General features: G+C 35.7%; 6 protein-coding genes across 8 annotated transcripts; 3 read left to right on the top strand and 3 right to left on the bottom strand.

Annotated features, from left to right (window-relative positions):
* The first annotated feature begins 18577 nt into the window (after nucleotides 1–18577).
* On the top strand, nucleotides 18578–20634 carry LOC111912986 (extensin-2). Its single transcript, XM_052767706.1, has one exon. The coding sequence runs from the start codon at nucleotides 18644–18646 to the stop codon at nucleotides 20336–20338; it is 1695 nt and encodes a 564-aa protein (XP_052623666.1). The 5' UTR covers nucleotides 18578–18643; the 3' UTR covers nucleotides 20339–20634.
* Nucleotides 20635–23291: 2657 nt separating this feature from the next.
* Nucleotides 23292–25498, top strand: LOC111910331 (extensin-2-like). The gene has a single exon (XM_052767293.1). It carries the CDS (start codon nucleotides 23324–23326, stop codon nucleotides 25013–25015), a length of 1692 nt encoding a protein of 563 aa, XP_052623253.1. The 5' UTR covers nucleotides 23292–23323; the 3' UTR covers nucleotides 25016–25498.
* Nucleotides 25499–29308: 3810 nt separating this feature from the next.
* On the top strand, nucleotides 29309–31665 carry LOC111912797 (extensin-2-like). Its single transcript, XM_023908553.3, has one exon. It carries the CDS (start codon nucleotides 29326–29328, stop codon nucleotides 31402–31404), a length of 2079 nt encoding a protein of 692 aa, XP_023764321.2. The 5' UTR covers nucleotides 29309–29325; the 3' UTR covers nucleotides 31405–31665.
* Nucleotides 31666–32438: 773 nt separating this feature from the next.
* LOC111912656 (ACT domain-containing protein ACR12) lies at nucleotides 32439–35042 on the bottom strand. Its single transcript, XM_023908426.1, has 10 exons — nucleotides 34682–35042; nucleotides 34068–34122; nucleotides 33864–33974; nucleotides 33662–33756; nucleotides 33511–33595; nucleotides 33339–33398; nucleotides 33120–33175; nucleotides 32899–33004; nucleotides 32747–32815; nucleotides 32439–32665 (listed from the first exon to the last, which is right to left on the bottom strand). The coding sequence occupies exons 1-10, from the start codon at nucleotides 34861–34863 to the stop codon at nucleotides 32603–32605; spliced, it is 882 nt and encodes a 293-aa protein (XP_023764194.1). The 5' UTR covers nucleotides 34864–35042; the 3' UTR covers nucleotides 32439–32602.
* A 1696-nt stretch (nucleotides 35043–36738) lies between these two features.
* Nucleotides 36739–41884, bottom strand: LOC111912459 (choline/ethanolaminephosphotransferase 1). Of its 2 annotated transcripts, XM_023908228.2 has the most exons (20): nucleotides 41775–41884; nucleotides 41110–41149; nucleotides 40389–40556; nucleotides 40263–40272; nucleotides 40112–40162; nucleotides 39938–40015; nucleotides 39708–39783; nucleotides 39600–39622; nucleotides 39412–39512; nucleotides 39233–39327; nucleotides 39071–39139; nucleotides 38298–38367; nucleotides 38144–38207; nucleotides 38010–38050; nucleotides 37836–37920; nucleotides 37661–37723; nucleotides 37516–37574; nucleotides 37258–37310; nucleotides 37101–37173; nucleotides 36739–37033 (listed from the first exon to the last, which is right to left on the bottom strand). In XM_023908228.2, the coding sequence occupies exons 3-20, from the start codon at nucleotides 40523–40525 to the stop codon at nucleotides 37012–37014; spliced, it is 1170 nt and encodes a 389-aa protein (XP_023763996.1). In that variant the 5' UTR covers nucleotides 40526–40556; nucleotides 41110–41149; nucleotides 41775–41884; the 3' UTR covers nucleotides 36739–37011. The 2 variants fall into 2 exon arrangements, with proteins under 2 accessions (XP_023763996.1, XP_052623254.1); XM_052767294.1 differs by lacking the exons at nucleotides 40389–40556; nucleotides 41110–41149; nucleotides 41775–41884 and having other exon boundaries at nucleotides 40263–40283.
* Nucleotides 41885–52392: 10508 nt separating this feature from the next.
* Nucleotides 52393–57487, bottom strand: LOC111912317 (uncharacterized). 2 transcript variants are annotated; one of them, XM_023908138.3, is made up of 9 exons: nucleotides 57214–57487; nucleotides 56787–56900; nucleotides 55665–56671; nucleotides 54347–55529; nucleotides 53979–54258; nucleotides 53784–53891; nucleotides 53431–53709; nucleotides 53204–53347; nucleotides 52393–52845 (listed from the first exon to the last, which is right to left on the bottom strand). In XM_023908138.3, the coding sequence occupies exons 3-9, from the start codon at nucleotides 56662–56664 to the stop codon at nucleotides 52657–52659; spliced, it is 3183 nt and encodes a 1060-aa protein (XP_023763906.1). In that variant the 5' UTR covers nucleotides 56665–56671; nucleotides 56787–56900; nucleotides 57214–57487; the 3' UTR covers nucleotides 52393–52656. The 2 variants fall into 2 exon arrangements, with proteins under 2 accessions (XP_023763906.1, XP_023763844.1); XM_023908076.3 differs by lacking the exon at nucleotides 56787–56900.
* Between the last annotated feature and the right edge of the window lie 14602 nt (nucleotides 57488–72089).

Raw genomic sequence — 72089 nt, 5'->3', positions numbered from 1 at the left:
TAATACATCACCCGCACCCAAATGGGCCTAGATCCTACCTTTTCAAAGGCCCTAATCCTTATGATGACCGATATTCGGCCCACACCCTCAGGCTAGGAATCGATTCAGAACAAGGTGTTACATATGATATTTTGATATTATGGTTTTAGTAATGTTTTCAAACGAAATTTTTGGCTTGTATTTTTGGGATGTTTCAAGTTGGTATCAGAGCCTTGGTTTGAGGGATTCATGCACACTCTCGGGTTTGTTTGGACTCAAATTAAGGAAATGGTAAAAAGATTTTCAAAGAAAAATGTTTTCGAAAGAATTTTTGAAAAAGAAAACTCAAAAAGAAAAAGAGTTTTTGAAAAAGAAAGAAATGGTTTGGTGCATGTGATCAGCTGAGCTCAAGTAAGTACTCCCAAATTACCATATAAGTTTATATTATGATTATCAGTTTCAGTTTCAATAGAACAGCATGCTAGAATAGGACTAAGGATCTAGGAGGATGCCTTATGTGCCTGCTATATGTGTTTCAGATTTATGAGAATTGCATGGTAGTATTAAGAAGGCAGTAGTAGGATAGCCTGTTTAGGTTATGCCTAATAGTATGAGCTTAGCATTGTATGCCAGTACAGTTTCTTGTTATGAGTATAGAATTACTTGAGTAGTTTCCTATGTCTGAATGCTTCTTGCTTTGTGCTTTGTGGAACTCTGAGTGATGGGAGTTAGCCATTAGGTGAATACGTCCTGTCACATGTTGTCAGGGTTGAATAATCTCAAAGTGTTGGATTTGGCCCTATTGCACAGCTCTTGTTTGAGTTTAACCGTTGTAGGGACGAGTCTTTTACTCGAAGGATTATCTGAGCCTCGTCACATGTGATGGTATTCAGGTGATGGCTAATTTGCATTACAAGGAGGCCTTCAGCAGCTGAGGATTGGGTTGGGGGAGTCAGATATTTCCCTAGGGCAAGCCTAGGATGAGAGTAGAAGTGACTTGGTGGAGTCAAGGCAGTTCTTGAGGAAAGTACGGATAGATGTGGAAGGTAGTATGCGCCCGTACTACTGAAAGCAAAGGATCCGTACTTGAACCAAGGAAGGCTGAGATGAGACCAGGGAACTTGTAAGTAGTAGCGATCCCTCGAGATATATTAGTGTTTCTGATGTTTAGCATGATGTGATTTCAGAATGGTGGTTTTACGCCCTAGGCCAGCAGTCGGCAGTTCAGGAGCCGACGAGGGATCAAGATCAGGCTCTAGGGCCAAGCATCTAGATGAGCAAACCAAGGAGTTCCTCTCTTCAAAGGTTACTCGCACCATACTTGAGCAGACTCCTGTGATCTTCGGTTCGATCAAGGAGGGTATTTTAGAGCTGATGGATGAGAGGTCGAGCACATTCCGTGCTGAGGTGGTGGCCATGATGGGGTCGTGCACACTCACCTTCAGGGAGTTTCGGGCTTGTGGAGCTCCAGACTACCATGGGACACGGGATCCCATTGCGAGTACCAGGTGGTTGGCGGATGTCGCCAATGCGTTCCGCACCAGCAGATGTCCCGAGGGGGACAAGGTCAGACTAGCATCCTGTCTTCTGAAGGACAGGGCGCGAGATTAGTGGGAGGAGATCGGGCATGTTATCGGAGATGACGTAGCTCTTGATGTGATGACCTGGCCTGATTTTACTACCTGCTTCAGAGCCGAGTTTGCACCAGTCATTGAGGTGCAACAGTTAGCTAGGGAGCTTCAGGATCTCACCCAGACTACAACATTGAGGATTACAGACGGCCGTCAGGGCTGGAGTGAGGCGCCAGTGGCGAAGAGTAGAGCTTTTTAGATGACATCAGAGGAGGCGCGAGCGACTCCTGATGAGGTGACGAGTATGCATCTTTCTCTTATCTCTTTATTGATATTGATTGTTTCTCATAGTTATATGTTTTTGTTTAGGATCGTTCTTAGTGAACGACTTTTCAGCTACAATATTGTTTGATTCGGGGGCCACCCGATCATTTGTTTCACGTGCGCTTAACAAGAGGTTTAGTAGAGCTCCGGGGGAGCTGGATTGTCCACTCGAGGTTGAGATAGTTGATGACAGGACCGTCAGGGTCGCGAGAGTGCATAGGGGGTGTTCGTTGCGGTTATTTGATGAGCAGTTTTCAGTGGACTTGGTTCCTATTCCCCTGAGATGGAATAAGGTTATAGTGGGTATGGATTGGTTGAGCCCCAATGGGGCAGTGATTGATTGTGAGTTGTAGTTAGTGAGGGTTCGCACTCCCAGTGGGGGAGAGTTAGTGATTCAGGGCGAGAGGCCACAGCGCGGACCAGTTCTTTGTTCAGCAACAAGAGCGAGGCGCTACGTTCAGCAGGGATGCGCAGGGTGCGTCGCCTATGTTATAGATGCCCGAGAAAAGGCTAAGGTGTCAATTGACTATGTTATATATATATATATATATATATTGAGAGAGAGAGAGAGAGAGAGCTATGATCATATGTTACCTACAATTATTGTGTTACTGTGTTACTATTGCAATTCTTACTAAAATTTCCCATTTGCACATCTATTCCTCTATGTTAGCTCAAGAATGGCATATTAACTTTAGTTTTATTCTAGGAGGAAAAATTAGAAGAACAAAATTACATATTTTTGATAGGATGCATTCTTGAAAGAATATTTTTTACAAGATCCATTCTTGGAAGAATCTAATTTTAATTTTAGATATTAAAAAAACACATTTTATGCAGAATATACATATTTGTAGGTAACAAATGATCCTAGCTCTCTCTCTCTCTCTCTCTCTCACACACACACACACACTCTCTCTCTCTCTCTCTCTCTCTCTATATATATATATATATATATATATATATATATATATATATATATATATAGGGTTAGGTTATTCTATTCAAACTAATTATTGTGTTATTGTATACATAAATGTGGACCAATCATTTTATTTATTTTAAGAACGTGATTAATACATATTATTGAATTTAATATAATTGAAAAATATCATCCAATTTAACTAGAAGGGTATTTTAGTCAATTAATATATATTTAATAAAGTAAATTTGCATATTTTAAGGGATCATAGATTCTATTAATTTTAAAAATCCGATTTTTACTAATTATAAGGTTTTTAGTTTGGACATTCTGACAGAATATGTTTAAGTATGTTCAAATTCTTAAACCAGCAATTGAAGAATTAAAACAAAAATTACTATTAATCAGAAATTTATTGATTATCTTACCACCAGGTTTGGTATCATGCCATACTTTCTTTCCAAAGTTCCTGTTCTCTTCACATGATCTACTATGTAGTACAAACTTGATCTCAGATCAAAGATGAGTAAGTAATACTTTCCATCATCAACTATTGGGAAGAAAACCTTATACACATTAAAAGAAGAGGTTAAGTTAATATTAATTGATTCATCAAATATTATATTTATAAAATAATCTTACAAGTGCAACGTCTCTAAAACTTGGCTTCACATCAAATTTCTTAGTGTAGATTCGCAATAAAGTAGCAAAAAGCCTACATTTCATATCTTCCGACTTTAGCTCATTCAATATATCTTCTGTCTGAAAAACCCCAACTCAACATCAATATTAACTCTACAGAAATAAATTTGAATTAAAATTTTTTTACAAAATAACTTCATACCACAATAGTTGTATCGAAGAAAAATCTCGAAAGCGATGATTCATCCTTGTAGTTCTCCATTTTATTTAAAAACGCAGCCCAACAATCAATTATTTTAGAATGCAAAAACATTCCATGATTAAATTGATATGCAAAACCCTGGTGCATCAAATGACCTGTTCCAATGTCCCAAATCTCATCCCTGTGAAAAAAAATATGTATAACATCAATCTTAATACATTCATTTTAAAATTATAGAAATATAATAGGTGACACATATATAAACATATATATATATATATATATATATATATATATATATATATATATATATATAAATACAGACCCATCATCTCTTGTAGATGCAAAAACTGAATTGCATATCCATGTTTCATCCTTAGACAGTTTTTCCCCAACCTTAACAATTCTTTCAATATAGGGCGAATGAAATACTTTTGCTTTTTTAGGAATACGTTTTTCCCTTTTGTCATTATCATCATATCCTCCAGCATTATCAACAGCTTGTCCTATATTTCTTTCTACCAGATTATCCCCACTGATTACTGACATTCATTTTTTCTTTTTATACACTTGTAACTCAGTTTCATCCAACAACTTGATCATTTCCTCATTCACCCCTGGAAGTCTATGAAACTAAGTCATTATTAAAGAAGTCGTATCAACAGGTGTGGTATAATTGTCTTCCTTTTCTGTATTAACTTCAGTAAGTATCAATCCTCTAACAGGTGAACTATTTCCTTCACCGCCATCACCTACATCATTCATATTTACCTCATTAAAGCAGGCAGGCTCATGCACTTTTTTGTTACCTGCCCCTTCAAACACTCCCTTAAAAAGTTCATTCATTTTCTCCATCCACTCATTCAACACCACACTATGAGGGAATTTTAACAACCCATCCTTCAACGCAACCTCCATAGTACTTTTCTCTGTTACAATTACCCCATAACTATGCTCTATAACAGCAACGTACGCCTGAAACACATATAATTAATAAATGATAACGTTACAAAAATGTGTACTATATATTCTATTAGAATATATCATTAACTATTACTTTCAGAATATGTACTTCATAATCTACCATAATATTACCTCTTCATCTCCAAAATCCCTCTTAAAGCTTAGCATTTGCTGTTCTTCAGCTCCTGTTTCATCGCCCATATCAACATCATCATGCTCATCCCGAAACTGCCTCCCAAACCCTCCCAAACTGATTTCCAATTTTTGAACCTCTAACAATTTAGCACCGTTTATATGCCCAATAAAAGGAAGCCTTTTGTCTATCTTGATAGAATACTTCATGTTATACACGTACACCAACTAAAAAAAAACATTAACTTAATCAATACATCAATAATAAATCGATACGAAATATATACATTCATATAAAAATATTTCAAACTTACAATCAGAAGTGTAATAGGACCACTGTAGTAGCTTGATTTGTCATCCCTTTTCCATAGTTTCTTTCTAGATCCCAAACAATCAAGCATATATTTACACCAATTTAACTTTGAGAAGTCTTCTACCAACACCAACTTCCTTACCACTTTTATTTGATTTGTTCCCATCAATATTGACTCTATGAAGTTGTTAACAAATAGGGTCAAAAAATTCAGCCTAAACATCAAATTATCCTTCGTTGTAGCCTGAATCCTTCTTAAATACTCCTCACCATTGAACTTATCACCACTATATTGTCCCCTCCATTCTTCTAGAATTTGATTTCCCTTATCACACAATGGTAACTCATTGATGTCTTCTCCACCAAATGGCAACCCCATCATATCAGGCACTGTTTGTTCTGTTATCTCAATAACAGAGTTTTGTAGGACAAGTCTTTTACTATCTGCATCATAAACATCTAAAAGATAGTAGCTAAGTTGTCCCGGATAACTTGTAATATTCACTTCAAGAATTGATCCAAAACCCATTCTCAAGATTGCTTGTTTCTGTTCCGGCGACATTCCCATAACAGCTGAAGTGATGTTATCACATTTCATTCTGGTTGGAAGGTATCTTAAACCAGGTGGGTATTCCTTATTTGTTTTTCTAACATTATCTTCTTTTTCTTCTTTGACAGTTTCAGCAATTCCCTTATTTTTTAAATGTTTTACAATTGGAACTCTATCAAATTGCCTCTTCGACCTTATCTCTCTTTCCAAAATTAGTGCATTTAAAGGTTTAGGAGTTGTCTTTTGTTCAACTGATTTGTCAAGTTTTTTCTTTGACCTTCTTTCTCGGTTCAAATGTTCTTCTTCCTGAATTTGTTCTGCTACAACAAACAATAGATAGCATAAATTTTCATTACAGAGTTAACTAATAAAACAAGTAGGCTAACTCTACAAGAATCAAATACATTTAATTTAGAATTCTATCAGATTCATACAATCAAATTTCACACTCATATATAATATCACATTCTATTTAGGAGTGTTTAATAGTCAAACAAGTAGACTTATGCTAGCAGAATATCAACCATTTTCAGTTTCATATACACAGAACATTCTTTTAGAATATGAAACATCTAAGCTTATTCCACATACAAAAACTATGAATTTTTCATTTTAAAATGCTAATTAACTACTCAAATATAGAAATTTAGATTACAATTCTACCAGAATATGAAACATGTAACCTTATTCTACATACAGTAACTATCAATTCTTCAGTATCAGTCATTAATCATCTACATACTGTGGTTCCATTACAATTAAAATTATATGTAAATTGCAACTTAACTGCTTCAGTATAGAAATTTATCTTACAATGCTAACTAGTAAAACAAATACACTTATGCTATCAGAATATCAACCATGTTCAAGTTCTTATACACATTACATTCTAATAGAATGTGTTTTTTTCATACTTATTCCACATACAAGAACTATGAATTTTTCACTTAAACATGCTAATTAACTATTTAAATATAAAAAATTAGATTACAATTCTACCAGAATATGTATACAATGCTAATACACTACTTCAATATAGAAAAATATCTTACAATGTTAAATAGTAAAACAACTAGACTTATACACATTATATTCTAACAGAATATGAAACATGTATACTTATTCCACATACAAGAACTATGAATTTTTCAGTTTAACATGCTAATTAACTATTTAAATATAAAAAATTAGATTACAATTCTACCAAAATATCAACAACGTTTAGGTTCAAATACTAAGAACATTCTATTAGAATATGAAACATGTAACCTTATTCAACATCCTATCACTATGATTTTTTACAGTTTTAGGTACTAAATTATATACAAACTGTGATTACATTACAATTAAAAATCTGAATACAATGCTAATACACATAAAATTCTATTAGAATATGAAACATGTAACTTTATTCCACAAACAGAAACTATCAATTTTTCAGTTTCAGATTAAAATACTTCTTAACTACTTAAATATAGAAATTTATATTACAAATCTACCAGAATATCAACATTGTTTAGGTTCATATACATAGAACATTCTATCAGAATATGAAACATGTAACCTTATTCAACATACAACGACTACGATTTTTTCAGTTTTAGATACTAAATCATATACAAATTGTGATTCCATTAGACTTTAAAACCTATAAAAAAAAAAAGCTAACTAACAACTTAAATATAGCAATTTACTTTACAATTTTAACCAGTAAAACAAGTATACTTATTCTAGCATAATAATAACCATGGTCACGATCATATAAACAGAACATTCTTGCAAAATACCATACACAGTTATCTTTTTTTAAGTTTCAGAACATTTTTGATGAATTATATGGTATTATCAAGTTTCTTAATAAAATACGAAAACATGACACATTTTTCTTCCACATATTACAAATCTACCAGAATATCAACATTATTCTGGTTCATATACACAGAACATTCTATCAGAATATGAAAAAAGGAACATTATTCAACATACAATAACTACAATTTTTTCAGTTTTAGGTACTAAATCATATACAAATTGTGATTCCTTTATAATTTAAAACCTGTAAAAAAGCTAACTAACAACTTAAATATAGCAATTTACTTTACACTTTTAACCAGTAAAACAAGTATACTTATTCTAGCAGAATAACAACCATGGCCACGATCATATAAACAGAACATTCTTGCAGAATACTATACACAGTAACTATTCTTAATAAAATACGAAAAAATGACACATTTTTTCTTCCAGACCACAAATCATACATGCATATAAAAGATTTTCAAAAACACTTCCTAAATTCTACTACATTTTTCGAACCAAATAAACATTAAATAACACAATAAAATTATTACCTTCAGTTTTAGCAACGGAATCATCATTGTCGTCTTCAAGATTCAACGCTGTTTCTACTGTGTTCTTGAACTTTGACTTAAATGAACTAGATCGTGTACTCCTCATTGTTGCAGAATACCGTTAATATAACCCCCAAATGTCGATTTCGTCTTCTAGGGTTAAATGTCGATATTTATAGGGAAAACCTACAAACGATCTTCCGATTTTTGAAGACTGATTACAATAAATCGGAATGTTTTTCAACCTCCTAAGGATTTGGGTTCTGGATTATGAGAGTAAGCGAGATATTTGGGATTATCGGTTGATCATTCCATATTATCCACCGTTTCCTAATTAAATAACGGCGCAAAATACCATTCTACCCTTGTTTGACCGGTCAATTGATTAAACCCCATTTATTTGATTTTTTATATTTAATTTAAAAAGAAAATAACTTTCTTAAATTACCACAAATGATTGGCCTACAATCATTTACATGGGCACACAATACTTATCAAAAACAAAATAACCTAACCCTATATATATATATATATATATATATATATATATATATATATATATATATATATAGACACACACACACACACACACATATAATATGATATGATTACAACAAATACAAACCTTATTTTACCAATCAAATGTAAAGATTTTTTTGATCATTCTCGCCCTCAGACACTTCAGTGTCTGCTGACACATCACTATCATATTCAAATCTTCCTCATCATAATCAGTCTCGCAATCAGACACATTATTGATGATACTCATTGGTGGGTCAACTTCAACATCATCTTCAACCGATTGAGAATTTTGAAAGTACTGGCTAAAGTCGATTGAGAGAGTGAAATTACAAGAAGCATTACCAAGAACGACATCGGTTGAATCATTGTCGACATTTTCAATGGGATCATGGTCGACATCGTTCATCGGTAGATCCCAAATTCTTCTATGATTAACATTTTCAACAACCCACCGTTGGTTGTCATTTTCCTCACTTCAAGAAGGTTCTTGGATGTAAAATACTTGCTTGGCCTGCGTAGCAAATATGAGTTGATATTCGCTGCTCAATTCACGTTGTGGGTCGATACTGGTGAAATTATTATTTGATTTAACTCCTGTAGTATCGAACCACTTGAAACGAAAAATTACGGTGGAATATTTATGAGCATAATGCAACTCGGTAATCTCTTCTAGCTTACCATAATATTTCTGCTTATTCTCTCCCACAGTTAGAACCCCCGAGTTTTGTGTTGATCGTTAGGTGTCACACATAAGTACCATAAACCTAACACCATTCACTATGCAAGCGGTGTAAGTAAAGGTATTCGCATGCGCACCGATTGAAAGAGTCGATAACTCTTTGTTAAACTCTGGAGATTTTTGTTTTGCATATCATAGACCTTATGAAGGAACCATTTAGGGAATTCGGGTTTTTCATCACTTTCAGGATGTAATGATTTGAATTCACTACATTAATGATATATATATATATATATATATATATATATATATATATATATATATATATATATATATATATATATATATATATATATATATAGTGAGAGAGAGAGAGAGAGAGAGAGTAAAAAAGGAGAAATTAAAAATAGACAATGAATTAAAAGATAAGAACACTTACGCAATATACTTTCTGACTTCCTCACAACTATCAAGCACAAACCAATGTAGATGTTTTCTCTCCTCTAGACTGAGATTTTTCATTTTCTTTGCGTTAGTCGGTCGACACTTAGACTGAAACACTCGTAACTTTGTTTCTTCTATGACATCATCTTCGTTTCTTTCGAGGCTATTGAATCGAGTCTTAACATCTTCAAGATACATCGAACAAAATGATAATGCCTCTTCAGCAACATAACCCTCAACTATAGAACCTTTCGGCCTCGCCTTGTTTCTAACATAGTTTTTTAGTTTTTTCATATAACTTTCGAAGGGATACATCCATCTCATACATACTGGGCCTCCGGAAATAGCTTCATCAGGTAAATGCAAAACTAAATGAACCATAATGTCAAAAAACGGCAGGAGGATAGATCACTTCTAATTTGCACAATATTTTAATAATGGTTGGTTTCGCTTCTATAATATCCTTCGTTGATAGTGTTCTTGAACAAAGTTGCTTAAAAACATACAAAGCTCTATTATTGGTGTATAAACACCTTTGCCCAAAAGAACTTTAACTCCAATGGGTACCAAACGTTGCATGAAAATGTGATAATCATGAGATTTCAACCCAATAATGTTAGTATTGGTTTCATTCACTTTCTTACCGATGTTAGATCCAAACCCATCTGGCAGTTTCACATTTCTTATAAACTTACAAAAACGAATGCGGTCAGGTTTCGTGAACGAGTAAGGTGGATGGGGTTTAAGGAACTTGTTGCCACTCTTTTTCAACCATTGACTTTTCCGAATGTTCAGTTTTGTCAAGTCCGCCCAAGCATTTGATGTGTCTTTAGACTTATCAGTCATCAGAGAAGTACCCACAAGACTCTCACCCACATTTTTTTCAATATGCGTAAGATCAAAGTTGTGCTTCAGCTCCAAAAAAGACCAATACTGTGACATCCCCAAAATCACGGCAAAAAAAAAAACAGGTTTAATTTATGATTTTAAAATGATTACAGAGTAACCCTTTGATTAAAAGAGTTGCGGAATTTGTTCCCAAAACAAAATATGATAAAAATAAGATATACCAAAGCATTTCTTATAGAAATGTAGTTTTCATTATATTACAATACTCGGGATGTCATGTTCCGATAAACAGACCAAAAGCATAAACATTTCAATACAGACCTTACAACAGTTATTTACAACAACAAGTCTATAATCCAAAAATAACTTGACAAGTCATCCAACTTATGCTCCGGAGCCACTACCTGTAATACAAAGAAAACTGAGTTGGTCAAGCTTGGGAGCCTGGTGAGCATATAGGGTTTTCAACCCACAATAAATAATTATATTTAATTCCACCAACCAACAATAACCCAATTAACCATTCTCGTTATTCTCACTTTACGTCCCTAAGACAACTAACATAAGGGACCTAGTCTAAGAATATTTCATCGGGGCGACAACACATGCATTCATGGGTTTCCCAGCAATATATGTCAAATAAGGCAACCATAAGGGGGATGGAGTATAGCGAATGAACACCCAAGGACATTAACACCTACAGGTGGCGAGCCTGCTAGCGTTCCATAGGACTGTCTAGAAAAGTCTGTGGTCATCATCTAAACTTCGCTAGATGACTGAATCAAAAACAACATCGAGACCTCTCATCTGTTTATCACACATCAACTATCTACCCATGTTCTACCCAACATATTAGTAGATAAAAATATATATTTTTATACATAGTTTAAAACCTATATACTATTCTCATTCAATACATATTCCAAACAACAGATGAGACACATACACATAACACGTATTTCATAGATAATAAATCATACCTATGAGATAGAAGAAAGTGAATATACATTCACACATATAACCAAAAAATATACACATAACATGTATTTCGTATAAAATACATCATAATTATGCGTTAGAAGAAAGTGACTACACACTCACTTGATCAGAAGATGATCGGACAGCACTACGACTTGTAGAAATAGTATTCTTCGGTAGATCTGGAAGATCTTCACAAAAATCAGGCTCCTCGCGGGAAGTGCTTCGGCTCAGGAATTTTATTTATCAGGATCTTTGGGGCTTCGGGACTTGCTTTGGGTCTCCGGAATGATACTGGGGCTTCGGGATAATTCTTGCATGAAAAACGAGGTAAAAACGCGAGAGGAGGAAAGAAAATAGCAACTGAAACTCGGTAGCCTCGACTTCTTTTTATAGGGGGCTGGATCTTCGATTTACGTTGGGCGTAAATCCTAGTTATGTTGGGCGTAACCCGGATAAGGTCGCTGACTCCCCCCCCTTTGGATAATATCAGAATTTATAATTAAATATAATATTTTAATTATTTAATAAACTTCAAAAATTCATATCTTCCTCATACGAACTCCGTTTTCGACGTTCTTTATATCCCCGCGTAGGTGAGACTAGGCCTGGCAATGGAGCGGGTTTTGACCCTGATCCGATCCAAACCCTTAACAATTATATGGGTTTGGAGCATAGTTTTTGATCCGTTTACCCGTTAACGACCCGTACCTGCTAACCCTTTTATTAAAAGGGTCGGGTATGGATCAGCACCGATCCGCTCCATTTATAACCCGCCCCAGATAAATTTTAGAAGTATAAATTTATATTTTATATTGCCTAAAGTTTACATTAAATTCTAATCAGAAATCCTAAGAGAAAAGGCCAAAGACTAAATTGTTTTTACATAGGAGTCAAGGACTCAACTTCTAGAATTCCAGTCTTTTACTCTTCTCCCAAGATTCATGATTTCATTTCCTTTATATTTCATCATGTAATCACCAATTTCATTTATAAATCAATAAGGTTATTTATCAACCAGAAGAAAGTTTGTAATTTCTATTCTCTATCAATGCAATCGACGGTCAAAAACCAATCGGAAGTAACTGAAATAAGGATTTTAATTCCAATAGAAAGTCCTCGAGTACATAATGTGTTTTCTAAATCAAAATTTAGTTTAATTTAATAAATGTGATTTTATGATTTATGTAAAATGTGTTTTATTATTCAAAAAACCTACGGGTTATGGGGCGGGTTTGGATATTTGCTGATTCGGTGGATAAGGGTATGGGTTTGATTATTCAAAATCATGCGGGTTATGGAGCGGGTTTGGATCGGATTTTGAAATTTATTAAAAGGGTTTGAATCAAGGTCGATTCGCTCCAAACCCGCCCCATTGCCAGGTCTAGGTGAGACCATACTCTACAACTATTATTTAGACTTCGTCGGCTAATTTTTACTTTATTTTTATTATTTATTTTTAGTAGGCCGAGACAAGAAAACTCCGTTATAAATTCATAACTTCTTCATCTGACGTCTGTTTTTGTCTTTCTTTTTATCGTTTCACTACCATTAACGAGATCTTTGATTCTCGTTTAGATTGTTTTGGCTAAAAAGCGCTCGATCTCAAATCGAGTATTCGGGCTGTATACTGTTAAGTCGAAACTTCGGAAAATCATAACTTCCTCATACGAAGTCAGATTTGGACGATCTTTTTATGCACACTCTCGGTTTAACGAAATCTACGACTTTCGTTTAGATCACTAAGGCTAAATATCGCTCTATCGTAAATTTCACATTTTACGTCATTCAGCGTTGCCGGTTCTATCGCGAAACTTCAATAGGTCATCTCGGATTTCGGCATTCTTTATATCTCCGGAATCCTTGTTCAACCACTACATCTTCATGCAAAGATATCGGGCTTATCTCACACTTCAATTTTGACGCTTATTTTATTCTTAATTCATTAAATTATAATAATTAAGAAAATAAACACATAATTCACATAATACTCAAATATTTCATCATTAATACTTCAAAAAGAGTTACAAGGATTAACCTAGACTATTACATCAACAATAATGACTAGCCTGGAAACGCGAGCATTACAAATACTCAAGTTCAAAGAATATGCTCTTTTTAGACCAATTCAACTCGAAATCCTCACGATCTCTCTTAATACCAGCTCGTTGAGCAGCTACTTTACCCGGTGGACAAAAGAATAGACGAGCGTGTTGCGCTTGTATTTCTTCCTCACTCAACTTTCTTGGAGGGCCTCTTGTCTCATGCTCGCCATTATAGTCCAAACTTTTTCTCCATGGATGGTCAACATCTAAAGTCCTTCACGGGTGCTTTGGGGTCGGGAATCAACAAGGTCAACATGAAAGATGACTCTTTCATGCATATCCATGGTGGAAGATTGTAAGTGGTGAGTATGACGGGCCACGTGCTATGAGGATTACACATGTTACCAAACGGATTAAAACCATCAGCAGCAAGCCCTAAGCGTACGTTTCTGGGTTCCCTTTAGAAGTCATGATACTTCATATAGAATTTTTTCCATGAAGTACCATCAACGGGATGAAGCATCATACCATCTTTGGATCGTCCGGTACTGTGCCAAATCATATCTTTAGCTGTGTGTCTAGAAAAATACAAACGTTGTAGTCTGGTGGTCACAGGAAAGTATTGTAAAACCTTATGAGCCACCTTCTTACCCTTTGTATTTTCATTAACCCACCGACTCTCGTTATAAACTGGACACTTTTGCACCAACTGGTGTTCTTTCCAAAAAAGAAAGCAGTCGTGTTTACATACGTGTATCGACTCATAACCCAAGCTGATCTTTTTAAGTGTCTTTTTTGCTTCGTAATGTGACGGGGGGGGGGGGGGGGGGGGGGACCTTATTTCCTTGAGGAAATGCAGTTTGCAACAACTCAAGAAGTTGATCGAATGAACTATCAGTCCATTTGTTGATCATCTTGATATGCATCAGCTTTGCTAAAAAGTCAAGGGACGAAAACGAACATCCAGGATATAATTTTAATTGGACTTCCTCTAACAACTTTTGAAATCTATCATCGACACCACTACCGTCTGTATCTGGGTTCCCTTTGTCGTGGTTGGTATCATTTTCAATCACACCCCCCATAACATCATCAATAACATCAGCCATCTCATTACTACGCGGTATGTCTTCGACAATCGGGTGAGTTGTATTTTCGCCGTGATACTTCCATATAATATAATGTGGACTAAAACCATGTTGAAGTATATGGAATTTCATTATGGCTAGTAGTATAAATTTATTGAGATTATATTTGTTACACCGGCATCTGATTTGACCTTTGTTATCAACGTGTGGTTTGGACCTCTCGAGAAAAGATTCGAGTCCTTGTTGGAACAAGGTAGAATTACAGTTTTCAATAGTAGTCCACGTTTTATCAATAAACATGTTGCAACTGAAACATAAGTTAGGTTTTAGTATTTTCTCTACAAGAACTAGAATTAGGATTGAATATTTATAAGGATAGAGTAACCGCTCAATCAGATGGAATAGAAAATCGGACAACGGGAGAGTATTCACAATGGTAGGCTTCTAAACCCACTTTTTGAATACCTTACCTCATATGCAAATGTGTATTACATGATTGACCATTTAAGAAAATTTCGGCAGCATTCCCCCTTAGCTCCTAAGTATATATAAAATTATATACCGAGGAGCAAAGAGAAAAATACAACCGAATATTTCTTAAAATATCAATCATGTAATATACATTTACATCCTAAATGAGGTTAGGTATTCAAAACGCAGTTCCAAAACGGGGACAACCCAAAATCAATTTCGGGCGGGTATTTTTAGGCTTTCGATGATTTAAAAAAGAAGAGACTTAAACTAAAAATAACTTATTTATTATACCATAGTACTTTAGCGTCTTAATTTTGATTTTGATTTTTTATTATGACATTCTTTCAACAATATTATATATTTGTTATTTATATCATCTTTTCTTTTCCATATTTTGATTTTTAATCCCAACTTATTTTTGTTTTTATTTTTCTATTTTGAGTAATTATAACTTAGTGGATTTAGCGTCTTAATTTTTCATTTTTATTTTTCGTATAACATTGTACTTTAAACGATATTATATATTTGTTATATATATCATCTTTTTTTTTCATATTTAGCGCCATCAATTTAGTATAATTTTTTAAAAAATAAATAAAGACGAGGCACTTTTAAAAGAGTCCACGTCATCAAATCAACCAATTGTATATTTTTAAGATATAACATTTTTCATTTTCAGTGTATCTTAGTTATTACATGCTTCTTTTATTTTATTTTTAGTTTGTTTTATTTAAAATAGTAAGCTATTACTATTTCTTTATGGATACTATAAAGTTATATGTTATTAAATTTTTAAAAATATAATTTATTTGATGGTTTTAAATAAAGTTTAAAAAAAAAAAACAAGTTTATATTTATTTACCGAAGATAACATTTTCAAAATTGTTACCCATAATTAATATTAATATACAAGCTAATATTAATAAATATTTCATAAGTCTAAAGTTAACCCGTGGGAGCCTATAAAAATACTTATATTGTAACATACATTTCATATAAAAATGTCTTTTTTTTCACATACATTTGATATAAATACCTGTATTTTCACATATATTTTCACATACATTTTTCACATAACAATACATATAACTCATAGACATATATTTTTTAACATACATTTTTTTCATATATGTATAACACATATATTTCACATAGAAATACACTTATACACATATTTTCATATACATTTTTATAAATATACATTTTTTCATACATAGACATACATATACATTTTTTTCAAACATATTTGCATATACATTTTATAAATTTCATCTAATTTCAGATACATATTTGCATACACAATTTACATGTTTCATCTGATTTCACATACCAAAATATATACACATTCATATATTTCATCTAATTTCATATATATTATAAACAGAAGAAAGTCGCCGGAAAAGGGTAAGTCGTCGGAAATATTCTAGCCGCCGGAAAATTGTGAGAGCCATCGGAGTTTACTTAAAATCACAAGAAAATGAAATTAAGGTTAAATATAGATCAGAAAACAAGAGAAAGCTAAAAAGGAAGAGCAAAACGAACCTTACCGGAGTTTTAATCTCGTTGGAAAACTCAGAATCTCGTCGGAAATGGCCGGATATTGCCGGAATGTGCTAGAAATTGACTGAAATGAAAGCCTAGAATGAGTGGTGGTTTGGGTTGGTGAAGTACGCCGGAAATGACGGAAAACATAGATGGTCGCCGTAGTTTGCGAGAGAGAGTGGTAGAGGCCGACTGAGTCGTCTGGGACGAAGGGTAGTCAAAAGGACACCCTAGCAATTGCGGCGACACCTTTAACGGCGACGCCTTAGCAATTGGGGCGACAAGTTGGAGGGAAAAACACGCGCCATTCTCTGGTGCCTAGTAGTCGTCCGATCTAAAAACAATTCAAGGGCCACGATGACATTCAGACGGATCGCTAACTATAGCGGCGACACGTCGTCGCTATTAGTGTCGCCGCTAATACTTCCCACCAGATGAAACCTAACTGATGGATCACCATAACAGCCTACGGTCACGATTAAATGACATGTGGCACAAGAGGATCGCCGGTGGAACCCCTTTAGTGACGATAGTACCCTTTAGCGACGATGTCCCCTAGTGTCACCGCTAAAACCAGTCGTTGTCACAAAAATTGGCGTCCCTAAAGGGCGTATTTCTTGTTGTGGTTGTCACTATTGTATTTTGTTGGAACCTTTTGAAGAACTGTTATTTTTTCTATTCGTTAAAAATATTTTGAATATCAATGACCCTTCTATATGTCTACAACTATGTAAATTTGTTTATGTACAGTGGCGAGCGTAGAACGTTTTAGTAGGGGTGGTACTAAAAAAAATTCCGAAAAAATCTAAATTAGTAGTGACATTTGTATTTTAAATCGGTGCACCTAATAAAAAAACATTTAAAAAAAATTTACACTACGTGCCGGAATCGGAGCAGTGGCTCGGACCCCCGGGCACCACTAAGGTCCGCCACTGTTTATGTAAACATATTTATTTTGCTTAACCATTTAACAAATTTAACATACCAAAATACATAATTCGTACAATTTTCATCAAAAATTTAAATTAAGTTTTATTAAACAATGTCAAACTTAAACTTTAAAATAATATATTATATTAAAAAAAAGTCATTGCTTAAAGTTCTGCTGCATCGCGCGGCCATAAAACCTTGTTGACTCACTATGTCATAATTCATAAACATATATACATGAACGTTGATGATATATGCAGAAATGTTGTTCCATTACTAAGGTAGACTGAATCAATTTTGACACAGCTGTAGATGCCATAGTCGGCTGAAAGGAATGAGTACTGGGTGCGGCTTGTTGCCTTGTTCGTCCATAGAAATAATAAGATAAAAATTCAAATAATTACTTAATTAAAAAGTAAAAAAAGGCCTGCAGTTTTGAAAACTTCCAGATAATAGTTAAAGACTTTTTTATAATATTAACCTGTACAACGTAAGGTTCAAACTACACATACCATATAGTTCATGTAATAAACAAGAACATCGTCTATGAAAAATGAATTAACAAACAATAAAAAGTTCGTATTCGTTTTTCTAGAGTCATTATAAGGAAACAGACGTTCAGAAAAGAAAAAAAAATCATGTTTAACTTATCGAATGATTCCGTCGATATTTCTATCTTAGTTAGATATTGTTTTTTTTTTCATCGATTGCACAACGAGTGAGAGTTTATTGGAGATGTTGAAGTGATTTAAATTCATTACGTAGGTTTTTTTGAACGGATATTTTATGATGTTTATGACGCTCTTTTTTAAATTAGTAACGATGACTAGGTCAAGTCGATGTTTTCTAACATTGACAAATAGATAAACACTATTAAAAGTGATATTTTTTTGTCTATTAATTATAAAACTAATTTAAGATGTATAGCAGTTTTGGAAATGTCAAATAGTATTGACCAATTCTTGGGAATAAATGAGCAATATGTTAGTGACTCCCAAGTACATATCCAACTTCCTTCTCATAATTAAATACCATGCTATTTGATGGAATTGGTACTATAAAAAGGGGTCTATGCAATGTAAACCATATCCAAATCTTTTACTCGATATACTTCTAACCGGTTCTCTACTCAATTGTATACGAATGATAGAGATGGCCATGGCTTGGCCTCGATTACTCTTTGCTTTTGCAATATGTGCGTTGGCAACTCAAGTCCTGGCAGATCATGATGATCATTATGTTTATGCATCACCACCACCGCCGAGCTATGATTACAAGTCACCACCGCCGCCGGTCAAATCACCTCCACCGTATTATTACAAGTCACCTCCACCACCGGTAAAATCACCACCGCCACTGTATTATTACAAATCTCCTCCACCACCAACTAAATCACCACCACCTTCCTACTACTATAAGTCACCACCACCACCAACAAAATCGCCCCCTCCCCATCCATACTACTACAAGTCTCCGCCACCACTCTCTAGGTCACCACCACCTCCATATATTTATAAATCACCACCACCACCACCACCATCTCCTCGTACTCCCTACATCTACAAATCTCCTCCACCACCATCACCATCGCCTCCTCCTCCTCCGTACATTTATAAATCCCCACCACCACCTTCACTTTCACCACCTCCTCCTTATGTTTACAAGTCACCTCCACCACCATCTCCATCACCGCCGCCTCCTTACATCTACAAGTCGCCGCCACCACCTTCACCGTCACCTCCCCCACCTTATGTATACAAATCTCCTCCCCCACCATCACCATCGCCTCCTCCACCGTACATTTACAAATCCCCACCGCCACCTTCACCTTCACCACCTCCTCCTTATGTTTACAAGTCACCTCCCCCACCGTCACCATCACCGCCTCCACCATACATTTACAAGTCGCCACCACCACCTTCACCCTCACCTCCCCCACCTTATGTATATAAATCTCCTCCTCCACCATCACCATCGCCTCCTCCCCCTTACATATACAAGTCGCCACCACCACCTTCACCCTCCCCACCACCACCTTATGTATACAAATCTCCACCCCCACCATCACCATCGCCTCCTCCTCCATACATTTACAAATCCCCACCGCCACCTTCACCTTCACCACCTCCGCCTTATGTTTACAAGTCACCTCCCCCACCGTCACCATCACCGCCTCCACCTTACATTTACAAGTCGCCGCCACCACCTTCACCCTCACCTCCCCCGCCATATGTTTACAAGTCACCTCCACCACCATCACCCTCACCGCCTCCTCCTTACATCTACAAGTCTCCACCACCACCTTCACACTCACCTCCCCCACCTTATGTATACAAATCTCCTCCTCCACCATCACCATCTCCTCCTCCTCCGTACATCTATAAATCCCCACCACCACCTTCACCCTCACCTCCCCCACCTTATGTATACAAATCTCCTCCTCCCCCATCACCATCGCCTCCTCCTCCATACATTTACAAATCCCCACCGCCACCTTCTCCCTCACCTCCGCCGCCTTACGTATACAAATCTCCTCCTCCACCATCACCATCGCCTCCTCCTCCATACATTTACAAATCGCCACCGCCACCTTCACCCTCACCTCCCCCACCTTATGTTTACAACTCACCTCCGCCACTGTCGCCATCACCGCCTCCTCCTTACATCTACAAATCGCCGCCGCCACCTTCACCCTCGCCTCCCTCACCTTATGTATACAAATCTCCTCCCCCACCATCACCATCGCCTGCTGCTCCGTACATTTACAAATCCCCACCGCCACCTTCACCTTCACCACCTACTCCTTACATATACAAGTCTCCACCATACTACGTCTAAGAAAGATATCAAGCATATTTCCAATTAACTAACTAAGTTGTTTAAACATTCTTATACACCCTCCTTTTGAATTTCAATGTTTATGGGTACCTCATTTTCTTATTTATTTGTTGCAAACATTTATTACTTTGTGTTATAATTTACATCTCAAAAATATTATTCAATACTTTAGTTATGTATATTGGTTTTGTTTATTTATCTTGTTGATGTGTTTATGCTTTTCGTATGCAATTTATATATCAAGTGCTCGAGTCATGCATTAGTCAATGAAATGGTATTACAAGTACGATAAGGAAAGGTGCCCGTCAGTCAGTAGGTTGAAGATTCAAGTGTCCGTTTACAAAAAGTTGTAATTTATGAGTATATTAGGGTTTATTGAGTTGGTAGTTCAACAATGGGATCTGATGATTGTTTCAAGAACGACCAATATTGTTTATGTTGAACGTTCGCAACTGTCGAGAACAACCTAAAAAAAATCTCTTAACATTTGTGATATTTATTCATTTTGGAGTAAATATGGCTATATATACACATCAAATTCCTTCGTTTCGAGGCTTTGGTTTTTTCTAATATGTATATACCTTAACTCTCAGGCCATAATACCATAAAGAAAGCTTAACACAATCCATCCGATAACCCAATTTTTTTATTATTTCATACCCCATTTTCGTGACGATTTTCTATATTTATGTCATATTTAAATGTTTTGAAAATTATCACCACCCGATTAACTTATTTTCCGGTCATAGACATAGTATTCAACATCTCAATAACATTGATCCTTCATTGGCATAAATGAACTATATGCGGATGACAACCGATTATCAACTTAAATTTCCCAATTATATACTATGAAATGTTATGAATTGAAACTATAAAAGCGGTTTTACGGATTAAGGATAGATCCGGTCCTAACGCATATGTCAAGGTTCGTAATAAAATGAATCACAATATGATAGTTTATTTTTATATGCAAATTGCCTTCCTAAACCATATTATTTTATACTGGTTTATAACCCTTGGGAACCACAGTTGCGAGATTAATTACACTTTCATACTAAAATGTTGTAATTATTAGTCAAATAATATAAATAAAATTAACAAAGTCTTATTAATAATAATAAGAAAATATGTTATGAGGAATAATATTTTACAAACAACTTACAAATTTCTGAAAACTTCTTTATAAACAGCATTAGAAGTTTTATTTGTAAGTCTACTATCCTTATCTAAAATTAGCAATTTTAATGTTTCTCTACTTTGAACTCTAGATAGGGCAACATATAATTGACCATGTGTAAAAACCGGATGTTTCAAAAACAAACCAACCTTAGATAAGGACTGTCCTTCTATTATCCAAATATAATTTCCTTAATTTTCGTCTTTCTTTAGCAGAAGTAGAATTGTTAATGTTTTATATATGCATGTTTGAAGGATAATATAAAAATTATTAAATAGAAAATACTAACCCAATGACATATTTTCTAGAACAGTGTCATTGATAACCGTCCGATACTCAACAAAATCAAAGCCATTTAATGATCAACAAAAATCGTCACACGGAGTAACAGTACTGTCCAGATTCAAAGCAAGCTTTTGCAGCTGATTGGTAAGTTGAAATCTTCCTTCCTGCATCTTTGCTAAATTCGGAGATTTGAAGATAAAAGTTTCACCTTCTTTTAGAAGTTTTTTGAACTTGTAAATGTAAGCTTTATGGACATAACCTTGGATCTTGTTACCCTGAATGAAGAAAAGATGTGGTGCAAATACGATTAATAAAGATTAGTATAAACAGTAAACAGATAAATAATAAAAATAGATATATGAAATATACCTCTTTGTCCATTAGAATAAGTTCAACAGAGAAAAGTTCATTTTTGTTGTAGTAACTGTCGAGTGTACATAATTGATAACACGAAGCTTCATTATGAAGATGTCCTTCAAGACATCGAGATCTCAAATTAGAGTAAAATCACCAGCAGCCATGAAATTGTAATAACGACAAATACATAAATACTAAGTGAATATGGCTTAAATAGTCTTTATTGATGTTTTGTTGTTGAAATGTTATGCAACACGAAAAGAATGGATTTATAGTACCTTGTAGTATGAAATTGCAGGAGGAGAAAAAAATGTAGAGAAAAAAAAAAAAAAAAAAAAAAAAAAGCAAAGGTGTTAAAATCGGTCTCTGTGTTGTAATTTATATACCATTGGTGAGATGGAATTCATTAAATTTTGCATTAAATACAATATACATATTCCTAATATATATTCATATTCCTATTCATAATTCATAATTCCTAATATACTATAATGTTGATATGGAAGGTATATAATATCTGCAGGATATCTTGGGTTTATGTTAACAAAATTGTTGGCTAATTTTTAGGGAATTTAAACCCCCCATTCCAGGTTCCTTTTGTGATTATCCCAATAAAATATGTGATTGCAAAAGCAAAGATGCAAAGTTCTCGTAAATCTGCACATTTGGGTTTTTAACAAACCAATTGGGATTTTAACATAACAAAATTCGGTTGCTCGAGTATTCATCATGCATTGAACCTGCTTAATAAATTATTTAAATTCATTATTTTTACGTCATGAATTCTAGTTGTCCTAGTTTTATCATAAGATATATGATTTCTGACAATTCTTTTGCTGGGTACACAACCATATACGATTTATAACTTTGATTAATTCAGTATTTTGTCTGACATCGACAAACAATTAACAATATAAGATGTAAATAATGTATTTGACTTTTATAAGATTGTTTAAAAAGGTTGTTGTTGAAAATGTCAAATAATATTTGACCAATTCTTGGCGTACATGAACAATATGTTAGTGACTCCCAAGTCCCAAGTATCCAACTTCATTTTCCGAATTTAATACTATGCAATCTGATGGAATTGAAACTATAAAAGGGGCTCTATACATTGCACAACATATCCAAATCATTAATCTTATATCTCAACTACACAATAGATGATAGAGACGGCCATGGCTCGGCCTCAATTACTCTTCGCTTTTGCAATATTTGTGTTGGCTTCTCAAGTCCTGGCAGATCATGATGATCATTATGTTTATGCATCACCACCACCGCCGAGCTATGATTACAAGTCACCACCGCCGCCAGTCAAATCACCTCCACCGTATTATTACAAGTCACCTCCACCACCAGTAAAATCACCACCGCCACCATATTATTACAAATCTCCCCCACCACCAACTAAATCACCACCACCTTCCTACTACTACAAATCACCACCCCCACCAACAAAATCGCCTCCTCCCCATCCATACTACTACAAGTCGCCGCCACCACCATCTAGGTCGCCACCAACTCCATATATTTATAAATCACCACCACCACCATCTCCTCGTACTCCCTATATCTACAAGTCTCCTCCACCACCATCACCATTGGTTCCTCCTCCTCCTCGGTACATCTATAAATCCCCACCGCCACCTTCACCTTCACCGCCTCCTCCTTATGTTTCCAAGTCACCTCCACCACCATCTCCATCACCGCCGCCTCCTTACATCTACAAGTCGCCACCACCACCTTCACCCTCACCTCCACCACCATATGTATACAAATCTCCTCCCCCACCATCAGCATCACCTCCTCCACCGTACATTTACAAATCACCACCGCCACCTTCACCTTCACCACCTCCTCCTTATGTTTACAAGTCACCTCCACCACCGTCACCGTCACCGCCTCCACCATACATTTACAAGTCGCCACCACCACCTTCACCCTCACCTCCCCCACCTTATGTATACAAATCTCCTCCTTCGCCATCTCCATCACCTCCTCCTCCTTACATATATAAGTCGCCACCACCACCTTCACCCTCCCCTCCACCACCTTATGTATACAAATCTCCTCCCCCACCATCACCATCGCCTCCTCCTCCATACATTTACAAATCCCCACCGCCACCTTCACCTTCACCGCCTCCGCCTTATGTTTACAAGTCACCTCCCCCACCGTCACCGTCACCGCCTCCACCTTACATTTACAAGTCGCCACCGCCACCTTCACCCTCACCTCCCCCGCCTTATGTTTACAAGTCACCTCCACCACCATCACCTTCACCGCCTACTCCTTACATCTACAAGTCTCCACCACCGCCTTCACCCTCACCTCCCCCACCTTATGTATACAAATCTCCTCCTCCACCATCACCATCGGCTCCTCCGCCATACATCAATAAATCCCCACCACCACCTTCACCCTCACCTCCCCCGCCATATGTATACAAATCTCCTCCTCCACCATCACCGTTACCTCTTTCTCCGTACATCTATAAATCCCCACCACCACCTTCACCGTCACCTCCCCCGCCTTATGTATACAAATCTCCTCCTCCACCATCACCATCGCCTCCTCCTCCATACACTTACAAATCGCCACCGCCACCTTCACCCTCACCTCCCCCACCTTATGTTTACAACTCACCTCCGCCACCGTCGTCATCACCGCCTCCTCCTTACATCTACAAGTCGCCGCCACCACCTTCACCCTCGCCTCCCCCACCTTATCTATACAAATCTCCTCCCCCACCATCACCATCGCCTCCTCCTCCGTACATTTACAAATCCCCGCCGCCACCTTCACCTTCACCACCTCCTCCTTACATCTACAAGTCTCCACCATACTACGTATAAGAAAGATATCAAGCATAATTTCAATTAATTAACTAAGTTGTTTAAACATTCTTATACACCCTGCCTGTTAATTTCAATGTTTATGGGTACCTCATTTCTTATTTATTTGTTGCAAACGTTTATTACTTTGTGTTATAACTTACATCTCAAAAATATTATTCAATACTTTAGTAATGTATATCGGTTTTGTTTATTTATCTTGTTGACGTGTTTATGTTTTCCGTATGTAATTTATATTTCAAGTGCTCGAGTCACGCATTAGTCAACGAAATGGTATTACAAGTACGATAAGGAAGGTGTACGTCGGTCAGTAGGTTGAAGATTCAAGTCTCGGTTTACAAAAACTTGTAATTTATGAGTATATTAGGGTTTATTGAGTTGGTAGTTCAACAATGGGATCCGATGACTGTTTCAAGAACGACCAATATTGTTTATGTTGAACATTCGCAACTGTCGAGAACAACCTAAAAAAATCTCTTAACATTTGTGATATTTATTCATTTTGGAGTAAATATGGCTATATATACACATCAAATTCCTTCGTTTCGAGGCTTTGGTTTTTTCTAATATGTATATACCTTAACTCTCAGGCCATAATACCATAAAGAAAGCTTAACACAATCCATCCGATAACCCAATTTTTTTATTATTTCATACCCCATTTTCGTGACGATTTTCTATATTTATGTCATATTTAAATGTTTTGAAAATTATCACCACCCGATTAACTTATTTTCCGGTCATAGACATAGTATTCAACATCTCAATAACATTGATCCTTCATTGGCATAAATGAACTATATGCGGATGACAACCGATTATCAACTTAAATTTCCCAATTATATACTATGAAATGTTATGAATTGAAACTATAAAAGCGGTTTTACGGATTAAGGATAGATCCGGTCCTAACGCATATGTCAAGGTTCGTAATAAAATGAATCACAATATGATAGTTTATTTTTATATGCAAATTGCCTTCCTAAACCATATTATTTTATACTGGTTTATAACCCTTGGGAACCACAGTTGCGAGATTAATTACACTTTCATACTAAAATGTTGTAATTATTAGTCAAATAATATAAATAAAATTAACAAAGTCTTATTAATAATAATAAGAAAATATGTTATGAGGAATAATATTTTACAAACAACTTACAAATTTCTGAAAACTTATTTATAAACAGTATTAGAAGTTTTATTTGTAAGTCTACCATCCTTATCTAAAATTAGCAATTTTAATGCTTCTCTACTTTGAACTTTAGATAGGGCAACATATAATTGACCATGTCTAAAAACCGGATGTTTCAAAAACAAACCAACCTTAGATAAGGACTGTCTTTCTGTTATCCAAATATAATTTCCTTAATTTCTTTAGCAGAAGTAGAATTGTTAATGTTTTATATATGCATGTTTGAAGGATAATATAAAAATTATTAAATAGAAAATACTAACCCAATGACATATTTTCTAGAACAGTGTCATTGATAACCGTCCGATATTAAAAAAAATCAAAGCCATTTAATGATCCACAAAAATCGTCACACGGAGTAACAGTATTCCCCAGATTCAAAAAGCAAGCTTTTGTAGCTGATTGGTAAGTTGAAATCTTCCTTCCTGCATCTTTGCTAAATTCGGAGGTTTGATGATAAAAGCTTCACCTTCTTTTAGAAGTTTTTTGAACGTGTAAAAGTAAGTTTTATGGACATAACCCAGTGCCGGTCCAAACGTATATGGGGTCCGGGGCGAAAAGAAAAAAATAGCCCCTTAAAGACAAATATAATAAACATTAAAAAATATATTATTTATTTTTCACTATAAATGTGTTCAATTACCAATAACAAGCAATTCAAATTGTTTATCTTTTAAGCTAGTTTGAGTTTAAACCAACTTTAAGCCCTAAAAATCATTAGGTAATAATTTTTTTTATATATAAACACTACATAACCCAGAACTTTTTTTTGGCCCCCTGGGGACGTGGGCCCTGGTCGGTCGCCCGGGTTACCCACCGTCTGGAGCGGCTCTAACATAACCTTGGATCTTGTTACCCTGAATGAAGAAAAGATGTGATGCAAATACAATTAATAAAGATTAGTATAAGCAGTAAACAGATAAATAATAAAAATAGATATATGAAATATATCTCTTCGTCCATTAGAATAAGCTCAACAAAGAAAAGTTCATTTTTGTTGTAGTAACTGTCAAGTGTCCATAATCTGATAACACGAAGCTTCATTGTGAAGATGTCCTTCAAGATATCGAGATTTCTTATGAGAGTAAAATTACCAGCAGCCATGAAATTGTAATAACGACAAATACATAAATATTAAGATGGTTGAATATGGCTTAAATAGTCTTTATTAATGTTTTGTTATTGAAATGTTATGCAGCAGGAAAAGAATGGATTTATAGTACCTTGTAGTATGAAATTGCAGGAGGAGAAAAAAATGTAGAGAGAAAAAAAAAAAAACAAATGTGTTAAAATTGGTCTCTGTGTTGTAATTTATATACCATTGGTGTGATGGAATTCATTCAATTTTGCATTAAATTTAATATACATATTCCTAATATATATTCATATTTCTATTCATAATTCATAATTCCTAATATACTGTAATGTTGATATGGAAGGTATATAATATCTGCAGCATATCTTGGGTTTATGTTAACAAAATTCTTGGCTAATTTTTAGGGAATTCAAAATGGATGGCATAACAAAAGATGAAGAATAATGGGTTGAAACCTTAAAGTAAAAATATTATTTTAAGTAGAAATAGATTCCAGAAATCAATATTCAATATCAGTAAATGTAGATGAATAAAAGGATATTGGAATTTGAAATTTTGAAAAGAATTAAATGTAAAAATGAATAGCAAAAACATGACATGTGGCATGTGTAATTGATTAGGAGTTGTTAGAGGTTGACACATGGCATTAGGATATTCATCCTACTTATTTATTAGAAGGGATGATTTTACTTTTATAAACCGGACATAGTTTATAAACTAGTCACAATATGATTATTTTTAATGGAGTGGTTATCTTCTTGAATACATTCATGATTCTGAAATGTGTACAAAAACAAGCACAGCGAGATACGTGTAATTTTACAGATAGCATTTGTGGAAGATATACGCTCGAATTGGAAGTGCTTCCCTAGTAACTGTCTTCATCGTTTCTGACTTCAGAAGGTAATAGCGAAGGCAGTTCGTGAAGACCTGCCCGTTTAAGCAAATTACAAGAGGAAGTAATAGTCGGATATAGAGCTAGCAACCACCATCTCTGATGTTGTGAAGCTGGTTGTATAGTTTAATATATAGCCTTCGCATCATTGTTATCGCGAAACAAGGTCTTTAGGTTTTGCCCAACCTGTCGAGCAGTTGCATTCTTTTATTTTTAGGATCACCTGAAGTAGAGAAAGGGAGATGTAAAGTTTGATGTTCGTAATCAGATAGTGTTTTTCTGTATTGCTAGAAGAAGCCATGAGGAAGAAGCCGAGAGAGAAGGTGATCGCAAGAAGAGAATAATGTAGGTTCAGATGAGTGGAGAGATATAAGATTTAGAGGAAAGGATTAAGGAAATATATTTTATAAAGATAACATCTGGGTACCAACAGACAGCTTAGAGAAAAAAGAATAGAAATATGGACACTCACAATCGAGTAATAAAGAATTTTGTTGTGGTCATTTTGGAAAATGTTAAAAATGTGGGTTAGAAACTTAAAGCCCCCCATTCCAGGTTCCTTTTGTGATTATCCCAATAAAATATGTGATTGCAAAAGCAAAGATGCAAAGTTCTCGTAAATCTGCACATTTGGGTTTTTAACAAACCAATTGGGTTTTTAACATAACAAAATTCGGTTGCTCGAGTATTCATCATGCATTGAACCTGCTTAATAATTCATTATTTTTACGTCATATGTCTGAATTCTGGTTGTCCTAGTTTTATGATAAGATATATGATTTCTGACAATTCTTTTGCTGGGTACACACCCATATACGATTTATAACTTTGATTAATTCGGTATTTTGTCTGACATCGACAAACAATTAACAATATAAGATGTAAATAATGTATTTGACTTTTATAAGATTGTTTATAAAGGTTGTTGTTGAAAATGTCAAATATTATTTGACCAATTCTTGGCGTACATGAACAATATGTTAGTGACTCCCAAGTCCCAAGTATCCAACTTCATTTTCCGAATTTAATACTATGCAATCTGATGGAATTGAAACTATAAAAGGGGCTCTACACATTGCACAACATATCCAAATCATTCATATTATATCTCAACCACACAATAGATGATAGAGATGGCCATGGCTTGTCCTCGATTACTCTTCTCTTTTGCAATATTTGTGTTGGCAACTCAAGTCCTGGCAGATCATGATGATCATTATGTTTATGCATCACCACCACCACCGAGCTATAATTACAAGTCACCACCGCCACCAGTCAAATCACCTCCACCGTATTATTATAAGTCACCTCCACCACCGGTAAAATCACCACCGCCACCATATTATTACAAATCTCCCCCACCGCCAACTAAATCACCACCACCTTCCTACTACTACAAGTCACCACCCCCACCAACAAAATCGCCTCCTCCCCATCCATACTACTACAAGTCGCCGCCGCCGCCGTCTAGGACACCACCACCTCCATATATTTACAAATCACCACCACCACCACCACCATCTCCTCGTACTCCCTATATCTACAAATCCCCTCCACCACCATCACCATTGGCTCCTCCTCCACCGTACATCTATAAATCCCCACCGCCACCTTCACTTTCACCGCCTCCTCCTTATGTTTCCAAGTCATCTCCACCACCATCTCCATCACCACCGCCTCCTTACATCTACAAGTCGCCACCACCACCTTCACCCTCACCTCCCCCACCATATGTATACAAATCTCCTCCCCCACCATCACCATCACCTCCTCCACCGTATATTTACAAATCGCCACCGCCACCTTCACCTTCACCACCTCCTCCTTATGTTTACAAGTCACCTCCACCACCGTCACCGTCACCGCCTCCACCATACATTTACGAGTCGCCACCACCACCTTCACCCTCACCTCCCCCACCTTATGTATACAAATCTCCTCCTCCACCATCTCCATCACCTCCTCCTCCTTACATGTATAAGTCGCCACCACCACCTTCACCCTCCCATCCACCACCTTATGTATACAAATCTCCTCCCCCACCATCACCATCGCCTCCTCCTCCATACATTTACAAATCCCCACCGCCACCTTCACCTTCACCGCCTCCTCCTTTTGTTTACAAGTCACCTCCCCCACCGTCTCCTTCACCGCCTCCACCTTACATTTACAAGTCGCCACCGCCACATTCACCCTCCCCTCCCCCACCTTATGTTTACAAGTCACCTCCACCACCATCACCTTCACCGCCTCCTCCTTACATCTACAAGTCTCCACCACCGCCTTCACCCTCACCTCCCCCACCTTATGTATACAAATCTCCTCCTCCACCATCACCATCGCCTCCTCCTCCATACATCTATAAATCCCCACCACCACCTTCACCCTCCCCTCCACCACCTTATGTATACAAATCTCCTCCCCCACCGTCACCATCGCCTCCTCCTCCATACATTTACAAATCCCCACCGCCACCTTCACCTTCACCACCTCCTCCTTATGTTTACAAGTCACCTCCCCCACCGTCACCATCACCGCCTCCACCTTACATTTACAAGTCGCCACCACCACCTTCACCCTCACCTCCCCCGCCTTATGTTTACAAGTCACTTCCACCACCATCACCTTCACCGCCTCCTCCTTACATCTACAAGTCTCCACCACCGCCTTCACCCTCACGTCCCCCACCTTATGTATACAAATCTCCTCCTCCACCATCATCATCACCTCCTCCTCCATACATTTATAAATCCCCACCACCACCTTCACCCTCACCTCCCCCGCCTTATGTATACAAATCTCCTCCCCCACCATCACCGTCACCTCCTTCTCCGTACATCTATAAATCCCCACCACCACCTTCACCCTCCCCACCACCACCTAGTGTATACAAATCTCCTCCCCCACCATCACCATCGCCTCCTCCTCCATACACTTACAAATCGCCACCGCCACCTTCACCCTCACCTCCCCCACCTTATGTTTACAACTCACCTCCGCCACCGTCGTCATCACCGCCTCCTCCTTACATCTACAAGTCACCGCCACCACCTTTACCCTCGCCTCCCCCGCCTTATGTATACAAATCTCCTCCCCCACCATCACCATCGCCTCCTCCTCCGTACATTTACAAATCCCCGCCGCCACCTTCACCTTCACCACCTCCTCCTTACATCTACAAGTCTCCACCATACTACGTATAAGAAAGATATCAAGCATAATTTCAATTAACTAGCTAAGTTGTTTAAACATTCTTATACACCCTCCTTGTGAATTTCAATGTTTATGGGTACCTCATTTTCTTTTTCATTTGTTGCAAACATTTATTACTTTGTGTCATAATTTACATCTCAAAAATATTATTCAATACTTTAGTTATGTATATTGGGTTTGTTTATTTATCTTGTTGATGTGTTTATGCTTTTGGTATGTAATTTATATATCAAGTGTTGGAGTCATGCATTAGTCAATGAAATTGTATTACAAGTACGATAAGGAAAGGTGTCCGTCAGTCAGTAGGTTGAAGATTCAAATGTCGGTTTGCAGAAAGTTGGAATTTATGAGTATATTAGGGTTGTTTGAGTTGGTAGTTCAATAATGGGATCCGGTGATTGTTTCAAGAACGGCCGATATTGCTGTTTATGTTGAACATTCGCAACTGTTGAGAACAACATAAAAAAAAATCTCATAACATTTGTGATATTTATTCATTTCGGAGTAAATATGGCTATATATACACACATCAAATTCCTTTGTTTCGAGGCTTTGGTTTTTTCTAATATGTATATACCTTAACTCGCAGTCCATAATACCATAAAGAAAGCTTAACACAATCCATCCGATAACCAAGTTTTTTATTATTTCATACCCCATTTTCGTGACGATTTTCTAATATTTATGTCATATTTATAAGTTTTGAATATAAACACCACCCGATTAACTTATTTTCCGGTCATAGACACAGGATTCAACATGTCAATAACATTGATCCTTCATTGGCATAAATGAACTATATGCGGATGACAACCGATTATCAACTTAATTTTCCCAATTATATACTATGCAATTTTATGAATTGAAACCATAAAAGCGGTCTTACAGATTAAAGATAGATCTGGTCCTAACGCATATGTTAAGGGTACGCATAAGAATGAATCATAATATGATAGTTTATTTTTATATGTGAATTGCCTTCCTAAACCATATTATTTGATATTTTACTATTATAAACCGGACATAGTTTATAAACTAGTCACAATATGATTATTTTTAATGGAATGGTTATCTTCTTGAATACATTCATGATTCTGAAATATGTGTACAAAAACAAGCACAGGGAGTTTTGTGTAATTTTACAGATAGCATGCATAATGCATGGAAGACGCACGTGTGCTCCCCTAGTTAGTAGCTGTCTTCATCGGTTTCCGACTTTCGAAGGTAATAGCGTAGGCAATTCGTCAACACCTGCCCATTTAAACAGTTTACAAAAGGGTATAATAGTAATTTCACTTTTACTCTGGAAAAGAACGAAGACATTTTGGTTACCTGAGACAAAGAATCATTTAAAGATGCCCCTCTGTAGCTAACGTGAAATTTATCTTTGGCAATCAACCCCTGTACCATAAAAAAGAGGGAGAAAATGACTGAAATGTCCTTGTATTTTCTATATATTTAAAAAAAAAAAAAAATTAACATACTTCAGTATCAATTTCTGCTGATTCCATAGTGACATTGACATCAGCCATTATCTTGACAATTTCTAGAAGCAATCCAGGTCTATCTTCTGTCTCTACACACAGCAAGCTAAAAACAAAACACACATTACAAACTCGTAAATTTCAAATGCTGAAAATGTGAAAAAGTTTATTTTTTTTATTTTAGTAATTGAAAAATTACTCTAAATTGCATAGCTGCTAACCTTCTTTTAGGCCCAGCATCCTTGACATGAATATGAGTCTCTATATCTCTATCAAGCTGCCATCAAGATACAAATTTTAATTTGAATGATATAAAATTTATAGGAAGGAGTTTATTATTATTAATCTCTATAAAATTTATATATGAGAAAGATAAGTGATCAAAAGTCCAAAATGCCCCTTGAAGTGATCTCTACAATATATTTGTTGAAGAAAATTACCTTCTTGACTGGAGCTTGTATGCCAAAAGCCTCCCCCATTGCAAGTCGTGCACTAGACTCCTTAAATTCATAAATAACAAGAAAGCATCAAACCAAATATATGTTCATAGATCATAATAACTGAATTAACAGATAAACATGAAGTGATTATTCATAAATTAGGTATAAATACCGGATGATACTTCAAGAGATTGTTTATGATGGTCAATCTGATTCTCTCCAAGAGATCAGGATCTTCAACTTTTCGTCCAGTGGATCTATAAAAATAAAAACCATTATATAAAAAAAGAAACTGACACCTAATTACTATGAAGCACACTCACAATCGAGTAATAAAGAATTTTGTTTCAATGACTGATCCTTCAGTTGTGACAGTTCCTTTGGCTACATCTAAGCCTAGATCCTTCAACGCCTTCATCTGCATCACATATGCAAGCTTATTAGCTATAACTTACAGAAATTTTGTTGTTTGTTCAGAACAACAAGGGTATTATGGTCAAAAAAGTAAGTATACTTGTCATTTACCGTATCAATGAGGGCACCAAGACGATCACCAAAGCTAACATGTACAATAGTTGCAGATGGATCTGAACCTTGATCAATTAAAACAATTGGAGTAGGAATATTATCAGCATCCTGTTTAAGAATATGTAACAGAGATACAATGTTAATGTCAAGAAGAAGAACAACAACTTTGATTATATAGCAGATAAAGCATTAGAAACTGACCAAAGAGCTTACACCCAGTGAGTCGACACCATCAATGGAAGCTTGGAAAATGTTCCTGCATAACAGTTCAATTAGTACTGAAGACAGTTTGATTAAGACATCTGACTTACAAAACTTGCTGCATTTTTGGTCAAACTGTGTGAAAGGTGAACAAACAGTAACCAGTTCAATCTGACCCGATTATCAACCCAAATTAGCACAAATCAGAACGATCCTATCGATCCACTACTATTAACAACGTTTTTGACCTTCTATGAAGAAAATGTCTGCTTAGCAACAAAGGTATTGACAGAAAACGTATTGTTAGAAATAGTGATCCTGATTAGGTCAATTCGTTTATATCATTTTCACCTCTTCCACTTTGACTTTGTCTGAAGTACAAAAACCATACGGAATTTCTCGCAAAAACCTCGTGGTTTATAGAACAATCGTAAAAACAAATTGACAAGTAAACAATTGAAGCTAACTATCAGTCAGTTAAACCACATATACTACATGATTAAACACGATTTTTCGTTCATTCGTAGAGATCAAAACATCATTTCCATCAAAATCTCTGACTATCAAACAGCAATAGACCTTATTTACCAATTTTTTCCAGATATTAAACTTACTTTCTAACAAAATGAGATGATCCACGGGGAGAGAAAGCGAGGTGAGGTGAAGACGACTTGAACGGAGAAAGCTGAGGAATCGTTGAATATGAAAAATCGAAACCGGAAAGTCTGGCAGAAGAATTACCACGGATAGTGACGGCGGAGAAGGCAAAGGCGGGACCGGCGGTGGCAGTGGCCATGGATTATCAAGTGTTTTGAGTTTTCCGGCAATGGGAGTTGTTTGTAATGGAGACGGAGTGACGTGAGGGAGTGATACATAATTCAGAGTTCGAATATTAAAGGCGTTTATGGACCCCACGTGGGACCCAGGCCACGTCAAACTGCACCTCTCTGTACTAAAATATTCGTCTTGTTATCCAAAAATAAGTCCAAAAACAATTTTTGGCTCTTGGTTTATACTTTATACTTTGGAAGTTAAGTAAAATAATGTAAATATATTAGCTTAAGAAAAGGAAACTTTATATAAGACTTATTGTAGCTTTATATTTTATCTGATTTAATCATCTGGAGATTTTTTTTAATTTGAATATAAAAGTTTTGAATAATGAGGGCTTAAAAGAAATGAACAAGATTTAGTGAGTTGTAGTTTGCTGTTGACTTCTAGTCCAGATAAAAGAGATAGATTGTGGAGGGCTCAACACCCATATATCCCCCTATTAGCTCTACCACTGACATAGATCGTTCGGAAATGAATCTACTTATCTTCATATGGCATATGGGACAATGGGTCAAAAAAAAACATTACTTCGGAGAAAAAATTGGTTTTATGTCCCAAATCATGAAGAGGAAAGTCATCACCCTAATCATTTGACCAATAGTTGCGGTAGTTGATGGTAGGGATGTTCCAGTGAAGGGGGGAGGTTTATGTTTCACATCATTTTATTGAAGTCCATACAAGTGATGTTTCAAGTGGATTTATAAAAAGAAAAAAGTAAAAAAAAAAATGGTGTTGTAAAATCATAAGAATAATTCAAGTGAATATATATATAAACTACAGTGGTTTATATATAATTAAAAGTATTATATTATTAGTTTTGATAGAAGTTAAAGCATAACAGGCATCTAGGAATGGTTAAACTTAAACCAAAAAATTGACAAACTACATGATTTTATAAAATTTGCCCATAAAAATATGGCTATATGCGTAGCACACCTCTTCTCAAACTCCAAACTCATGCCCATATCAACCAAACACTTGCTATTGGAGAGAAACCCGATGAGCAGATGTCAATCAAGGCATTTTTTTTTTTTGTTGCCTCTTACCGAGAAGTGAAGACAAGCAGAGAGCCCTCGGCATGCCAAGATCTATGTGAGAGGTGACAAGCTAAAAAAAAAAGGTGCAAATTGTGGAGATAGAGAGGGTGGATGCGCCTAATAGTTTAAAATTAAAAAAAAAAAATGTAAAACGTATGTTAGAAAGATACAATAGTCATTTCAATATAAAGATCAACAAATTACGAGGGGTGTGGTGTTATTTGATTTGGAATCGAAAACTGAAACCAAATTCTAACCAAACCAAATTTCAAATTCAGTATTTCGTTTGGTTTTGGAAACCGAATTATGGATTTGATTTATGGTTTGAGTTACGGTCCGGTGGAATTCAGACTAAACCAAACCAAATTACCCAATTTCATGTATTGATTTACATATTATATTTCTTTATACCTTATAAATTAATTAAACAAATTGAAAAAAAATATATATATATTGTGATATTCCATATTTCGCGGACATCGGTTTCTTAATTTCAATATCTCAAAAGTCCCTTCGTTTAGTCCGTTCTTCATGCTTTCGTTCTGTTTAAGCATCTAGAACACCGACACACCTTTGCGTACTCTCCTCACTCTGTCGTCGTTGCAACTATTTAATGGGCCAACTTATTGATCCACCCTTCTGTAATTTACATGAGTGGATCCCAACAAAAATGTTTCGATTATCCCTAGGCACCAGCCACTATTATTAGGAAGGGATCTTTTTTCTACAAAAAGACACCTGATTTGACTACACACTTGCCAATAATACATCTAATACATTTCGATCATCACGCGCTTAAATTCCATACCATATCCTTCATATTTGCCTATTTGAAATTGCACAATCATTTTGGAGAAGAATCCAATTGGGGGAAAGTGTGATTCCATTCCCACAGACATTACCATTTACCATCACTAAAGCCGACCCAAAAGCACCACATCATAAAAAGTAATAAAGCAGACTAAACGAATAAACTGTGAATTTTTCCTACCAAAAAAAAACATCAAGTGTGTAGCAAAAGTCGCACCAAAAACACAGTAAGGATACACATGAATTTTCTGCAATCACATTTCTCAAGCCTCTTTTCTTGTGATCCTGTTATTTTTACCACATAGTTAGCAACCAAATAATCAAGAGAAAAGAAAAAAAAAATGGTTTATACCTGAAACAATAGATTCCAAGTGCTGTTGTGATTTCATGAATCACTGATGTAGCAAAGTGTAGATACAGTGCACCTGAGAGATATTCATGAAAAAAGAATATATGTTCAATTACAATTTTCATCAAAATTTTAAGTAATAATGTTGATTTTTAGATACCTGTGTATAGACAGAAACCTAGCAGAACCCATTTCTCATCAATTAGAGGAATTCTGCCACATATTTCAATAACCATTTTTAGCCAATCAAATGCAACAAACAGCAATGTACTTTTATTTTATTTTTTGTTTACTAATTATTATTATAGCAATAGACTTTCCTATAATAAACAAATGAGTGAGAAATATGTTGCTATTTCTAGCATTAGAAGATGAAAAAAGTGGGATTATATTTATTATAGGTTAGAAGACCACATACCCCTCATTCAACCAGGCAGTGAGTGCATTTGCAATGGCAAGCGGGAGATAGAACAAGGACTAAAAAGGAAAATAAAATGGATTAGTAAATCATATCATTGACTAATTAAAAGATGTGATTAGTAAATATTTTAATTAAAACTTACCATGGACATACTAGTTTTTAATCCCTTAGGCTCATCACACAAGTGAGCCAATATCATCCTTCCCTGCAAATAGATGAATTTAATTTCTAAAAGAAGCCAAAAAAAACTATAAATTTAATTTTCAGTTTATAATTTGTAATTTGAGTTTTATATTCCACATAGAATAGAATCTTACCACAAGGAACCCAAATGCTAGTCCAACTCCCATAACAACCATATGTGGGTAACTCCCAATCAAATCATATGGAGACATAAAATCCCTATACATAATAAGTGTTAAATCTTTCTAAAAATAAGTGTTAAAATTTTTGGGACATATGGAGTAAGAAAAATAGAAAAAGGCACATACCACAGAAGAACTACTGCCAAGAGTACACCAAATGGGACAAGCTGTCATGGAAAGATAAACAGGGGCAAATAAGTCTTTTTAACAATCAAGACATGAGCCATATGATTAAGAAAAAAATTGCCATTACTTATTACCATAGCCAAGGCCTTTAGCATGCTTCCATGTCTCATGCATACAACCTTATAAACATTCTGCACACTAAAACCAAAAATAAATAAATAAATAAAAGTCAAAGAAAAATGATATAAAAGAAGAGTAAAATTAATTTAGAAAAAGATATATACTTACTTGAAGGTGAGTGTTGGTATAACTGCAAAAACTATCATACAAAACAAAACTGCTCCATATGTAGGGATTCCTGAATTCAATAATATAAAAAAGATTAAGGCCCTGTTTGATATGCATCTGACCGAGTCAGGTCAGACATTTTTGGCTGACTCGGTCAGATGAAAGGTGTTTGATAGACAAAATCTTGACGTCTGACTCGGAAAGCAAGGTCTGACCGAGAAAGAAGTTGGGAGATGGCTGACCCAGAAAGAAAGTGAGGGTTTCCAATAGTACCCTTGGCTTGGATAAAAATTCATAGCTAATGAAGGTTACGAGATTAGAACTTAGGTCTCCATTGTAGAAGGGATGTCATTTACCAGCAAGCTAAATGGGTTTTTGTGTTTTATTCCTAAAATAATATATTTAATGTCTATTATGCTGGAAGTTTATTATTATTATTATTATTATTATTATTATTATTATCAATGTCTATTATTATTATTATTATTATTATTATTATTGTTGTTGTTGTTGTTGTTGTTGTTGTTGTTATCTTCATATTGCATAGAAACGTGTAGAACATCGGGGTAAAATGGTCATTTTGCACTAGTCAGCACATTCAGTCAGATTTTCAATCAAACAGCATGATTTCTTACTCAGTCAGAATTTCTTACTGAGACAGACCTTTCTCAGTCAGCACTTTCTCGATCAGCAACTATCAAACGGGGCCTAAGCAAAAATGTTTGTGTATGTGTGTGTGTGTGTGTGAGAGAGAGAGAGAGAGAGAGAGAGACCATCTATAAAAGGAACCCAACCCAACAGGGGAATAGACTTCCCAACATCTTGTGCCCACCACTCAGCACCTGAAATTAAAATGATCATGTGAATAAATAAACAATTAAATAATGTTACAAAAGGAGTGAATAGAAGATTCTAGAAGCCTAAGAGTTGCATACCAACTATAGCAGTGAAGAAATGTGCCACATAGATCAGCATGAGACCCTCTGTAGGTCCATTTACTGCTGGAAGGATTAATGTGTTTGTAAAGTAACTGCAACATGAAAACTAACTTCAGCATACTTATATTTATTAAATTCTAAAAAAATTAAAAAGAAAAATAACTTTTGTTACTTACTGTTCCCATGTTGCTCCATAAAAAGGAACAGCTGAAATCACCCAAAACCAAAATGTGTATCTTCCACACATAGCAGTGCTTCCAAACGCCAATGCTTCCAACTGAATCATAATTCATACATTAATAAATTACAACTGGACAACAATGACAGCTGTTGAATATAGACTTTAGAAACAAAGAAGGCATACTGCACATGCAAGTGCATCACATCCTGCAGAAATTACAAAAAAAAAAAAAAGGCATAAGTTTACATTATTAGCAAACAATATGAAACATTATTTAAAAGTAATAATCACCATGATCAAAAAGCTCTCCCAGTGGACTAGATGAGTTTGTCCTTCTAGCTTGCTTTCCATCAACAGCATCAAAAGTCTAGAATCAACATACAGGAATTTTGAACATTGTTAATGAAGAAATAACACCCAAATGAACACCTAGACAATTCTATTCCACTTTAACTAATGAAATATAGATACTTAGGTATATCAGAGGAATAAAGACATGATTTCATAAAGGTGAATAAAACCTGGTATAAGAAGAGGAGTAATCCATGAGCAAAGTGAACCCATCTTGGTGGTGGAGAATCTAATTGAGGTGAGTATATCTAAAACATTCCCAAACATAAACTACAAGTTAGAACAAAAGCAAAAAGTAATAGTTAAAAATGTTTGTTTATGTAAAAAGTTGAAAGCAAACTCACATAGCCAAGTGATGCAGAGATGAGCAAGAACATGAATCCTGTTAGTGTTATCTGAAAAGAGAAGAAATCTGTGTAAGAAAACAAAACAAGGAAAAAAAAAGCTTTAGATTATATAGCAATGCAAGATAAGATAGTTGAAAAGGCATTTTACCATATTGGGTCTAAAGCATCCATGACATGCAGCAAGAAGACAAAAAAAAAATTAGTTACATACATAAAGAAGAATCACCAATGAGTATGTATGTTGTATGAAGAGAAAAAGGTGAACATCACTTACGGCATCCAAAGAGGGAAGAAAGTAACAAATCGACTCCAAAATGGTTGTAGGACATATTTTGCAAGATAAGAGTGATCAATTCCACTGTACTTGTATTTGTGAAGTGCATTTATGCCATGAACACCTATATATCCCATTGGATATACTCTGCAACTTAGCTTTTACAACCTGCCAATTATATAAAACACACATACAATGTATAAACTACACATTACAACTTTGCCTCTTATTTTTAAGTCATATTAACTGCATTTTGCATTACACAAAGTGCACATGTAAGACTCGGACAATCAAATAACGCCATTAGGTTCATGATGGTGCTTATATGCAGTAGAAAGTTTAATCAGAACTCAATTAACTTGATAATTGACATCAGGCTTCTTAATGTCTTATTTGGCACATGAAACATGCAAATGACTTTGTACCCAAATCTAAAAGCTGATATGAATCAGCTAAGCCATATTAACAATTAGCAACTGTCAAAGTAAGTAATTCATCCTCAACTTCACAATAACCTGAAATCAATATGCATATGCACCAAAAATCAATGATTGATGTGCAGCTTAAGCAAGTCTCCCATTAGAGGAGAGAAAACTGAGTTTTTAGAGTTAGAGCATCATTCATATGTTACACATTGATAGCATAAAGCACAGTCATACAAGGATAAAGGTGGCATATCTGTTTTACATACAATGAGTTTACTTACAAAACAAACACCAACCTGGCTGAATGATGAGAAAAACGTGGTGGATGATGTTGATCTGCAAGTAAGGAATTTAAAAAAGTGAAGAAGATGGACCAGAGCATAGGATTAAAGGCGTCCAGTTATTTAGCACTTCTAAATCAATTCTCCATCATGGCCCCAATCCTCTTGCATTTTCTCGTTGTAATTTTATACTTTCAAGTTTTTTTCTCCAATACAACCGACCTAGAACTAAAATATCCAATTGCAAATGCCGACACGAAACGAACTACATGTTGCAAATTACAGATAACAAACTCGAAGCAAAATGAAGGCAAAATATTTGAAATCACGTGCATAATTTAATCATCGCAACGCATTGTAACAACAAAAAATTTGTGTAATTTTCAAAAATACTAATAGCAGAACTGCAGAAGTTGATCTAAAAGAGAAAACCAGTAATAGGAAAAGCAGTAACTAGACTGAAGATGAGAAACTGATCGATAAAACATTCGGATTCTACCAATCTAGTATCTCAACTAGAGTAACAATGGCGGAACTTGGTTGCTCCAATCAACCAATTTCCGAAACCAACAACCGTACTCAATCACCAAATCCGTTTAACAATGGCGGCCGGCATCGAAGATGGAGGGATTAGGGTTAGCATAAAGGAGAAAAGGCAGAGATGGAGATGAAGAAGCTACCTCGAGTACAGAAGAGTATGAGGAAGAAGCCGCAGAAGGATTTTTGCTCTCAGGGATGGATCTCTGGATTTACGATAAAAGATTAGAGTTTGTACAAAAGCTCGATTCCCCTTCCAATAATTAGACAATTTTTCAAAAATGTCCCAATAGTTTACAAAAAGTACCATAGATGGTCCTTATGAGAAATTTGTTGAATGGATGGTCCTTAAGTTTGAAGGCGGTCGAAAATAAAGGTTAAGATTTTGTTGAAATTGAAACAATATACCTTTTTTTAATGGTTTGTAAATGAAAATCTCTCTCTCTCTCTCTCTCTCTCTCTCTCTCTCTCTCTCTCTCTCTCTCTCTCTCTCTCTCTCTCTCTCTCTCTCTCTCTCTCTCTCTCTCTCTCTCTCTCTCTCTCTCTCTCTCTCTCTCTCTCTCTCTCTCTCCGATTTAAATTTAAAACCTAAAAAAATTGTCATATTCATCCCAACTTCCAAAATGAAACCTATAAACTTATATCTCAGACAAATCTCTACACCTAATCACACTGTCTCTCTCACACACACATCAATTTAAAAACTAATTTAAAACCTAAAAAAATTGTCATATTCATCCCAACTTTCAAAATGAAACCTAGAAACTTATATCTCTGAACATAATCATCATCTTCAAACCACCTCTAGCATCACCTTTATTCACCATCGCCAACTCACCTCCCACACTCCCTTCTTTACCATCGACATCATAAACAACCTCTTATGTGGAGATGTTGAGGAAAACATGAAGAAAAACATGAGAGAGAGAGAGAGATTGATTGATTGATTGATGAGATTTCATAATTCTTCATAGTTATCATCACTTGAAATACTCTTCGTTAGGGTAGTTATAAACATTTATAAAATCCTCTTATTTTAGTTCAAAAGAGTTTCAAAAGTAAAATTGCAAAAATATTGGTGTCAAGTGCCAAACAAAAGTTTTAGTTAAAAAGATAGTGAGGTTGTATCAATATAATATTATAACAAAGTTTAAGTTCAACCACACAAATCATGGATTGTCTAATATCCTGTAATCTAAATTCAAAGGGTTTATCAACTCACAAGTTAAAGTCAAATTGTTTGTAACCCATATATTCAAAACCAAGCTCTAATTCAAAAGATGCTAATAATGGTTAGCCAAATAAGATCAAGAAAGATCCAACCAATATTCTAAAAAACTCATCATGGCGCGTCATGGCTCCAAGTCTTGTACTTGACATCATACTTTAACAAAATGTTGCTTTAAGCCATATATGTATAAAAATGAATACTAGTAGAAAAATATATATAATTATTAATTATATACAAAATTGTCGCCTTAAGTCACACTTTACAAACGGTGTGGCTCGTCACGGCTAGTAAAAGCTTGAGGCTTTAGATTATCGTCAAGTCACGTCTAACATTATTTAGAACCTTGGATCCAACAATACAATCAAACAAATGGAATAATTCAACAAACCATAATAATAATGCATTATGCATCTCTCTCGTTTCTCAAGTCAATCTCAAGAGTCATTGTGGTTCAAATTTAGGCTGGTATAGTTTAAAAGTTACACCAATAACCCTCCAACTAGGTATCTTATGAACCACCACACAAGGGTACTAGCCTCACTTGTGCATATTCATGATAACCAATAAATCTAATCATTTCAGATCGTCCAAAATGTCAAAAAAAAATCCAAAACAACCAACTTCCCAAATAAACAAAAGGCTTTTCAAAGCAACTTTCTTGCAATGCACAAGAAATATTTATTATAGGCACTTAGCACATCAAGAAAGTTATATAGGCCAAATAAATTAAAAACAACAAAGTATGTATATATATATATATATATATATATATATATATATATATATATATATATATATATATATATGGACATTTACTTCTATACCTTAAAGTTTTTATAGCTTCAAACACCCCCTTTCCCCTTTTAAAATGGTTTGAGAACTTAAATATCACCTATAAGTAACAATTAGTATATCAAAATCCCATTAAGTGCTCCATTAATTCACTTATTAAGTTATTAATTCCAAAACTAAAGTTTTGTTTTTCAAAGCATTCCTAATGTTAAAACATGAACGTAAGTGAAAACGGGGACTTATTTAGATATCGGATGCAAAAATTATAAGGTAAACAAGATTTAGGACAATACATTACTCGACTGAGTCAAATTTGTACATGGATTTGACTTCACCAAGTCAAATATGCACAACCCTAAAACATGCAGAAATGTCTTCCAAACTTCCCTCAGTTGTCCAAATGTGTTATATGAACATCCAACTCATTCCTAACGGTCTTAATTATTTACTTAGGTACTAACTTGTTCCCAACATAAATAGGACTAATTTATTGTCAATTCTTTTGTCTAAAATGATGATTTAATCTCTTTAAATGGATGATAATGACTAGAAGTTTACTTACAATAATAAAAACCTCAAATGAGGCATGAACTCAATAATAAAAATCTTGTTTACAAATGATCACTAAAATACTCCTTAAAAAATCCTTTTTCATTATCAAATGATTCCTCAAGTTCTATAACACATAAAAATTTCATTTTCATCATTCCAAATCATGATTTCAACCAAATCTAAAGTACAAATGTGTTGATCCAAATGTTTAGAAATGACATAAACTCGCATAATTATGGATTATCAACACTTGTGCTAGCTTCACATTGTCATAATGGCTTAACATCAAAACACTTAAATGAGTTCTAGTGACTTAATAACAAGATCAAATCATGGAAGCAGCTTAAACAAAACATAAGTTAACTTAAATCAGCTAAGTGGATCAAACAACACAACCATAAAACAATGGTGGATTCCTTTACATGGAGGAGATTAGAAACATATTATTTGCTTTAAAACAACATTACTTCCATGAAAAGGATATAGAAATAAAGATCCGTCATTGTTGAGTTGTACCATGAAGCTTCCAAAAACCCATTTAAATCATGATTTGAGCATATAATGTTAAAAATGAAAGTATTATAGGGATTAATAAGCTAGATGTAACATCCCGGAATACCGGAAGTAAAGTAGAAGGGCTAAAAGTGTAAGTGTGAGAGGGCAACTCGGCGAGTCCATGAGTGGACTCGACGAGTAGGGTCGCGACTCTGGTCGTGTGCTAAGTGGCCAACTCGGCGAGTCGTCGGCTGGACTCGGCGAGTTGGTGCTGAGTGGAGAAAACCCTAATTTCGGAGGATGAGCCCTATTTAAAGGACATTAAACCCTCTCCTCAGCCTCTTTACCCTCTCTTGAAGTCCAGAAAACCCTAAGACGCGTTTGTGAGTGGATTAAGAGCTTTTGAACCTTGGAGAAGAGATTTTGGAAGAGATCTTGGAGAGTTAAGAGGCTTGGAGCAAGGGGCTTTGCAAGGATTCGGATTTCTCTTCTGTTGGAGCTTTCTTTTGAGGTATTATTTTGTTTCTTGGGCTGTTATTCTTCTAGATTCATCATCTTTGGAGCATTGGGAAATAATAGCTTGTGGTTTTGTGAGTTGGAAGTTAGATCTGAGGTTGCTACCTCAGATCTGGAATGGAGGAGGTCTAGAGAGCATTAAAGTCCCTGTTCTTGAATGGTTGATGAAGCCCTTTTGTCCCAAACCCAAACCCTAGAGTGTAAAATGCTTAGATCTACTTGGATTCACGTAAAGTTTGCCACTTTACGTGATGGATGGCTTGTAGAAGGGTAGATCTATGGTTTAGAGCATATGCATGGCTTGGAAAGCCTTTGTATGGTTTCAGATCTAGGCATACTCGGCGAGTCACAAGGGTGTACTCGGCGAGTTGCATGAAGGTGGGCAGGAACTCGACGAGTTGGAAGAACAACTCGGCAAGTTGGTTGAAGATAGCCTTGGACTCGGCGAGTCTGGTCGCGAGGTCCTAACCTTCTTCTGGTCGAGCCGTGAATCGGCGAGTCAAGGGAGGACTCGGTGAGTTGAGTGCGAGGGGACTCAGAGTTGTTGGACTCGGCGAGTCTCGGGGTGACTCGACGAGTTGAGTCGCGGATCGAGAAGTTCTGAGCATGGGGACTCGACGAGTCATCAGGTTGACTCGGCAAGTAGAGTCAGTCAGAAGGTTGACTTTGACTTTGACTTTGACCAAGGGTTGACTAGTTGACTTCCAGGGGCATATTGGTAATTGTTGGCTTTGTTTTGAGTTCAGTGTTGGTGTCGGCTAGTGGTGGAGATCGTGCCAGTGGTCGGAGCATCTTGGTTTTATCTTTTCAGTCGGCAGTTGCGAGGTGAGTTATCCTCACTATATCGACAAGGTCTACGGCACCAAGGTCGGCCCTTTATCGGATTGTGATTCGGGTATCGTTGATATGTTTTGTTGTGCTATGTTTGCATCCGGTAGTTAGGATGGTATATGTTAGAGACCTGGTTAAGGTCGGTATCTTGGTATATAGGATGATGCTATGCTAGTGACCGGTTAGGTCGGTATCCTGGTTAGGATGATGCTATGCTATGTGATCTGTTAGATCAGTTTGATTGGATATGATTTGTTATATGATTGAAGGTTTATGTGCACATGGTTGTTGGACTGGGGTTGGGTTGAGGCGAGTCCTGCTTTGTGCTGTAGGCCAACATACCCAGGGCGGACCGGTTATCCCGAAGGCCCAGCAAGCGGTCCGGATAGGCTGTAGGCCCCGAGAGGGCGGACCAGACGTGCCGAGGCTCGGAGAGTGGACCAGGCCGACTGAAGGCCCAGTACGGGCGGACCAGTCATACTGTAGACTCAAGGAGTGGACTAGGTGGATTGAAGGCCCGGTGCGGGCGGACCAATCACACTATAGACTCGATGTATGTGGCTAGACTCGGAGGGTGGACCAGGTGGACTGAAGGCCCAGTGCGGGCGGACCAGTCACACAGCAGACCCGAAGTGCATGGTTGTTCTATGTTCTGTTATGATATGGCATGTTATGCATGTATGGTATATGTGGTTGGTATTTTGGGGATATCTCACTAAGCTTTCGGGCTTACGGTTGTGGTTTAATGTTTTTCAGGTTCTTCAGGAGACCGTGGCAAGGCAAAGGCGTGATCGTACCGCTCCTCATGATTATGTTTTGTGATGTGATTCTGGGAATACTCTGAAATAATTGTATTGAAAATCTTTTTGTAATAAATTTATGAAATCGTGTTGTTTTTGAAAAGTTTAAATTGGTTGGAATTTTATGGTCGTTACAAGTTGGTATCAGAGCCTTGGTTTGAGTGAATTGGAGGAACATTCGTGTGAATCCAGTCTCAAATCGAGGAGGGTTTTCAAAAGAGAATTTAAAATGGTTTTCAAAATGAGTAAAGGAGGACGCGGAGGTACGATCAGCCGGAGCCAGTAAGTAACCCCAAAATACCATACATGATATTTGTTTTTGAGCTTTGATAGAACAGCATGCTAGTACTAGGCTAGGGATCTTCATGATTTCATGATAATGTTGCCTAATTTATGATGCCTGTTAGCCTAGGGTTTACTTGTGGGAGAATTTAAAATTCTTTTTTTAAATATTATTTTCGGAACTTGAATTAAATAAAAAAAATAAAAAAAAATCCGTTTTTTTTTTTAAATACGTGAAATATTCTAATAGAATATTACACTGTACATATTCTAAAAAATAATTTTAAAATGCAAAATAAATAGAAAAATCCAAAAATTCTTTTTTTAAATATTATTTTCGGAACTTGAATTAACTAAAAAAAGTAAAAAAAAAAAAAAAATGCGTCTCACGATCTCACAAAATATAAGTGGTCTCAAATGAACCTAACCCTATATATATATATATATATATATATATATATATATATATATATATATATATATATATATATATATATATACATATATATATATATAGTTAGGTTCATATATAAACACTATATATTGTGTGATTGTATAACCAATTTTTGACCAATCATTTAAAAAAGATATGATACTAATTAACATATAAATCAATAAATGTATTTTCAGTTATAATCTTATAATTATTGTAACTCATTTCATTTAACTTCACTCCTATAATTTTGGTAAGTAGTTTAAATTGAATTCTTTAATATATGTATCAAGAAAGTTGGTGACTAAAACTCAGATATAATGTCGAATCAAATGCTCATTCTTTCAGAATTCATATAAAGAATATATTAGTTTATTGCATATTCTTCAAGATTATGTTACATACTATAACATATTTTTATTTGTAAAAATAATATTTTTCTATTCTTCAAGAATTTTGAGTTGGTCTATAGGTTTGGTGAATCTATATAAAAAGAATATTATATATACTTTAAAAAAATATGTTATAAAATATTAATGGATCGTTCTTAAAGAATGATTTTTTGTCTCATATATCTCACTAGTTTTATGACAGGAGTTCACAAATATTTATTAGTCAATGCATTCTTAAAAAATGAAATAAGTTTCAAGTAAATTCTTGATTTTTAAAAAATCAAACCGTCAAATTCTTTAATTTTATACTTTCTAAACTTTGTATAAAAACATTTTGTTAATAGTTTTTAAAACTAATAGTGAAATCGTCTAATTATTATCGAAAGAAATATATTATCAAACTAAGTAATTTTTAAAGAATGAAATCTATTTTGTTTTTTGTGATTATCGTGTAAAAAAATATTGCACATTTTCCAATACGTGATTTTCTGTGATTTGGTTTTAAAAATAATAATATGGATTTTGTTAATATATTTGACTTAGTTTCCTAAAATATATTTACTTCTCTTTTATCTCATTTAATAAAATGTCATAATTACTCTTTAATAACCTTAGAATTAATTGATTGTAATTATATAGTAATTGTTATCCTACATTAATATAATGCACCCTAAAATCATAGTTATTAATTTTTTTTAATCCAATGATCATAGTTTGGTCACACATTCACACAATATTTAGAATTCACATTTAATCCTAACTCTCTCTCTCTCTCTCTCTCTCTCTCTCTCTCTCTCTCTCTCTCTCTCTCTCTCTCTCTCTCTCTCTCTCTCTCTCTCTCTCTATATATATATATATATATATATATATATATATATATATATATATATATATATATTAAATTTGGAAAGTCCTCTCTTTATTCATTCATTATGCCCAAAGTCAACATGGACACAGAAGTTTGTTTGTGTTCCCCACATCTAACAACTAAACGAACAATACCATATTTGTGAAACCCAAAGCCAATAACTATTTCTTATGACATAGTTAAACAATATGTTAGTTGATGTGATGAGTTATATCTTTCTCCAACAATTCATCTCATCATATTCTATTTCATTGTTGAATGGTAGATATTGTATTTTACCCGACCATAGCTATCTCTTTGTTATCGTCTTTATCGTCTTCATAACCAATTTCCACTTGAGATTTGGTCGTCTCAAGTAATAAATAATAAAAAATAAAAAACAAAAAAAAAAAAAATCAAAGTCTTCAACACAAAATTTGTTGAAGAATCATATTTGCTAGTGATTAGGGCTTAGGCCCAAACCCTTTAGGGTTTAGATTACGGCTCTTATGTAACATTATTTATATGAGGTTTAACGTCACTATTTATCAATAAAAACAATATATTATCTTACATGGTATCGATTAAAACCTTACTTCTGACCATAACCCGTTACTGCCGCCCTCCACCTCCGGCGACCTTCTCTAATAGTCGTCGGAGGTGCCGTCATATGTTCCTTATTTTTTTGTTTCTTCTCTTCTTCGTCTAAATAATAAAACAGTCAGATGGCACCAAACCAAAGCCCTTTCATCAGGGGCGGACGCAGGAATTAGTGGTAGGGGTTGCACAATTTTTTTTCCGGTCAAATATAATATAAAACATTAAAAACAAAATTCCGGTCAAACATGATATAAAACATCTAATACAATTTTTTTATGGTTAAACATAATATAACAACGATCTATTAGAATTTAAATTTGTCATCTTCATGCAGACATCTTTTGAAACCGCTCCATTACTTTTACATTCTCAACTTTTGCAAGTGCTTTGGTCTCAACATTACAAAGCAATGCGTCGTTCAAAAATTCATCGTCAATTTTGTTACGCAAGTCGGTCTTCAAGAGCTTCATCTTTGAAAAACATCTTTCTACACTTGCGGTCGCTACGGGTAATATCAAAGCCAACTTTAAAAGCTTATAAACCAAAGGATAAGATCGATGCTTCCCCGTACTAACCATCAAACGAGAAAGGTCGGAAATTCGTTTCAAACTAGTGAAGCGTTCATCTTTGATGCAAGAGTGATAAAATATTTCAAGTTGTCCTTTGGTAAAAATAAAAGAAAATAATAAAAAAAATAATAAAAAAAACAAGTTGCTTTCACCTTTCTTGTTTGATGGTTAGTACGAGGATTGATTGATTGGTGATTGGTATTTAGGAGCATTATTCACCACTTTCATTAGGATTAGGTCTTTGTCTTTTGGTAAAAAAAATTCACTTAGTTTAACCTATAAAAACATAACAATTACAGATAATCAAACAATGACTTCAATAAAACAAGCTGCTTTCACCTAATCAAACAATAAATTTAATAAAAACATAACAATTACACCTAATCAAACAATCAATTCAATAAAAACATAGCAATATAACCTAAGCAAACAATATAACTTCAATAAAACAAATCAATTTCACCCAAGTCAATCAATATCTTCAAAAAAAAATATCAATTTCAAATATCTAAATGAATTGATAGTAAAACTTACTTGTTTCATTGTAGTGTAGGGCTTTGATGTTTGAACTTTGAAGTGGATTTTGTTATTTGTTAACCAATAAACCAAAACAATAGAAGTTGAAAGAAGACAGAAGTTGATCGATACTTGCTTCAAGTCTTCAAGAGAACGATAGATTGAGACATTGAGTGATTGAGTATTGTTGAAATCGATCAATGATTGTGATGGATCCAACACTGAAATCGATCAAGGATGAAGGATTGTGAGTTCACGAGTCGGACAGGCGACAGTAGCCAAGGCACGATCGAAGGAATTTTGGACGCAGGATCAAGAAGTCAAGTAGTCGATGTCGATTCTGTAATCGTAATCTTTTTTTTCCTTGTACCGATAATACACAATTAAACACTCAATTAATTAGGATTGGGCTATGTTTTTTACAAGTAATTAACCCAATTGCTAATTTATCCAATTAAGTTTTATTTTGGTATTAGACAATAATTGATTAAAACATTGGGCATTTGGGCTCGTTATTATTTTTTTTTCGTCTGGTAATTCCCCATAGAGTGACAATATTTTTTTTTATGTAGTTGCACAAAAAAAATTTAGTAGTTGCACGATTTTTTTACGTAGTGGCACAATAGGTAAAAATTTAAAAAAAAAAAAACAAAATTTTTTCTACTACGTGCGCGGAAGCTAGGTGTTGCCAGTGCCACACCAGGCACCTATCTAGGACCGCCCCTGCCGCTCATCGGCTTCTTCTACTGCCTCGTCTACTTCTGCCTCCTTCTCGGTTGGCCACTTCTTCAGAGTTATTTTCCGATTCAGCCTCTTCTGATGTTGTCGCTGCCTCTCTCCGATGGCACCTTCTTTGCCGGGCAGCCTCTGATCTGTAGTCGTTTTTTCTCTATCAACATTGCAGTCGTCTATCTCGCTAGAATTGGCTCCGTCCGCCGCAGCTCGAGCCTTCTTTCTTTCTAGCTGCCTTTCTTCGGACCCCTCTGTCACTGGTTGCACGATCATTATTGTCGTCGTCACTCTTCTCTTCTTACACAAAGGAACCGTTGTTGGTCGTCGCTTCTTCTCTCTCCTTCTCCGACAAGCAGTTGTTATCCGTCATCGTTAGACCTCTGCCACCGTCGTTGACGATGTCTTCATTTATGTTATGTTTTATGTTTTTATTATTCCAGTTTAATCGTCCCCTCCCGATCATACTGTGAGGAGATGTTAGTGATTAGGGTTTAGGCGCAAGCCCTTTAGGGTTTAGATTGGGTCTGTTATGCAACCTTATTTATATGAGGTTTAACCTCAGTATTTGTCAATAAAAACAATCTATTATCTTACAATATTTGCACCTATTGTTGGCTTTTGTTTTGAAATCATCTTCCACCACATCTTATAATACATCATCCACGTACTCAACGAGAAGAAAATACGTTTTGTTAGGTTTTGATGTTAATTGTGAAAAAGAGGAAGAAATGTGAAGCTCTAACCCCTTAAAAACCCTAGAAAATTACTCATAATCCATGTAAACGTTTGTAAGGGCACGGGTAATTCACGGTAACTGTGTGATAACCCGAAATTGAATAAATTGCCCGTTTTCATGTCCTACTATGTTAAAAATGTATGGCTAAATCGTAAATAAGTCCAACATATATAGATATATTTTTTTCAAAGGGTTTCATAAAAGTTAACGATGTATTAATGAGACCCACAAACAAGCTAAATGAAAACAGTTCACCATAGTCAAGGTATATTAAGGTTTTTGGTTTGTTGACGTGACAATAATATCATAAAACAGCTTAGCAGAAAAGCTTTTTCTATTTCTATTGTAGATGCTCTTAAATACGAACTCCAATTCAAAAACAAAAACAAAAACAATTTCAAGAAACACCATTCCATTTTGGCTTTAAACACATGAAAAACACCAAAACCAACCCAAAATTTGATTAAAACACTATTTCACTAACCACTACCAAAATGACCCCTAAACACATGATGATATAGTATCAGTACTTGGTAGCATCATGATATGTACAACAACCTCCTTCAACATTTTCCCTAACCATACAAACCAAACCAAACCAACTCCTTTCAAGTTTCAACATATCACAATTACGCTCTTAACCCAAACACATAAATAAATAAATACATTTGATCCAACTCTTTTTCATTTTGTTTCAAGTTTCAAGATGAAATTGGTTCATAAGGGTATGATAACCACGGGTGTTTCAAAGCTTCTGTTGCTGAAGGCCGTTTCTTTGGATTAATTTCAAGCAAATGAGACACAAAATCTATAAACCCTTGATCACCCATTGGTAACCGATGCCTTAATGATGTCTTCTTTGGAATCAGATATTCCAATCTGTTTGTATCCTGAATACAAACACAAACCATAAAGCATCATGTATACAAAGACTATTAGAATTATATATTTTAGATTAAATTACTAAAACCGTCCCTATGATTTGGTTAAAATTGCACATTTGGTCCCTAACTTTTTTTTGCATTCGGATCGACCTTGTGGTTTGATTTTATTGCGTTTTCCGTCCCTATGGTTTGGTCAAAATTGCATATTTGGTCCTTAACTTTATGTATGTAAGGGACGAAAAACGCAATAAAATCAAACCACGGGGACTATCCGAGTGCAAAAAAAAAGTTAGGAACCAAACATGTAATTTTGACCAAACCATAGGGACCATTTCAGTAATTTACTCTATATTTTAAAGTGTACCTGGTTGCGATCATAAAGCATGTGGTTTTTTGAAAAATATTTATACGTATCTCGCCCTTTGACCAACATGTCTTGGTCAATGGGATTAATAATTCCAATCACTCTAGCAAGCAAAGTAGCAGGGGAATCATTCTGGAATAGAACCTACAAAAAATAAATAAATAAATAAATAAATTATTCCACTTTGGTAATTTGAATACTTTATAAATTATTTAAAAGAAACTTACATTTCCAGTACAAAGTTCAGCTAAGATGCATCCAAGGGACCAAATATCAATCTTTTTATCATATGAAAGTCCCAAAATAACCTCGGGTGCACGATATGACCTGGATTGAACATAAGAACAAAGATGATCTGTTTCAAAACAGCTGCTTCCAAGATCAATCACCTTCACTTCACATCTACTGTAGCTTTTCACCAAAATATTCTCAGGCTTTAAATCACAATGTATTAAGCCAAGACCATGTAAAAACTGAAGCGCCTCTAAACACTGGATCGTTATCGACTGCAAAAAAAATGTTATTTTTTTAGTTTTTTATCATAAAAAGAAAAAGGGGTGAAATGGAAACAAAACAAAACCTGTAATCTTGGCATTGTGAAGTAAACCTCTCCTCCGGATTCTCTATTGAATTTATGGAATTCGTATAAGTTTGCCTTGAGAAGTTCACAAACGATTAATAAATGCTCCTGAAAGTATATATATATATAAACAAGTTAATAATACAAAAAGGAAAAATCAAATTTATAAAAAATAGAGTTATGAATTTGACTTACTCGGTAGTAAAAGTAATCATAAAGTCTGAGAAGGTGGTATTTGTCACCGGGATCATTTTTGTTGATATATTTTAGAAGCTTTATCTCATCAAGACTTTGGTCAAAAAAGTCTTTGTTGTTTTTTATTATTTTCACACAAACATCCATGCCAGTGTGAAGATCATGTGCTTGAATAGCTTTGCTGAATGCAGCAGAACCAAGATACTCTGTAACATGATACCTACCAGCTATCACAGAATTTAAAACTACATGGAAATTCTTGTCCTCTTCAAATCCAGTTCTGAGAAAAAAACAAAAATCGAGGGTAAAGTGGTAATTTTTAGATGCAAGAGAAGACAATAAAAATTAAATAAGACAATAAGACATACCTGTTTTTTCTGTGAACAATTTTGAGGTTGAAGATTTCGTAGTCTTCCTCTTGAGCTTTTATCTGGTTCACTTGCTCTTGGACAGCAGCTGCTTCTTCATCTTCCAATAATGCCCCTGGATCGTCTTCTTTAGAATTGGTTTCTTTCTTAGCAACACGGGCATTTTCGGCATAACCGTAATTTGAGAAAGTGGAAGGGCTCGAATTTGCTGAACCTACAGCATCTTGATCATCTTCTTCTTCTTCTTCTTCCCTTGAACTCTTAACAGGTGATGAACTACTGCTTTTTCGTCTCCATGGAGGGGCGAAATCGTCATTTCCCATTAAAGTATGCAATCGATTATCAGTTTCCTCGCTTTTGTTTATCCAGAAAGCTTTATTAGAAGCAGCCACCGGCTGCCCGTCTCTAGGTGGTGGAAAAGAAAATCCACTGTTTGTCGTGTTTTTTGTCAAAACTACAGGTTTATCATGATGAAATGACGGTTTTACCCTTTTGTCTTTCGTAGATTTGTCAATATATTTCTTCTCGGAATCATGTGATGAAATACCAACATCATTATCACTACCAAAATCTGCAACATCACTGTTGATTCCAACACCAATTGATCTCACAGAACCATGTTGTTCTTCATCTACACAAAGATCATCCAACAGGGGCATTTTAGTCTTTTCCAAGACTTGCCCTTCACTTAACATGATAAGCTCATTTGTTTGTGTCACAAACCCTTTCCACACAGGCTCTGCACGCATCAAATTCAACTCCTCTTCATCCATGAGCTCCCCATCATACTGAGCAATAACTGGATCCATACTTTTTGAATGAAAAAATTGGTCACCTGATAAATATGAATCCTCATCAGCAAACGACTGATTGTCATCTTCGTTTTTTTCTGGAGATATTTCTTGTGGGTCCCGATTGTTTTCATGATCTGTTTTCTTTTCATTGTCACTTGGGTAGTCAATTTCATGAGCTAGAAACCAGGTTTCATCTTCAATTGGTTGTCTCATGTAGCCAACATCATCATCATCATCATACTCATCTGAATCCCAATAGTCATTTGGGTAATCAATGGATTCACTCATTCCATCACCAATTGTTGCAAAACCAGATACTAAATCAGAAGTGTCCTCAGTGATTCCCTGGCTTACAGAAAACCAATTGCCACCTGGAGGCCTTTTTCCACCTAAATCATTAAAGGAGTAGAAGGTAAGATCAAATAACATCCCTACTTCCCTAGTTACATCTTGAACAGCATAGCTTTTAACAAAAAATAAAAATCATACATATAGTTATATAATATATACTAGTGAGTACTGACCTGAAGAGCTTATTTCTTGACCAATAGGAACATCAAGAAATGAGCCTATAAGAAAACTAGTATCAGCATTAATAGTCTTTGAACAAGGCCCATCACGTTGATACTTCTCCTCCCAAGTTATATTTGATGCTTTCTCATCTGACTTGAGTTTGACAGGTGGCAACCTAGGTAATTCTTCCTTATGTTTCTCTGAGATAACTGGAAAACTCAACCCACCAAAAGCTTTTGATTCATTATTCCCTTGAGTTGTTGAAAAATACAAAGATTTTCCAACCTCGTCCACTTGCTCTTTGATTGCTGCCCTAATGTTGTTGTCAACACCCCGTTTTCTATCTTCTTTTTCTCCTATACCTGAATTAGCATCATAACTAGTTGATGCAGCTCCCTTGGGGAATGGAAACACTGTTTTAACAGAACAATCTTTCCATACATCTGATGAACTATATTTAATTTCATCAGTTCTTGACCAAGGGTTGTCCATAACTCTATCTTTATCAGCTAATTCAGATGGATGAATCTTTGATTGAGAAGAAACCAGATACTCTTTTGCATCATTTGCTCTGATTGAAGCAGCATCATTTTGGTAGAGATCAACCGATCCATTACTGGAATTAAACTTTCTTGAATATAAATCAATCACAGTTTCTTCTGAATTATTAGATAACATATAATTTTTATCCCTTGTTCCAATTGACTCTCCCGCTTTACTTTGCTCTTCAACAAAGGCAACATTTTTCCATTTACTATCTGATCCATTCCTTGTTATTTCCTTCACAACAAGCTCCTCTTTTGATACTTCATCACTCACACCAGGTTTTGACCTACTGTCTTCATCTACTAACTTCCCTCCTATGTCCTTCCCTTCAAGCTTAAGACCTTGCATAAACCCATTTAAATCAGTCTGGTTACCTATCTCAGAGCGCAATGCAGCCTCAGCTTTAGCAAACTTATTACTTCGCAGAAATTCAAGTATGACGTTCACTGAGCTTGAGTCTGCCATGTCAGAACTGTAATAGACAAGCAAAAAAAACCCTAATATTAAAGCCAGGAAGATCAAAGAAGAAAGAAAACGAACATAACTTGACAAAACAATATTCCGCAATTCGTGTACTTCATCAAGACCTGTTCAAACTCAAATGCAAGTTTCAGCAAGCGTCAACACGCGGCTCAACTACAAATTCCTGTCAAAAAAATCAACGCTACACTTCGTTTTCGAATGTCACGCTTGCTTCTCAACTTCAAAACGAAGAAAAAAAAAACTCAGTGCGTTGATGATTTTGACAGACAGATTAAAAGTTCGGATCGAATCTCGATCAAATTTGCATTTCAAATTACTAGGTCTGCCATCGAAAACGAAGCGCGGCTCCTTTTTAGGAACCTTGGGAGTAACTAAACAGAATTTTTGGAAAAAAAAATACTCAATTTCAAACGTCGCATTGTAGCCTAGTTAGATGTAACTTCCAGTGAGTTTTTTCCGATTTCTACTGTATTGTTACATACAATAAAAACAACTCATGTAATATGAACTGTAAAGTATCACGAATTTTACCTAAATCCGCATATAGCATGCGCCGAAACGTAAGTTTTCTGTGCAGATCTTCTTCTAAATCCCCAATAACCTTCTTGTTTTTGCTGCTTTCAGATTTAAGCCTCTTTAAAATTGAAATCTCCGCTTGAAGTCTCGGATGGAGAGTTAAGGAAGAGAATGAAGAAGTGAAAGTTTGAGCTTCAGTGATTAGCAATGGCGGAAGAGAGATGACCTGGACTGGGCAGAATTTTAGAGCATTTACTCCATTAGCGAACTCTATGGTGTTTCTTCATTTGTGTAATTGGGTATATTTCCCCATAGCCTACTTCCCAAACGCGGACGAATTTTTTACTTTAGACCCTCAAGTATGTAAAATTATCACATAGACTCCCCACACATTGTGTAAAGTCTTTTCGGCCTTCTTTTTTGGTGGAGTTTTTCATGAGAAAAACTTAAAACGAAAAAACTTGTTATATAGATGGTTTAAAATGAATAAACTTGTGAGAGTTTTTTGCAATTTATTTTTTTATAGATTGTTTTATAAAAAATTTATTTACAGTTGATTGAAAATATATGTGAGCTTATCTAAAACTCATGATAAGAATTTAGGGGGTGTTTGAATAAATAGTTTTTAGCTTATTAGTTTATTGTTTATTTGCTTAATGTGGTGAGAATAAGCATTTTTTTAAAATGTGTTTGGATTAGCTTATTGCGGTGGGAATAAATAATAAACAATAAGCATTTAAGTGTTTGGCAAAATAAAACAGCTTATATGAGTAAAATGACCAATAAGCAATAAGCATTCCCCTCCTTGCTTATTAAAATCAGCTAATTTTGTTTATTCCTACCGCAATAAACTGATTTTTAAAGACTCCTATCCAAACACTTAAATTTGCTTATTGCAGTGAGATTAAGCAATAAGCAATAAGCAGTCTATTTTTTTCTCTATCCAAACACCCCCTTAATAAATAACATAGGTATTTTTGAAAAAATTTATGGTTTGAAAAAACAAATACAATAATGTTTTCGAATTTCATGAGATTTTTTGTTCGGAAAAATCACAAAAACTTTTGTTGTAGTTGCTTTTAACGTGTTTATACTTTATAACTTTGGCCAAACATATAACTTCTTCAATCATTTTTTAATAGCTAAATATTCTAATTTCGGACGGTCTTGTCGTATTTTTATTGGACACGACACAATATTTTTTTATATAACACGAAGATGACACGATACAACGTTGTGCTTTGCTTTACTGACACAATAAAAAACATGATAAACACGAAAAATATAAAATAAACATATAGTTTATTTAACTCATCATGAATCATACAAAAATATAAACACAATAAAAAAATGTTTTGGTTAGGTTTATTTGATGAAAGATAAACATGAAGCATTTGAAAAGTTCAAATTGTTTCAAAGTAAAGTTGAAAATCAACTCAACACGACAATCAAAATTTTTCGTTCGGATAGAAGTGGCGAGTACTTGAACCAAGAGTTCCAATATCATCTTAGAAGTCGCAGAATAATCTCACAGCTTACTCCATCCAAAACACCACAACTTAATGGTGTGTCTGAGAGAAGAGATCAGGCTTACTTGATATGGTTCGATCTATGATGAGCATAAGTACTCTTCCTTTATCACTTTGGAGTTATGTCTTACTCACCGCAACCTGTATCTTGAATATGGCACCATCTAAGAAGGTAGACAAAACACCATATGAGATTTGGTATGGAAAAGCTTCACCTTTATCTTATTTGAAGGTTTTGGGTAGTGAAGCATATGTTAGACAGGAAACTTCAAGCAGACTCAAACTTAGATATACCAAATGCATCTTTGTAGGATACCCCAAAGATTGTTTAGGATATTACTTCTACGTCCCTAGTGAGAATAAGATCTTTATTTCATGAAAAGTTGAATTCATAGAAAACAAGTTTCAAATGGATGAAGAAATTATTGTTCTTCAACCTACGCAAACACAAAGCGTTCACAGATCTGGTAGGACTCGTCAAGAACCTGAGAGATATGGATTTCTCATTGATGAGTGCTTCATGATGATGAATGCTGATGAGCCCATCAGCCATCAATATGCAATGGCTGATCCTAAATCTGAAAATTGGGTTGAAGCCATAAACGCAGAGATGCAATCCATGAGAGAAAACTGTAACACCGAAAATTTTCAAACAAATTTTTCAATTTTAAATTACCAACGTCACATATAACAATTCACAAAATCTTGAGTGTCGATGTCATAACGTATTTCGAAATATTTTTCAAAAGTAATTATCAAAATCCAGGATCCTCATTCATGACTTTTTTCTCTTGTGTGAACAATCGAGTCGCCACCTTCCCGCGATCCTAATAAGAACCTAAAACACATATCACATAACACAGTAAGCACGCATGCTTAGTGAGTTCCCCAAAATACCATGTACATACAATTAGCCACTCAAGGCTATAACTCTACGAGACCTTCTAGTCAATATGTCTCAGGGGCCTTCCGGTCCCACAATCCTGGTAGACCTTCCGATCCTACTCATGATGACATTCCGGTCCTACTCTGCCGACCTTTCGGTCCGTACCATATTGACCTTCAGGTCCATACCCTATTGACCTTCCGGTCCATATCACACTACTCATAACATATCATAACACATACCTATTACCAGGATGACCTTCCGGTCCATACCATACTACTCATAACATATCATAACACATACATATCACATCGAAACATATATCACATACTCCTCATAACACATAAGACCTTCTGGTCACACATAATTACCACTCTTGGTAAGGTATAGTGAGAAGACTCACCTTGAAAGCAACCAAGTGACAGCCTCGCACTCAGAAATCTCGACCTAGCTTCCTCCTAACACATAGGATAAACATCTCTTAGCCATACTTACTCATACTCAAATGCACCCTATGATATTCTCTTTCTTTGTCTAACTCTTGAAGTGGGTAAAAGACGATTTTACCCCTCCATGGCTTCCATCACACATGGTTGACCCAACCCTAGAGTCAATCGTAGTCAAATTTGAGTCCACAGTCTAGATCTGACCTGACTCGGCGAGTGCACCCTTGTGACTCGTCGAGTCCACTCACTTTCTACGAAGTTTCGCAAAGATTCAGATCAACTCATCGAGTTGACCCGTCGAGTTAGTATGCGATTCAGCTTAACCAGGAAAACCCTAACTGACTCGTCGAGTCGGCTCATGGACTCGGCGAGTCTATCCAGCCCTTTTCTCATTCAAACGATTTCACTCAGATCTATCACTCTAAACTATAGATATATCATCTAAAGGCTCAATAATCACGTAAAGCTTCAATCTTTACGTTCATGCATGATGTTATTGCTTAAAAATGTCATTACATGCCCTCCATAAAAGATTTAGCACATCAACCCTCATTTGGACAACTAAAGTTGGGACATCTAGTCTTCAAGGACCTCACAAGGTTTAGATATGAGCTTTCCATCCTCAGATCATGTCTCGATTAGCTCATAGGCACAAAAGAAGGGGAGTAAAATCCTAAAACTCCCAAGATCGTGAAATCTAACCAAAATAGATGAAAAGGATGCAAGTTTATACCTTCCACAGCAGTTCCACGTGAAGAAATGCTAGATCCACAGCCCCCATCTCGCTTCTTGCTTGAATCATGCTTTTTTCCCTCCATAAGACCCACTAAATTACTTGATTTCATCATAAGAACTCTCTCATGGCTCCAATGGCGATTTAGGGCTTCTCACAGGAGGTATGAGGTGCACTTAAGGTCATAAGTTCCCTTAAATAGGCCCAACCCCGGAAACTTAGGGTTTTCTCTGCCCAGAGCCTACTCGGCGAGTCTGTCCTTGGACTCGTCGAGTCTGCTCATTAAATCCACGTGATCACCTCGACGTGACTCGGCGAGTCAGACCTTCGACTCGTCGAGTCCCTCCTAAATCCTCAATAATTGAAACGCAAACTATCATACCCGGAATTCTGGATGTTACAAAAACCAAGTTTGGGATTTGTTTGAGCTTCCTCCCCATTATAAGACTGTTAGGAGTAAGTAAGTCTTCAAGAAGAAGATTGACATTAATGAAAATATACACACATTCAAAGCAAGACTTGTTGCAAAAGGATTCACTAAAACTCAAGGAGTTGATTATGATGAAACCTTTTCAGCAGTCGCTATGATTAAATCTATTAGGATACTATTTGTCATAGTCGCATATTATGACTATGAGATATTGCAAATGGATATTAAAACCTCTTTTCTAAATGGTCACTTAGAAGAATATGTGTATATGGTTTAACATGAAGGTTTTGTTGATATATAGCATCCTAATAAAGTGTGTAAGCTCAAGATATGCATTTGTGGGTTAAAAAATCATCACGAAACTGGAATCAACATTTTGACGATGAAATCACAAAGTATGGTTTTATCATAAACAAAGATGAATCTTGCATTTACATGAAAAATAGTGGGAGCTCGGTGACCTTCCTGTTTCTATATGTAGATGACATACTTATCATTGGAAATCACATTCCGGCTTTACAAGATATAAAGTCTTAGCCTGTAAAGTGCTTTTCAATGAAGGATCTAGGTGAGTAAACATACATTCTTGGTATTAAAATCTACAAAGATAGATCTAAATGATTATTAGAGTTAAGCCGAAGTACATACATTGGCAAAATCTTGAAGCGATTTAATATGGATAACTCTAAGAGAGGATATGTACCAATGAGACATGGCACAATACTAAGTTCGTCTCAATAACCTAGCACAAAGACTAAGGTATACAAGATGAAAGATGTTTCATATGTTTCGATAGTTGAATCCATCATGCATGCTATGAAGTGTACTAGACCTTATGTTGTGTGTTCTATGAACATGACAAATAAGTATTAACAAAATATAGGAGAAAGTCATTAAATGGGTGTTGTTAATGTATCCCTCTAGGTATACATTAAAGATAACATAACTACTATCTTTAGGACGACCTAGTTAACGGTCGCTACCCAGCCTAGCACCTGACTCGGACCCTCACCCTCATGGTCTCGCACTAGGATCTTGGTACTTGGCTCTCTCGCGCCCAGGTCCAATTCCAGACGACAATCTCCGGTCTATGATAAGCCAAAACATAGTTGGTCACTTCCCAGAGCGACAAGTGTGCCGCTCAAAGCGTTATCCATTGTGCTTCTGCACCAATAGCATGCAACCTCTAGTAGTGCACGATCCACCAAAAGGACTTGTAACACCCCGTTTATTTAACAAATAAATAAACAAATACATGATCAAATAATAGCCCTAAAATCAATAATTGTATAGCAAGGTGTTGTTCTCGAGGATCTAATTGTCTCGATTTTAGAAGTCGGGGGTTAGAAGTGTAAGTTCCGGATTGGTTTCGTAAATAGTTATGAAGGTAGGGACTACTTGGTAAATTATTGGGACTTAATTTGAAGAGATTTTGGAGACTTAGGGGCTGAATGGTAACATATGGACTTTAATTGAAAATAATTTGTAAATGAGGGGTTGTTAGGTAACTGTTGGACTTAAAATGAAAGGAATTATAGGAGCAGGGGTGTAACGGGTAGATATGGGAGCTATTTCGAAAAGATTTTCATGGAGAGGGACCATTCCTGCCATTATGGAATGAGGTTTGATAGGACACCGGGTATTTAACTGTTCCATTGCCCTCAAACCCTAACCCTAATTGAACACAATCAGCCGCCACCTCCTTCTTCACCTCCGGTCGCCGCCGCCACCATATGATCCCTCCTCAGCCGCCGTTTGCATCATCGAGCCTGACACAAGAACTAACTAGATGAAAAGTATTTGCCTACAAAGCGAATCTAATGATCCTCGTTGCCTTGACGTTGCTGATCAGTTTATCTCTCTCGTCTTGAGGAACATCCTTCACATCAAGAAGCAACTTGTCACAACTAGCATTTTTAGCTAGGAAATTTTGTTTTCATGTAAACATCAACTATTCTAAGACTTGTACTCTAAGTGGATATCATACTCTAAGCCCAATCAAAATCATCTAATTGAATCAAAACTCTTGAGATAAGTTCAAAATCTAATACAATACATCTCACATATTCAACTATGGGTTGCAAACCCTATAAATCCCAGCCCAAGTTAATATGGAATAGGATCCTCTTATTGGGCCTAATGGACCCATAAACATTTAAGTTGTCTATTTTGGGGCCAAGAAAACCCTAATTAGGTTCTAATTTGGACCCAATTCATGAAACTATAACATTTCAGGTCATTTGGGCCCAAAACGATTTAATGAGCCCTAATGGGCCATAAACTCAAGTTCTTTTATCTTATTGGGCCGTGAACCCTCATAAGGGCCCAATAGGCCGAGAACCATCCAATTGGGCCTCATAATAACGAAATCAAACACTAAAGGCCCAAACCACTTCTCCTTTCTTATCCTCTTTCTCCCTCTCGGCTCAACAAAAAAAAAAAAGAGAAAACTTCATGGAATTAAGAGGTGACACCTCACTATTATTTAGTGGTAACCCAAGTGATTAACCCACATGTTTCTAGGTGTAATCCATCATGTATTATCCATTTTTGAGTCTCTCTCTTTTTCCTCTTTACTTATAGCCGAGAGCACCACACACCCACACACATTTCCATTTTCAAACACTCCAAAAATCCTCTCAAGAACTTACTCTTCTCCTCAAAAATTTCATGAGTTGTGGGTGTATTTCAAAGAGCTTTCATCAAGTCTTTCACACTCTTGAACCATCTAAGTTCGAAAAGTTCTCAAGGAGCTTGCTAGGGTCGAGATCTTCTCTCATCTTCACCAAAAACCGAATCCAAACCTCAATGTGAGTTCATACCCCTTCTTTTTTATTTTCATAATGTTTTGGGGGAGAATACAAGCTGTGTTGTGTAGATCTATGTGTGTATGCATGATTTGTGTGTTTTCATGATATATGTTATGATATGTGTCTTACTTTTGGAGTTTTACTTGAACTTGAAGTTTAGCACTTGGATCTTCATAAAACCTTGAGAAAAGTATGTGTTATCTCATATATTATGTGACATCCCCAAATTTCACGGCCAGAAAAGACCGGTTTGTTTATGTTTTGTTTTAAAATCAAAGTAATCGTTTAAAGAAAACGGCTGCGGAATTTGTTCCCGAAACAAAATGTGATAAGAATTTATCAAAGCATTTCTTTAAAGAAATGTATTTTCATTAAATAACAAAATCTTGGGATGTCATGTTCCGATACAGTCCAAAAGCATAAACAGTATAAAATAGACCTTACAACAGTTATTTATAACTATTGATCTATAATCCAAAATCGCTTATCATGTCAACCAACTTATGCTCTTGTGCCACTACATGTTCCCGAAACAAAATGTGATAAGAATTTATCAAAGCATTTCTTTAAAGAAATGTATTTTCATTAAATAACAAAATCTTGGGATGTCATGTTCCGATACAGTCCAAAAGCATAAACAGTATAAAATAGACCTTACAACAGTTATTTATAATATTGATCTATAATCCAAAATCGCTTATCATGTCAACCAACTTATGCTCTTGTGCCACTACATGTGATACAAAGAAAATTGAGTGGGTCGGGCTTGGGAGCCTATTAAGCATATAGGGTTTTCAAACCACAATATTATATCATATATATATTTTATGATTCACAAACTCATACAACTTCACCATATATAAGCAACTCTTACCCCACCCCGTCGATCCCCCACAACGACGTGATCTATACTCTCATATCTAAATTTTACCTCCTTACCTAATCCATACTCCCAAACTAATAACAAATAACTATGTCTTAATCCGTAGCTACCAAAGTTTTTTTGTCGTTTATCGACATTATCATTTTCGAGACCCTTCTCGCAATACATGTCAATGGGTTTTTAGAGTACACTGGTGAACATTAAGTTCACAACACCTACAAGTTGCGAGCTTGCTAGTGTTCCACTGGACTGTCTAGAATAGTCCGTGGTTGTCATCCTTACTCTGCTGAATGACTGGGCCATCGCTTGGGTAAAGGTTTCGCTCATTTTTCACCTGTCACCCTCATCTCAAGATCTATATCACCTTTTATCTCATTATCTAACTCATCTTTTATCACACACCAACTATCTCATCTACCCGTGTTCTACCCAACATATTTGTAGATATAAAATACATATACAGTTTAACTCATTTAAAAATTATATAAAACATCCAGTCCAAACTTATCTCAAATAAACAACAATATATAAACACGTAGCACGTATTTCATAGCAAATACTTTATATTTATATGTTAGAAGAAAGGGACTACACACTTACACAAAACATATACTTAATACATTCAAATAATACTTGTATTAAAATTGTGTTTATGAAAGTGACTATACAATCACATGATAAGACGATGATCGGACAACACCTCGTCTCTTAAAACAATCGTTTCCGATAAATCCGGGATGTTTTCTTGAAAACCGGGCTTCTCGCGGGCAGAGTTTTGGCTTGGAAACTTTACTTCTTGGGATCCTCGGGGCTTCGGGACTTGCTTCGGGTCTCGCGAATGATATCGGGGCTTCGGGGTATAACTTGCGCGCAAAATGAGGCAATAACAAGTGAGAGAGAAGAATTTGAGCACTAAAACTCGGCAGCCCACGACATCTATTTATAGGGGCTGATCCCTGCGATTACGTTGGACGTAACTTCAGAGTATGTTGGGCATACTCCCTTTACAAGCAGTAAGTTGGGCGTACATCGAGTACGTTGGGCGTACTAAGTGGATCAGACTGAATGCGTCACTGCTTACGGACCTGTAGCACTCGAGTGGTGGATTAGGGCGACGTGGCCCAATCCAGACCATGAACCATGAGTACGTTGGGCGTACTCCGCATTTCCAAACTTCTAAAATTAATATCTTTCGCATACGAGCTCCGTTTTTGACGTTCTTTATATCCACGTTTTGGTGAGACTATGTTCTACAACTTTCATTTAGACTCCGTCGGCTAATTTTGAATTTATTTTTATAATTATATTTTTAACATGACGGGACATGAAAAGTCCGTTAAAAATTCATAACTTCTTCATATGACGTCCGTTTTCGTCTGTCTTTTCACTGTTAGACTACTATCGACGAGATATTCGATTCTCGTTTAGATTGTTTCAACTAACAATCACTCAATCTAAAATTCAAGTTTCAGGTTGCATACTGCTAAGTCGAAACTTAGAAAAATCATAACTTCCTCATACGAAGTCAGATTTAGACGTTCTTTATATGGACACTCTCAGTTTAACGTATTCTAAGACTTTCGTTTAGATCACTAAGGCTAAATATCGCTCTTTCGTAAATTCACTATTTACGTCGCGCGGTGTCGTGCCGATTCTGTCGCGAAACTTCGACAGGTCATAATTTCTTCGTTATAACTTGGATTTCAGCATTCTTTATATGTACGGAATCCTTGTAACATAAACTACAACTTAGTTAATATTAATCCTTCTAAATAATCTTCCATCAAAAAGTCATTTTTGATGCTTATCGTCTCTAACTTGACTAGCCCAGATCTACGGGCATTACATATTACATGTAAACTTGTAGATCTGGGATTTATACACTTAAACTAGCAAAAATAAGTGTTGTGTACAAACATGGATAACTTAAACTCAAAAATCAGCCTTTGACAGAAAAGTTTTGGTCTAGTTTTGGACTCTTTTGACCACCTTAATCGTAATATTTTTTCAAAAATGTTTTATATGAAATAAGTTTAGGTTTATACCTTAAAAATGACTACCCTCACGTTTCCATACAATTTTTCTACAATTTTTGGCGAATTTTACGAAACTGCCTATCATACTTGAAATAATCTCGGACCAACCTGTGAAGGTGAGCAATTTCACACTGGTTTGAGGTCATTAAAAATTATGGGAAAAATTGTGAACAAAGTAGACAAAATTTTCAAACTTCCAGAGTTTACGGATCCAAAATTCGACATACGATGATTTTTATACAAGTTTTCTAACAACAGGGACTGAAAAACCAAAAACCAGAAATTTGTTTTTAACTCACTAAAAGTATTTAGACTTGTGTTGGATGCAAGTCTTGGTCTTTGAAAGGCCCTAAAATGTTATTTTTACTAAAATTGGGCCTTAAGTGTAAATTTTTGGCTTAATGGGCCAAGAGTGTCATTTTTACAAAAAGTGGGCATTTTATATCATTTTAGTAAATAATTGAGCTAAAACTAGCAATATTATAACAAAAGGGCTAATTAGGTCATTTTCATTTTTATTCGGCCTTAGTGACCCATTAATATGTTTGATAGGTCCTGAATACTATTTATTTGTTTATTAGGCTTCGCTGACCCATTTACATGCGCGACGGACCTTGGATACTATTTGCGTGCTATTTGGACCTATAAATACCTTACATGTGAAATGGGCCTTAGTTGTCATTTTACATATATTTTGGGCCCATGTTATATTATCTCATTTCTTTCGGGCCTGAAAATGACTCCCGCATTCAGTGAGACTCAGTGGTCCGCAAACATGGTTCATTGGGCCCGAAAAGAGTTTATATGTTTCTCTTCGCGTAAAATTCGATTAAGGATCTAGTGAAACATGTCGGTTGACATCTATTGAGTGTACGATCGTAGCTTGTAGTTATAATTAGAGTCTCTTGGAGGGAGAACGAGGTTTTGTGTATAGATCTATACGGGGATGACACCCCACACCTGAGCTGTTCGCTACAGTTAAACTACATCAGTCTAGGGTGACGACAACCTTATTCTATTTTCCATCGGCGTCCTTAAACGCCAAGACAGGCGAAATTGTCATTATTTAGTATGGTTATAACGATCCACTTAGAGGAATTAACATTATGAAATTTACGTGAGACCATCCTTTCTTTTCTTCTTTTGATTACTCGGATACATACTCGCACTGGTACTCAACCTTGGGGGTTGTTATGACAACATTCTCTTTTACAGACAACATATGGTTGTCTGGGGGCATTCTATTTACATTCTCTTTATGTTTTTTGCATTATCTTGATACAATCTAATAACATTAACACACATGCATTATTACAAGATCTAACACAAACATACTAAACTATTTTCAGAAAATATAGGATTTTCTGGTGGTTACAAAGTTATACAAATCTTTTTCTCAAACATGCTTATGAACTCACCAACATTTTTATGTTGATATTTTTAAATTAACTTGTATTCTCAGGAAACCGTTAAAGCAGGTTGGGCAGAACAAACTAATGGATATTTTGTCGTATTTTGTTTCATCGTACTTTAACTATTTTGGCATGTAATATTCAAACACAATACTCGATGTAAACAATGTACGTTGTTATATTACATGTGTGATGATGATGATGATGATGTTATGTTTCAATTGTATACTATGTGATGATACTACAAGGATAAAGTCACGTGCATTCCCTCGGACGTTTCCGCCGTCTAGTTCGCGGGTGTGACACAATTGGTTGTATTCCTTCTGAGTTTTGATGGTCCTTTTGGTTTCAGTGTGAACAAATGGACCTACAGTAATGGCTTCCCATATCAAATAACCATTGTCTTCTGAACCTAGAACATAATCTTCAAAGTGGAGCGCCCAAACTTCATATTCAAAAGGAAAGAGAATCGGGGTCCTTGTTGTAGATCCAATACTGATTGGAGGGAGAGTGGGGTTTTATGTATAGATCTATACGGGGATGACACCCCACACTTGAGTTGTTCGTTACAGTTAGACTACACCAGTCTAGGGTGATGACAACCTTATTCTATTTTCCGTCGGCGTCCTTAAACGCCAAGACAGGCGAAATTGTCATTATTTAGTATGGTTATAACGACTCACTTAGAGGAATTAACATTATGAAATTTACGGGAGACCATCCTTTCTTTTCTTCTTTTGATTACTCGGATACATACTTGCACTGGTACTCGACCTTGGGGGTTGGTATGACAGCATTCTCTTTTACAGACAACATAGGGATGTCTGGGGGCATTCTATTTACATTCTCTTTACGTTTTCCGCATTATCTTGATACAATCTAATAACATTAATACACATGCATTACTACAAGATCTGACACAAACATACTAAACTGTTTTAAAAAAATATAGGATTTTCTGGTGGTTACAAAGTTATACAAATCTTTTTCTCAAACATGCTTATGAACTCACCAACATTTTTATGTTGATCTTTTTAAATTAACTTGTAGTCTCAGGAAACCGTTAAAGCAAGTTGGGCAGAACAAACTAATGAATATTTTGTTTCATCGTACTTTAACTATTTTGGCATGTAATATTCAAACACAATACTCGGTGTAAAAAATGTATGTTGTTATATTACATGTTTGATGATGATGATGATGTTATGTTTCAATTATATACTATGTGATGATACTACACGGATGAAGTCGCGTGCAATCCCTCAGAGGTTTCCGCCGTCTGGTTCACAGGTGTGACACAATTGGTTGTATTCCTTCTGAGTTTTGATGGTCCTTTTGGTTTTAGTTTGAACGAATGGACCTAAAGTAATGGCTTCCCATATCAAATAACCATTGTCGTATGAACCTAGAACATAATCTTCAAAGTTGAGCGCCCAAACTTCATATTCAAGAGGAAAGAGAATCGGGATCCTTGTTGTAGATCCAATACTGCTTGAGATATTTATAGAGTTGATGTTGGAATCGTCGTGCTGCATGATGATATATTCTTTGATACCTGTAAAGAATCAGACGTGTAAAATAAGATTGTTTGTAGGGTAATATCAATATCACTTTAAGCCGTCAATGAGACAATGAAGACGGCTGAACTAGATCCTATATTAACGAAAACCCTAAAATTCTGTAAAAAGAAGAGATGCATATAGATTACACAGTCTCTTGCTCTTATGCCAATTGTTAGGATAAAAATCCTTAATGATTGATAAGATTCAAGAACATATAAACAATGAACACAATAACGATTCAAGAAAGTCGAATGATTAATCGTCACGCCTCAGAATAAATCTATGAAGAATTGCTACTGTAGAGGCGTGTTTAAGGTTACAAAGTAAAAGATAAGAGTTAACTAAAATATGATGCATGCATGCATCTTAAATACTCTAACCCTAGAATAAATAATGAGTGGACAGGCCCAACTGGATAATACAAAACGACTAAGCAAAAGGCCCATGTGACGCAACATCAAATACCCAACAGGAAATTATTGTTTTATTAAAATAATAATTATAAAGAGTATAACAAATTACATTTGAATCATATTATATGATTAAAATGTTATGCACATAATATTGGAACTATGGTAGACCATTAATATAAGTTGTGTACAAGTTATATGAGAGGTGATGTGGCATCTACTCACTCTCTTTCCATTTGCCTAAAACCGTCCATATCATGAAAGACATGGAGGTTGCTTGTCTTGGCTTTCTTCTCCTTACATGTTATGGTTACTTACAAGTATTTTATTCATTTAAGGAAGGTATGAGTTGCAAAATATGTATATAAAATAAGAGAGAGGGGGATATATATATATATATATATATATATATATATATATATATATATATATATATATATGTAACGCCCGTGTTTCTGGGCTTGCCATTTTTTTTAGCAATTTAATAGTCTAGGTTAACCTTTGTAACCCAATTTGAAATAAAAGAATGTATTATTTGCGAATTATGTGAATTATGTGTTTATTTTTCTTAATTATTATAATTTGATGAATTAAGAATAAAATAAGCGTCAAACTTAAAGTGTGAGATATGCCCGATATCTTTGCATGAAGATGTAGTGGTTGAAACAAGGATTCCGGAGATATATTGAATGCCGAAATCCGAGTTATAACGAAGAAGTTATGACATGTCGAAGTTTCGTGACAAAACCAGTGTGGCACAGCGTGACGTAAATAGTGAAATTACGAAGGAGTGATATTTAGCCTTAGTGATCACCACGAAAGACGTAGATAATGTTAAACCGAGAGCGTGCATAAAAAGAACGCCTAAATCTGACTTCGTATGAGGAAGTTATGATTTTCTGAAGTTTCAGCTTAGCAGTAGACAGCCCAAAAGTTCGAATTGAGATCGAGCCAAAACAATCTAAACGAGAATCGAAGATCTCGTTGATAGTAGTGCGTTGGTGAAAAGACGGACGAAAACGGATGTCAGACGAAGAAGTTATGAATTTCTAACGAAGTTTTTCTGTCTTGGCCTTCTAAAAATAAATAATAAAAATAAAAGTCAAAATTAGCCGATGGAGTCTAAATGAAAGTTGTAGAGTATGGTATGACCTACGCGTGGATATAAAGAACGTCGAAAACGGAGCTCGTATGCGAAATTTACGCAATTTAGAAGTTTGTTGAGTCAAATTACGCCGAGCGTAATTTGAGTACGCCTAGCGTACTCAGAGGAGTGCAAGTTGTCTTACCAATACTCGAGTGCTCCGATGACGCATGCAGTGACGCTTTTGGCATTACGCCCAGCGTACCGAAGCAGTACACCCAACGTAATGTGAGGGTTCAGCCCTAGAAAAGGGGCATGCAAGGGCAGCCAATTTCTTTTGCAAACTTCTTATTCTCTCTCTAGCTTTTGCCTCGATTTGCATGCCATTTATACCCCGAAGCCCCGGTATTATTCCCGAGCCCCGAAGCAAGATCCGAAGCCCCAAGGATCCCGAAAAGTGAGATTTTCGAGCCGAAGCCCTGCCCGCGAGGAGCCCGGTTTTTGTGAAGATCTTCCAGATCTACGGAGAAACACTACTTCTGCAAGCCGTAGTGCTGCCCGATCATCTTCTGATCAAGTGAGTGTATAGTCCCTTTCAATACACGATATTATACAAGTAATTGTTGAATGTATTTAAGAATACGGGTTGTGCGAGGGTATTATTATTACC

Source organism: Lactuca sativa, chromosome 9 (assembly GCF_002870075.4).
Source record: "Lactuca sativa cultivar Salinas chromosome 9, Lsat_Salinas_v11, whole genome shotgun sequence".
Classification (NCBI taxonomy): Eukaryota; Viridiplantae; Streptophyta; class Magnoliopsida; order Asterales; family Asteraceae; genus Lactuca; species Lactuca sativa.
The sequence above is the reverse complement of the archived record's forward strand: the minus strand, read 5'-3'. Positions and strand labels throughout refer to the sequence as shown.

Coding starts and splice junctions, on each gene's coding strand:
- LOC111912656 (XM_023908426.1), bottom strand. CDS start 34,863: ATGGCCACTGCCACCGCCGGTCCCGCCTTTGCCTTCTCCGCCGTCACT. Junction 33,176..33,338: donor TACAAGCTCCAGTCAAGAAG/GTAATTTTCTTC, acceptor TCTTGATGGCAG/CTTGATAGAGATATAGAGAC. Junction 33,005..33,119: donor GATGCTGGGCCTAAAAGAAG/GTTAGCAGCTAT, acceptor TTTTGTTTTTAG/CTTGCTGTGTGTAGAGACAG.
- LOC111912797 (XM_023908553.3), top strand. CDS start 29,326: ATGATAGAGATGGCCATGGCTTGTCCTCGATTACTCTTCTCTTTTGCA.
- LOC111910331 (XM_052767293.1), top strand. CDS start 23,324: ATGATAGAGACGGCCATGGCTCGGCCTCAATTACTCTTCGCTTTTGCA.
- LOC111912317 (XM_023908138.3), bottom strand. CDS start 56,664: ATGGCAGACTCAAGCTCAGTGAACGTCATACTTGAATTTCTGCGAAGT. Junction 53,892..53,978: donor ATGATTACTTTTACTACCGA/GTAAGTCAAATT, acceptor ATATACTTTCAG/GAGCATTTATTAATCGTTTG. Junction 53,348..53,430: donor CTGAACTTTGTACTGGAAAT/GTAAGTTTCTTT, acceptor TATTTTTTGTAG/GTTCTATTCCAGAATGATTC.
- LOC111912459 (XM_023908228.2), bottom strand. CDS start 40,525: ATGGGATATATAGGTGTTCATGGCATAAATGCACTTCACAAATACAAG. Junction 40,016..40,111: donor TCTCTGCATCACTTGGCTAT/GTGAGTTTGCTT, acceptor GGAATGTTTTAG/ATATACTCACCTCAATTAGA. Junction 39,328..39,411: donor TATGGAGCAACATGGGAACA/GTAAGTAACAAA, acceptor TTCATGTTGCAG/TTACTTTACAAACACATTAA.
- LOC111912986 (XM_052767706.1), top strand. CDS start 18,644: ATGATAGAGATGGCCATGGCTTGGCCTCGATTACTCTTTGCTTTTGCA.